Raw genomic sequence first — 72089 nt, forward strand, 5'->3', positions numbered from 1 at the left:
TAAAAGGCATAAACTCGAAAATTCAGCTTGACCCGGCTGGGATTTGAACCCTGGTTCTCATGGCATCTGTTGACTGTTGTCCGGCGCCTTAGCGCTCAAAGCCACCTTGCTAAGGTTATACAATATGCAGTTGTATACCATTGAAGAAAAATATTGTAGTCTGTATGGAAAAAAGTCCGTCACTACAAGAAAAATCTGCTCTGAAAAGGAATGTTCTGGTGTGATGCCAAATGTCCGAACCTTGACACAGTTGAATTTAATTCGTTATCAAGTAACGACATTTGTAAGCCACATTGCCCAATATGCCTGATGAGCCGCTTAACCAACGGCGAAACGCGTCGCATAATGGTGGGAATGTAGTATCTCTCTGGCTTTCCTTTTCATTGCAACTTCCATCATGTAGCTCATCCCGAAAGAGAAATTAATAAAAAGAATATGACATTGGTCCACTTCTCATTGATACGGTCTCCGTCCGTATTTTTTATGCCCTCCACTATAGTATTGAGGGTATACTATATTCCTTGCTAAATAATTGAGACGATTGCGAAAGTTTTTCATAATCTGCAATTTAATTTTAAAGTTCCGAACGAATTCCAGGTAAAGCTATCCTTCCACACTCAACTTAACTTTTTAAGAAATTAAACCCAACAAATATATAAAAAGTGTTAATAAGTAAATCAAAAGGGAACAAAAACCATTTTAATTAAAAATCGAAAATTCCTTTCAATTTCCTAATTAAACACCAAAAAAAAGTAAATAGGGACAAAAGGTATATCCTTTACAGACATTTGTCATTGTATGTCAAATGAATTGATTAACAAATCACAATCACATTTTTCATTAGAAATTCCCTGGATTTTTTTTTTCAATTTAACACCAAACAAATTGATGGAAATCACCAGGCAATAACAAAATACCAAAGAGTTAAAAAATGGGGATTGTTTGCATTGATTCGTTGTTGAAAATTACCATTTTAAAGGGGGTTGTTATTTATCTACAAGGACAACGATTTTTGAGGATGAAAGGAGGACAAATTTCAAAAAAAGGAGATGGGATGAGTTTTCTTAAAATTTTGTTTTTTTTTCAATCGATTGTCAGAAGGTTAGGTCTCACTGGGTGGGGAAGGGAGATATTTTTTTGTTAGGAGTAGAACCAAAGGTAATATTTCCAAATTTCTTCCACTAACCGTGCTGGATATTATTAGAGAAATATTCCTTTTGGTATATCAAGGTTAATAATTTCCGTAACAACCCTTGGCTAATAGTGTGGGGTATTTATAGGAATATAGCATGGGCAAATTCTTATATTGGGTAAAAGTACTGGGTCAATATATCGAAGCTACTAAAAAAGTTGAGGCCATATTTAGTTCCCGCTTATATTCATATATTTTACACTGATTTTCAAATATGTGCTTCGATAATTTCTAGGATCCTTGAATATTGGTCACCTTTATTAAGAACTCTTTTTAAATACAATATTTAGAAATGCATTAAATATCATATAAAACACTATTTTGTATCATCCTCGTGAATCCTTCATGCCAAACTTGGCAATTGGTTTAGTTGTTTCCTTTACTAGGCACTTTTAAATGAATATATTCAACGTTTATAATTGAAATGCCTTTGGAATCCAACGAAACAGGCATTAGAAACCGGAAAAGGAATCCTTGAGAAGAAGAAGAAGGAGGCGCAAATAAATAAAAATGAAGCCCAAGAAAGGCATTTAATTTATGCTAAATAACAATTAAAATGCAAGAAATTCAACAGTTCTATTCTAATACGATGACGCCTTTCGAAGCTGCTGTTGTTTCCATACTTGTCGACATGCCATTCCGCCATAGCTGCTGGTTCTGTTCATAGGTATGTTAATATAAATGAAAAATTTCGAATAAAAAAAAATTGTGTCTAATGCAAATAAAAGAAATTCTGCATGAGAACAGGAAAAATATCCAGAAAAGCCAAGAAACAGAAAAAAGAAATCAAAAAGCAATGTTTCTGGCATAAAAAAAATCGGAACGAAGAAAATCAAGGATGATTGCCGCGGAAGAAATACTCCAAAGTTAATGAAGGCACACAATACGAATCTACAGCTACTCCTTTTCTTATAGAGTCAGAGAGAGACAGACGGACAACCAGCTAATTTAAGTTGGAAACATGAATAAAATCTTTGCTGCAACATAGAAATATATATTTGAAAATGATGAGGATGATGTTGATGGTGGTGGTGTTAAAATCATGGTGACATTAAGTGAATTGTATGCTGACTTAATTCCGAGCATGTACTTGACATTTGTAATCTTAGCAGGATGATCGGTTGATATATACAAAATTGAAATAAATGGAAATGAGGAAAAAACCAGTAAGAAAAGTAGTAAAGTCGGACTGGGCTGACTATATGATACCCTTCACCACTTTGGGTATATTCTACATAAGGAACATTGACATGATATTGAAGGAACTTAATTATGCGATCTTTGTAAATAAGTAAACCGACTAAAATCAATCCCAACACATGCCATTCTGCAACCTATTCTAAATTTTGTAAATATATTTTAAACTTCACAGTTTAAAATGTAATATCAATCAGGCACCCATTGATTATTTGGTGTAGATTAAACATGAATAGGTCGAAATTATATATGGAAGCCGATTTCAAGAAAATTGCCAGAGATTAATTTATATTAATTTCAGTACATTGGCCAATCGGAGATGTATGTAAATCTGAACCGATTTCAAAGAACTTGACGCACGAAAGGTTATAGTAACTTCTGTACATGGTACAAAATTGTGAGACAGTCGGCCAGAGATGGCCTGTCAGAAACAGTGACGTAAATGACATACATTTCCGACGTATAATACATACGTCAGAAACGTCGGAAACCTACCCAAATCACTTAGGTTTTTGACAAAATAGCAATTTCCATTAATCAATCAGGATATTACGCATGCTTAGCTCAAATTAATATAAAATTTCAAAATTTTCTTCTCAAAAAAATTTAGTAATTTTTACCAGTTCTAGCAAGGTATAGTGAGATATATGTAAAAATAATATGTATTCTTGAAAATAACTGTATATGCTGATAATATTGAAATAAATGGCGTTTACAACATTTATTATATTTTATACAGGTATATGACGTTTTCGACGTTTACAACTTTTTGACAGTCGAAAACCAAAAAATTCGTCACACGGACCATCCCTGCAGTCGGCCAAACTTTAGGTCATTAGTGCACAATTTACATTAAATCGGACGAAAATATATATGGGAGCTATATCTAAATTTGAACAGATTTTCACGAAACATTGCACACATCATTAACTCAGTACGCTATGCACAAATTCGTGCAAATCGGAAGATATAAAGGAGCTTTGGTGCTCTATTAACATAAAATCGATCCAAAATATATATGGGAGCTATGGTGCACCATTTACATAAAATCAGACGGAAATATATATGGGAACTATAGCTATATAAGAACCGATTTTTAGGAAACGTAGGACACATCATTCTGGACCTAACTCAGTACCCTATGCCACATTTCGTGCAAATCGAAAGATATATAGGGACTTTGGTGCCCCATTTACCTTATATCGGATGAAAATATATGTGGGAGTTATATCTAAATCTGACCCGTTTTTCTCGAAACGTGACACACGACATTCTAGACTCAATTCCACTAAGTGAAATTTCGTGCAAATCGAAAGATATATAGGGACTTTGGTACACCATTTACCTTAGATCGGACGAAGATATATATGGGAGCTATATCCAAATCTGAACCGATTTTCACAAAAGTTAACACACATCATTCTAGACCTTATTTATTACGCTGTGTCAAATTTCGTGCAAATCGAAAGATATGTAGGGACTTTGGTACACCATTTACCTTAAATCGGACGAAAATATATATGGGAGCTCTATCCAAATCTGAACCGATTTTCTAGAAACTTGACACACAGCATTCTAGACATAATTCATTACGTTGTACTAAATTTCATGGGAATCGAAAGATATATAGGGACCATTTACATTTAATCGGACGAAAATATATATGGGAGCTATATCTAAATCTGAAACGATTTTCCCAATTTCAATAGGGTTCGTCCGTGGGCCAAATAAGTGACATATGACAAATTTTATCCAGTTCGCATTATAAATGCGACATGTACTTGTTTACAATTTAACATCGACAGATAGACGGACGGACGGACATGCATAAATCGACTCAGAAAGTGATTCTATGCATATTCTCAAAAGGAACCATGTGTCTATCTCGTTTCCTTTTGCCTGTTACAAACATATGCACAAAGACATAATACCCTGTACCACAGAGTGGTGAAGGGTATAAATACACGTTTATTTATAGGTCTTCAAAAAATACGTTTAACAAACACACGCCTATTTATAAGGTCTCTAAAATATATTTTTAAAAAATCCACGCCTATTTATAGATCTCTTACATTTTTCAATCCAGGCCTCTTTATAGGTCTCCAAAATTATTTTTAAAAAAATCACGGCGAAAAATGTTTTTTAAATCCTCGCCTCATTATAATATCTCCAAGAAGATTTAAAAAAATCCAATTTCATTTGTAGGTTTCCAAAAAATATATTTAATAAAAATGTACGCATTTTTGTAGAGCTTCATTTTTTACTCCTGTATATAGATCTTCAAAAAATTTAAAAATATATATACGCCTCTTTTTAGGTCTTTAAACAATATTTTATAGCTAGGCACAGCCCCCATATAACCGTACCTACCGATTTTCGGTATTTTGAACGTTTATCACCAAAGGTAATGAATTTCAAAAAAATCAGTCTAATATAAAGTTGCCTTTTAAATTTAGGTATTTTTAGGTTTTTAGGCACATGTTCCTACTAAAGCTTATTTGTAAGGGTCCATATTGTTAAAATATAATATCTCTTGTGCATTGGGGTTTACACCATTCGCCTAGAAAAATTTTAGGAATGGATTCGTTTGCTGGTTATTCCCTGTATTGTAATCCCGCCCATTATTCATTACATCAAAAGACGTGACGGCAAACCATATAGGTCCTAGTAAGATTGTGGACATTTCAGGTAAATTGTTCAACAAAATTGTCTGTATTTTAATATTTCTGGTCTCCATTATTTTCCAACATATTATAGGAAAACCTTGCTTGCATAGGTTCACTTGTATGTAATATCCTATACAATAAGACCCACTTATTTTTGCTTACATGATCGGTTTTAGCTACAGTTCCCAAACACATTTTTGTAGTATGATTTCAACTGGAGTTGGAACCTTCATTTCAAGTAATTGTCAGTATACCAATGGTGCAGGGTATGAAACGGTAGGTTCCACTTTTACTTAACTTTCACTTACGTAATTTCAATTCTTCAATGCAATCTTATCTCATAATTATAGTATTTGCTATAAATTTTATGAGCATTTAGAGTCGATAACTACAATTCTATTGAATTGAGTTGTAATTATTTAAGTTATCCGTACGACCTTAACGCAGGTGTTGATTTTGCATTTCTACAAATCGGAATGTAATAAAGTCGTTTGAGTGAATATTTTCTTACGTTCGCATTTAGCATTTCGTAAGCAATTGTTTTGTAGCAAAACGCAAGTCAACATTTGGTTCAGATAGAGATGCCATGTCAGAAAATATCAATGGTCAAAGGATAATCGGGGTTTCATTAAAAAATAATTTTTCAAGGGCTATCCGACTATTTTTTCAAGGAATATGACACCATAGAGGTGTATTCTTCAAGAATATTTCCAGAGACTAAAGCATCTTTTTTTTTCAAAAAATTGTATACCAATAAGTGTGGATATTTTAAAGAATAATTTATCCAGGAAAACTAGACAAACAAGTGTGGATTTCTTAACGAATATTTTTCAATAATAATAAGACCAATAAGAGTGGATTTATAAAGAATATTTTTTCAAAGGACCATTAGACAAATAAACGTGGATTTTTTAAAGAATATTTTTTTTTAAAGACCATTAGGCTGACAATACATACAGATTATGATCGATATAGGTCCATATTTTTAATAGCCTTCATAAAAGAGCGTTATTTTCAGTACTTTAAAGGCGTAACTGCATAAGTCGGAGTTTTAATGAAGTCCACACATACATATCCTGGTCATTTTCTGTATTGATCAAAGACTATCACTTGTAATAATTTCCAATATTGTGAAGTCACCATTTTGGACTTATTTCTGAATATGTGTTTTCACATCTGGCATCTCTATCTCGTCCATTTACGAACCGATAACGTTCGTACGCTTATTACTCCAAAACGTACACTGCTCGTTTACATTTCTATTGGCTGTTAGCACTTGCAATTGCAATTAATATGTCAGATTAGTGGGTTAGATTAGTATGACGTTAAATAATTGTGGGTATGCCAACAGACACACACATACATGAATATTCATATGCATATCTACCTACACCAATGCACATGCAGAACGATAGACAACAAAAACAATTTAAAAAGAACTCTCATATTTGTATCGCCATATCTATTTGTTTGTCTGTCAGTGATTCAATGACAGGTCACGTATATTCGCAATGTATATTCTAAAGTAGAATTTTCAATTGGTTGGAGGGTCCTTTCACACTTCATTGCTTAAGGTGTATAACGAGCTATTGGTGGAACTGAAAAAAACGAAAAACAAACAACAGCAGCAACGAGCAAATTACAATCATGATAAGATTAACTGGGTTAAACAGTGAAATTTTGCTGAAAACCCCAACAACAATGAATGAGGACAAACACCCTCCGTGATTTTTCTGTGATGTGTGTAGAAGTTCCGAAGTGACATAGAACCAGTAAGGAAAGTAGTAAAGTCGGACTGGGCCGACTATATGATACCCTTCCCCAATTTGGGTATATTTTACATATGTATCCGAAAAGACGTTGCTGTACTGTTTAAAATGTAATCTCAATCAGACACCCGATTTCAAGGAAACCTGCCAGAGATCCATACCAGAGTCAATCGAACTATGGTATGGATCTTTAGTGTACAATTTGCTTAAAATCATCACATCATTCGAGACTTAATTTAGTACGCTTTGCCAATATTCTTGCCTATCAAAAGATTTGCAGGGACTTTGGTGCACCATTTACCTAAAATCGGCCGATTTTAACGAAACTTGGCACAAGTCATTCTAGACTTAATTCAATACGCTATGCCAAAATTCGTTCAAATCAACTCATTTTCAGGGACTTCGGTGGGCCATTTACCTAAAAATCGGCTGCAACTATATATGGGAGCTATATCTAAATCTGAACCAATTTTCACGAAACTTAGCACACATCATTCTAGACCTAATTCAGTAGGCTATAACAAATTTCGTGCAAATCGAAAGATATGTAGGGACTTTGGTACACCATTTGCCCAAAATCGGGCGATACTATATATGGGAGCTATATCTAAATCTGAACCGATTTTCAGGAAATTTAACACACGCCATTCTAAGCTTAATTCAGTACCCTGTGCCAAATTTCGTGTAAATCGAAAGATATATAGGGACTTTAGTGCACCATTTACATAAAATCGGACGAAAATATATATATGGGAGCTATATCTAAATCTGAACCGATTTTCAGGAAATTTATCTCACATCGTTCTAAGCTTAATTCAGAATGCTGTGCCAAATTTCGTGGAAATCGAAGGATATATAGGGACCTTGGTGCACCATTTACATAAAATCGGACGAAAATATATATGGGAGCTATATCTAAATCTGAACCGATATTCAGGAACTTTAACACATATCGTTCTAGGCTTAAGTCAGAATGCTGTGCAAGAATTTTGTGGAAATCGAAGGATATATAGGGACCTTGGTGCACCATTTACATAAAATCGGACGAAAATATATATGGGAGCTATATCTAAATCTGAACCGATTTTTCCCAATTTCAATAGGGTTCGTCCTTGGGCCAAATAAGTGAACTGTGCCAAATTTCATCCAAATCGGATCACAAATACGACCTGTACTTTGTTAACAAAAATACATGGATGGACAGGCGGACAGACGGACGGACATGCATAAATCGACTTAGAATGTGATTCTATGCATATTCTCAAAATGAACCATGTGTCTATCTCGTTTCCTTTTGCCTGTTACAAAAATATGCACAAAGACATAATACCCTGTACCACAGTGTGGTGAAGGGTATAATAAAGCAAAGGGGGTTTCGTGACAATTAAAATTTTAAAAATATTCTAGAATTACGTAAAATCGATGTTCTTCATGTTCTTCATTTTGTTAAAATGATATTTTTACCAACATATATAAAGCGTGGGGGTTTTTAAATAATATTTTTACCAACCTATATAAGGCGTGGATTTCTTAAAAGAATATTTTCACCAACCTATATAAGGCGTGGATTTCTTAAAAGAATATTTTTACCAACCTATATAAGGCGTGGATTTTTTAAAACAATATTTTTACCAACCTATATAAGGCGTGGATTATTTAAAAAATAGTTTTACCAACCCACATAAAGCGTGAATTTTTTAAAAGAATAATTTTACCAACCTATATAAAGCGTGGAGTTTTTAAACGAATATTTTCACAGACCTATATAAGGCGTGGAGTTTTTAAAAGAAAGTTTTTACCAACCTATATAAGGCGTGGATTTTTTAAAAGAACACTTTTTACCAACCTATATAAGGCGTTGATTTTTTAAATAATTTTTTACCAACCTATATAAGGCGTGGATTTTTTAAAAGAACACTTTTTACCAACCTATATAAGGCGTGGATTTTTTAAAAGAACACTTTTTACCAACCTATATAAGGCGTGGATTTTTTAAAAGAACACTTTTTACCAACCTATATAAGGCGTGGATTTTTTAAAAGAACACTTTTTACCAACCTATATAAGGCGTGGATTTTTTAAAAGAACACCTTTTACCAACCTATATAAGGCATGGATTTTTTAAAAGAACACTTTTTACCAACCTATATAAGGCGTGGATTTTTTAAAAGAACACTTCTTACCAACCTATATAAGGCGTGGATTTTTTAAAATAACACTTTTTACCAACCTATATAAGGCGTGGATTTTTTAAAAGAACACTTTTTACCAACCTATATAAGGCGTGGATTTTTTAAAAGAACACTTTTTACCAACCTATATAAGGCGTGGATTTTTTAAAAGAACACTTTTTACCAACCTATATAAGGCGTGGATTTTTTAAAATAACACATTTTACCAACCTATATAAGGCGTGGATTTTTTAAAAGAAAAATAACACTTTTTACCAACCTATATAAGGCGTGGATTTTTTAAAAGAACACTTTTTACCAACCTATATAAGGCGTGGATTTTTTAAAAGAACACCTTTTACCAACCTATATAAGGCATGGATTTTTTAAAAGAACACTTTTTACCAACCTATATAAGGCGTGGATTTTTTAAAAGAACACTTTTTACCAACCTATATAAGGCGTGGATTTTTTAAAAGAACACCTTTTACCAACCTATATAAGGCGTGGATTTTTTAAAATAACACTTCTTACCAACCTATATAAGGCGTGGATTTTTTAAAATAACACTTTTTACCAACCTATATAAGGCGTGGATTTTTTAAAAGAACACTTTTTACCAACCTATATAAGGCGTGGATTTTTTAAAGAACATTTTTTTCCAACCTATATAAGGCGTGGATTTGTTAAAAGAACACTTTTTACCAACCTATATAAGGCGTGGATTTTTTAAAAGAACACTTTTTACCAACCTATATAATTTCAAGCCCTCTATAAGGCGTGGATTTTTTAAAGAATATTTTTTCAAGCCCTCTATAAGGCGTGGATTTTTTAAAGAATATTTTTTCAAGCCCTCTATAAGGCGTGGATTTTTTAAAGAATATTTTTTCAAGCCCTCTATAAGGCGTGGATTTTTTAAAGAATATTTTTTCAAGCCCTATCTATAAGGCGTATTTTTTAAAGAATATTTCAAGCCCTCTATAAGGCGTGGATTTTTTAAAGAATATTTTTTCAAGCCCTCTATAAGGCGTGGATTTTTTAAAGAATATTTTTTCAAGCCCTCTATAAGGCGTGAGGCGACAAACAAAATAACTGAAAATACTTCTGCATGCTTCATTGCAGCGATCAGAGTTTGTCGAAAAATTATTGACTTGATTCACTTTCTTTAACGGCACAAAAAACGAGGGGCACACTCACTCACCCACATCCATACATACACACTCACACACTTTGCATATCACAACACACTGTAAACGGAAGAGTGGCTTGTATAACGGAAGTGCTACAAAAAATTGCCAAAAGGCAGAACGATTTACATAGAAGTGCACGAAGACAAGCTGAGGACCCAACAGCTAAGCAGACAGACATACAGAATGCATGAAAGAGATAGAAATTTGCTATACAAATTGTAGTTGCAAAAATTGTTGTCGAATAAATGGACACAAATTTAAATAATCGTGAATTGAATAAATGTGCTGCTTTGGGTGCCACTCTCGTCGTGTTCATTTTATTTCAATATTTATATGGGAAACGAACAAAGGGAACTGCAAGCTACAGCGACAGTTCGTAAATTTGTGCAGCGGAAGTTGTTAACAATGCAAAAAAGAAATACTAAATATAAGTAAGAGACAACATGCTGACATTAGCACCACGGCAAAAAAATTTGTAAAATGTTTCAACAACTTATCCAGATGTTTTTTGTTGAGAAATTAGTTTTTAAATACTTGCAAAAAATTTTTAATTTAACATTTCTAGGGTAAGGATTTCAAAAATTTATTTTTAAATATCTACGCCTTGTTAAGGTCTTTAAAATTTATTTTTAAATATCTACGCCTTGTTAAGGACCTCAAAAAATTATTTTTAACCAGTAAGGAAAGTAGTAAAGTCGGATGGGGTCAACTATATGATACCCTTCACCACTATTGGCGTATTAAACAGGACTATTTACATGAAATTGGATGAATTGATTAATTAGATCAATCCATAAACATGTCATTCGTTTGCTACAATGGACAAAATTATGTAAATCGGCTTCAAACAAATATCAATATTACATTCGTTGGGCTATGTCTGTACTTCTAGAAAACGCAACGTTCTTTTATGTTAAAGTTTGTACGTTGGGCAAAATTTCATGTCAATCTGACAAACATGAGGAGTTTAATGTACCATTTACTTAAAATCGGACGAAAATATATATATTGGAGGATGACCGTAATGTAGGGGCCGCACTGAAACGAGGACCAATGTTAATAATTTTTGGTAAACCCAAAATATCAAAGTACAGCCGCCCATTAAAATCCCAAAAAAAATTACAGCAAAATTTGTTAAAAGACTTGTCCATAATTTCAAACATACTGAAATTTGTATTGTATCGTTTTTTGAGGGCTACACTGAAAAGTGGTTCAATATTGATAATTTTATATACAGACCGAATTGGCTGTTATTTGATATTTTGGGTTCTCATTAGGTATTAACTAATGAGAACCCAAAATATCAAATAACATCCAATTCGGTTCAAAACATGTCCAAAATAGAGAGATTTTGGAGGTAACGTATGGGGGATATGCCTACACGTCCACTGATATAGCTCTGGCACTTCTGTGCAAATTTTTGGACAGCTAGCTCAGTTTCTGCAGATGCTAGAGTGATTACAACAGACTGATGGACATAGCTATATCGTCTTAAAATTTTACACTGATCAAGAATATATATACTTCATTGGGTCAGAAACGATTATTTTGAAAAACCAAACATACAACGATGGAGGGTGTAAAAATGGGTAAAAATATGCTGAAGCCAACAATTTGTTTGTCTTTAGCTAATTTATGACTAAAATACACCATTTACAGACTTGTGCTCAACGACTGAATTGAAGAACCCCATATTGGCAATATAGTTCTAATGTATGATTTTTCCATATTTCCACCGCATTGGGGAGGCATATAGGGGAGACTGGGGCACCTTCGGCATCGGGGCACCTTTGGCAATCGCGTTTTCGATATGAAGCTCTCACCGTACATCCCTAGTTTCGATATATAGGTATCGAGTATCGAAATAAATAACTGACACAAAGTTTGAAATTTCTAGCTAATAAGCTTATTTAGATACATGGGTTTTTGTATTTTTATAGATGTTTCTGTAATATTTCAATTCCATTTCGTAAGTATTTCGTGTATAAAAATTTTGAAATTTTTAAGACAATATTATTAAAAAAAGGTTAACTACGATGTGTATTATTAATTATAATAATATTAAAAATATAATGTTTTTACAAAATTGATCGAAAAAAAAATAAAAAAGCTATAAAAAGTACATTCGGGGTACATTCGGCATTTTAAAGTGGGGCACATTCGGCAATATACAGATTGTGCAATATTATTTCCTTAAAATGTTTGAGTTCGTCTTTAAAACTAATCCTTTAATATGGTTCGAAATTGCATATATAAGATCAAACGTGCTTGTATTGACGAAAATGCGATAGAAAACCCCTATTTCTGATGGTGTGTGCGACCTTGAGATGTAAACGTCCGCTGCTAGAAAATAAAGCCCTATAATTCAAACATTGTGTGGGGTATTAAAACCAAATCGAGCCTTAAGAGGATCAGAATTTCAACCAGACTGATAGCGATGACAATTACCCGGCTATGACTACGGTGCCGAATGTGCCCCATCAAATGCCGAAGCTACCCCGGGTTGGGGCACTTTCGGCGAATTTGACTTTTTTTACAAAACTGTAAAATTTTTTAACTACTACTATTTTTTTATATCTTTTTGGTACTATTTTTATAATTAAGTGTCAGAGGACAGTAATCAGCCATAAAGTTGTTATATATGTTGAATAAGTACTGAGATATAGAGCTCTAAAAAAAGTGCCGAAGGTGCCCCAGTCTCCCCTACACGGTTCTTGGTGGATATGAGCATATGAGATTTAAAAGCTTTCAAAATATTCACCCTTTGTAGGGGTGGAGCTAGAAGGAGTGGACCGATAAGTCCCATCTTGCAACATTATACAGGTTTAGTTAAAATATTAGGGTGTCAATGTTTGGTTCAAATCCGATCCGTCTGTTCCCAATAAATTTTCAGCAAAATTTAGACCATTTTTTGGGGGGAGGTACCAGAAGGAGTGAACCGATATTCCCCATATTCGAACTAGATTTAAGTTTGAAAAAAATATTACTATGTGCACAGCTTGGACCAAATCGGACATTCCATTCGCTTTATATTAGATTTATGAATATTCAATATGTTGACACTTTGTGTGAGGGTATCAGAAGGACCGATAGGATTGGCAAAAATATTGCATTGTGCAAAGTTTGGATGAAATTGGCTATTGCGTTCGTTTCATATGAGATTTACAAGTTTTGAAAATATTGACCCTTTGTAGGGGAGATACTAGAAGGTGTGGACTAATGAGTCCCATCTTCGAACATTATAAAGGTTTCGATAAAATATTAGGTTTTGCAGAGTTTAGTTGAAATCGGATAGTCAGTTCGCATTATATTATAAAATTAATTTTCATCAAAATATTGACAATTTTGTGGGGTTACTTGATTAAATTTTGGAAGCAATTTTACGATGTGCAAAGTTTGAAGGAAATCGGTTACTCCCTTCGAGAGTTATCTTGTACATCAGCCAGCCTGTCAGACACGCAGACGGACGGGCGGATATTTGTAAATGAGTCCAATTTGTCTGAAACGGATTTGGTCCAAAGAACCATGGAGTATAAAACCAATATTTCGATGCGGCACATTTTTGCCGTAGCAAAGCATATAAACCCTCTTTAGCCTCAAATATACTTCGAAATTCAATTGCAGTTGCACTAAACAAATTAGTAATTTTGCCCCCGGTCCCCCTTGGGCCACCCCTGGCTACATATATATATATATATATATATATATAGATCTGAAGCGATTTTCACGAAACTCAGCACACACTAAACACACTGGACCGATTTTCACGAAACTTGGCAGACGTCACTCTAGGCTCAATTCAGTACGCTATTCAAAATTTCGTGCAAATCGAAAGATATATAGGGACTTTGATGCACCATTTATATAAAATCGGACGAAACTATATATGGGAGCTATATCTAAATCTGGACCTATTTTCACGAAACTTAGCAGACATCACTCTAAGCTCAATTCAGTACGCTATGCCAAATTTCGACCAAATCGAAAGATTTATAAGGTCTTTAATACACCATTTACTTTAAATCGGACGAAACTATATATGGGAGCTATATCTAAATCTGAACCGATTTTCCCCAATTTCAATAGGGTTCGTCCTTGGGCCAAATAAGTGATCTATGCCAATTTTCGTTCAATTCGGATCATAAATGCGACCTGCACTTTGTTTACAATTTAACATGGACAGACGGACGGACATGTATAAATCGACTTAGAAAGTGATTCTATGCATATTCTTAAAAGGAACCATGTGCCTATCTTGTTTCCTTTTGCCTGTTACAAATATATGCACAAAGACATAATGCCCTGTACCACAGTGTTAGTGAAGGGTGTAAAAATCTACGCCATGTTAAGGTCTTCAAAAAATTATTTTTAAACATCTACGCCTTGTTATGCCAAGGATGGCCTTATCACAAGTCCCAATTTTTTTTTAAATATTAACACAATATTTTCTGTTTGTTTAAAATTTTATTATTCTCAATAAAAATAATTTTATTACTTAACTAAATGAGAAATTTGGCCAATAAGGGGCTCCGAATGATTTGAGAGGATGAACGTGATAAATAGGAAAATGGCATAAAATTTTGAAATAAAAAAGGTTTAGGAACAACTACAACAAAAACTGGACATTGACATTCAAAAGGAACACCGTGACATACAAAAGTGGCCACTGGACATGGACAACTACTACTAATGAGTTGGAGAACAGCAAACACTAATTATCTTTCCTCGGATAGGTAATCAGTGGCAAAACATCTCTCTCCAACCCATTCGGGTCACAATGCAATCTAAGTTGGTCATTGTCTTTGTGTTTTGCTGTTGTTGCTGTCGTGGCTTAGAAATTGTAGGCCAAATTGCCACTTTGGAATTTGACGGAAGACACCTTATCGGAGGGTGAGTATTGGCCACTTTCCAAACCATTACGTGGTGGAATTGGAGAAGCTTCAGCGGGAGCAGCAGCAGTGGTGTAGGCTTGGGTGTGGGTAGCAGGAGTGGTGGGGGTGGCAACAGTGGCAGTGGTGGCATAGCTGGCGGGTTGGTATTGTTGTTGTTGCTGTTGCAATTGTTGTTGTTGGGCAGCTTGTTGCTTCAAATATTCGGCATATTGTTCGGCGGTGTAGTATTGATTGGCCTGGGGTTGTTGGGCAACGGTAGCTTGTTGTTGTTGAGCGGCAGCGGCAGCTGGTTGATTGCTGTACAATTGTTTCAACAACTCACGTTGTTGGTTGGCATAGTACAATTGTTGTTGTTGCTGCTGTTGTTGTTGTTGAGCCAATTGCTGTTGAGCCAAAGCTTGTTGTTGTTGCTGATAGGCATAGTAGGCAGCGTTGTATTGATCAGCAGAATATTGAGTTTGGGCAGATTGTTGGGCCTGTTGGGCAGCAGCGGCAGCGACTTGTTGATATTGGGGTTGTTGAGCGGCAGCAGCTAATTGTTGACGTTGTTGCAATTGTTGGATGGTTTGAGCGTACTGGGTAGGTTGATAGGCAGCAGCTTGAGCAGGAACGCCAGCACCAGCATAGTTGGCATATTGAGTAGCTTGTTGTTGTTGTTGGGCCAATTGTTGAGCATAAGCAGCACTGGTATATTGGGGTTGAGGTTGTTGATATTGTTGTTGTGCCTGACCAGCAGCCAATGAGGTGTACTGTAAAGAGAAGAAGGGAAATTTTGAAATTAGAAAATTGTTTCTGAGAAATTATGTGGTATGGATGGACAAGTTGACTCGTACCACCGCATAACAACATTTTCCCGTTGGAGGCTTTGCCATTCGATTTGATGCCATATTCATTGTCTTCATTTGGTACATGATTACTTTTATTATTAAATAATCTTACAAATAATTTTAAAAAAATAAATAAAATACACTGACAATTTCAAAACAATTTACACAAATAATTTTTTAATTAGAGAAATAAAAAAATATTGAAGGTAAGGTCGAAGCCTTCCTTGTTAATTTTTTCCAAATGTTTGATATTACAAAGTAAAGTTTTTTTCGGTCCACAGGATTTCCATTTCAAAATATTATTTCTAATTTAGGGGTGGAAGGCCTTTGAGAGCAAACAAAGATTAAAAATCTCGTTAGAAGACGGTCAAGACTATTTTCTATATACTTCGACTTCCAAAATATGATATGAGAGTGTTTCAGGATGTATTTTTTAAGGATATCTGAAAGCACATTTTAATATTTTTTACACATAGAAAGTTCAGATCTTCTTCAAGGATTCAGAGTTCATTCAGAGTTTTGAGTCATTATCTAGAGAATATACATTTCAGGGATTCTGATATAAAGTGAGACCTTTTGAAGTGCTCCTGTGCAAAGGGAACCTTCAAAAGAGACCTTGGTTCCTTAGGAAGCTATCTAACGGTTTTTGCTTTTAAAAAATGTTCTAAACTTAGAAAATCTTTAGATTTCGGTATTTTACGGATTAAAGGAAGTCTTCTCTAACTCTGCAATCGATTTCTCACTAGACCTTAAAAATATCCTTTATATTAAATACCCCTTTAGAATTTTCCTTTTTTTCGAAAACATCTTCTAGCCAATATATAATTCCGGAAAACTTCTACATATTTGAGATTTTCATGAAGTCTTCTACAACTCAGAGAACAACAGTAGGTCTACTGTAGAGAGGTTTCTCCAGACACCTAAATGGTCTTGTATATACCTTCATAAGATCTCTATATATAAAAATAGACCTTCAGGATGCATTTTTGTTGAAAGGAGAACTTCAGAATCTCCTTCTAAGAGACAGGATAACTTTTTTAGGTCTTTGTCTCACAGAAAGTCACTTTAAAAAAAAAAACTTTTATATTTAGAACATATTCTGGACTTTTTGTTAAATTATGGGATTTCTTGGAAACTTTTCGTCAGAAAATTCTTTATAGGAAGTATATAAAAGGCTTTCAGAATACACCTTATACATTAAGTATTTGCAAAAATTTACCTATATTGAACGTATTCCGGGCAGAAGTGTTTTCTTTACCAAGAATCTGAAATGCCAAAGTTGAGCTTTTTCGGTTGGAAAATGCGATTATAAGCCTTAAAATACCAAAAAGTGGGCGGGACCTTTAGGGATCATTTGCTGTGCAAATATATACCGATCCCCAAAAACCCCTAATTGTCAAATTACAGAATTTTCGGTTGGAAAAGTGCGCTCATAATCTTCAAAATATCGAAAATTGGGCGTGATCTGTATATGGAAATATTGTAAAAAATTAGGAATTATTTTTTGCGCCAGTCTTGAAAACCCAATAAAGAGTCCTTTTGATTGGAAAATGCGTCTAAAAACTTAAAAATAAAGAAAATATGTCGGGATCTTTCTATGGAGCTTGTGTCGAAACATAGGCCTATTTTTCTGAGCGAATGTATACCAGCCTCCAAAACCTCGGTATGACAAATTACAGGCCTTGTGGTTGGAAAATACTGCTAATAACCTCAAAATGCCGAAAATTGCGCGGGATCTTTATAAGGGGCTATATCAAAACATACAGCCTTCAAGACCCCGAAATATCAAATCAGAGTCTTGGTGGTTGGAAAATGCGCCTCAAATATGGAAAATTGGGCGGCTATGTCAAAACATGGACTTATTTTAATCATTTTCTGCGTAGATCTATCTCAGCCCACAAAAAAGTACAGTCCTTTTGGATGGAAAATTCGGATAAAAGACTTTAAAAACATAATATGGGCCAGAATTCATAATTTTCTGCATAGATCCGTGTAAGCCAATCAGAAGACGGTTGGTTGGAAAATGCCTCTGAAAACTTCAAAATACCGTGGACCGATGTCCCTCATTTGCAATAATTTCAAAGACCTTTCTTAAATATTGATATCACAATCATGGTTTCAAGAGACAGGCGGACATTTCCAAATCGAAATAGAATTTTATTGTGATCAAGAAGAGATATGGGGTCTAGACAAATGTTTTTAAGTCGTTTGCAATACCAAATTTATGTTGGAATTTATAAAATATCTACCCGAATACCTAAAAAGGAGATTTAATCGCAAGATAAGGAACAAAAAATAGACCCTTCGCGATTTATGATCGATCACTACTAGGTGATCGATTAATCAATGAACTAAGTAGTGAACTAGGATCTAGATGAACGAACTAGTTCCATCAAAAGAAATCGGAACTTTGCTCTTTTAAATGAACTAAAATATACAATACAATATTCTATTCTAACTTTTCGAATCTATCGACAATTTAAGATATACTCAAAGGGAGAAAGTGAGAAATACGAAATATTATAAAGGTATCATGTGAAGTATATGATTTCACTTACTATTAATTTATTTTTTACTGACAACATTTTTCCACGAAATGTAATTGAAATTACATTACATGACAATAAATTTTCAATAACAAGACAAAATATTCGACCACAAATTTGGAGCCAAATATTACATATGTGTTAACACAAAACTATTAACAAAAAAAAAAAAACAACTAATTATTATACAAAATTATTTATAAATAATAAAGACAAAAAACTAAAAAAATACAAAAATAAATTTCCACATAAAGATGACATTCAAATGGCCAATGGACATTTATTTACCCACAAAAATAATTATATTTTTTTGCGGCTAGCTAGGCAATTTTACAGATTTTTATCCAAAAACTGCCATACATGCATTGCAGAGACATGCAATGCATACTCTATTTTTCTGTTTTTGAAAGAGCGAACGAGAAAAAAATCTAATTATTTTTATTAAAAGTTATACTAATTTTTAATTGTTTTATAAATTTATATAATGTTTGATGCAAGTAAACATTGCAGTTCATTCTCGTTGGAAAATTCATACGTGTTGCAATTATTAATTTACATTGGAAATTTAACGCTGCGGGGAATTTCATTTGAATTTTTCTAAAAATATTTGTGGTATCGAAACATAAACCATTGGCAATTATGTATAATTGCAAATTTGGTTTATTAATTAAATTTCACAGAAATGCATTTCGAATTTTTGCGATATATTTGACATTGTTGTCATTGCGGGCGGCTGATGGCAGACCACAGGTAAGAAGGGATATATATTTTTTGTGGGTGGATTTGTAAGTGAGTGATTGAAATGGAAATAAAAGTTGCGAAATTCGGAGAAATGGATGGAATTGTAAAGTGGAATAATAAAATAAGTAAATTTTGATAATGATCGTAAGTAATTTACATCGGTTCTCATTTAGCCATTATTCCCACTGGCATATTATTTAATACAAAACATAATTGTTTATTGTACTTACAAACAACCTAAAAATATTACTGAACTTCAGACTATATCAATCAGTCTTAATACATACTGGGATATTAACAAAAATTAATTCAAAATCTTTCCTTAAATCTCAATACCCAAAATGTTGTTTCTCGAATTTTAGTCTAACCTGTGAAAATCTCAATTCATTGAAATTCTCATTGGGATATTCTGGAATTAATCACTCAATAATAGTTTTAATTTTCTAATGGGATATTCGCTAATAAATCTCTATGACAAATGTAATCTACAAAACTATATACTGACGGTGCCTACTGGGATATTTTTTAATGGAAAATGCTTTCATAAAATTTGTTAAAGTAGATATTCTCCACGTTCCTGCCAGCCCTTATATCTACTGGGAAATTTTCTGAGGTGATCATATTCTTAACATTCCTGCTAGGTTAACATATTTCGGCAATCTCTCTATAGTACAAATTATTAATCACTATATATTCCTACTGGGATATTTTTGATTCAAAATGCGTCCATAACTTCTGCTGAAGCAGATTAAAAGAAAAAAGGTTATCAACATTTCTTTTTCGTTATAATTTTTTCATACTAGTATATTTTATCTACACTGGGTTTGCCACTGGATTGATTTAATACATATGGATTTCCTCCAATATCCATCAGATATTATTCCTATTGGGGCAATTTTAAAGTACAAAATTTTTTATCTTTCTAAACTTCTCCTTTCTTCATTCGTTGTAGAATTTTATTTTCTCTCTGGGATATCCCCACTAAAAATATTCTTTCTATAGCTTGTTGATCTATAACACACTTCATTTTCCTAATGGGATATTTTTTGATATAAACTATTTTATCCGGCAAAGTAGACTTTATAAATAAATGTTTTATTCTCATTTTAAATCTTGAAAAAGAAAACATGTAAATGTCTTGAATATATGAGACCTCCTCAATCTATACTATTTCCCACTGGGATGGTTGTGATTAACATTACGTATTATTCCCACTGGGATATTCTGTAAATGTCCAATGTGCATAAAATACTTCCCTATACACTATTTCCTACTGGGATGGTTGTGATTTACAGGGATTTCCTCAAATCTGCATCAAATATTATTCCCACAGAGAAATTCTTTAAATTCCCTATGTTCATTTAAATTTGTTCTGTTTCTAATCATCCATTTATTTTAGGACTTCTTTGAAAGTGTGGCAATGGGTGCCGTTCAAATGGCCGGCCAGGCTGCCGAAATTATGGCAAATGGTGGTGCGTTGAAAAACGACAATGGTTTTGAAGTGCCCTTCGCCAAAGTGCATTCGAAACAGGAAGCTGGATTTGGTGAAGCCATACGAAAGCATGACAACTCAGATTCTTCATCGGAAGAAGATCGGAGAAGACGTAAACGCTCTTTGGGTCTAAGCAATGAAATGGCTTTGGAATCACTGTATGAAGTGGAAGCCCTACTGCCTTTGCCACATCAGCATCGTTCAAAGAGGGCACCATGTTTCAGCTGGGGAGGAATGGGAAGTGGAGGAGGTGGTACTACTGGTGGCGGTGGAGCTGGCAATGGAGGAGATGGTGGTACTGGAGGAGGTGGTGGAGGAGATGGCATTGACGACGATGTCTTCGACGTTGAGCGTAGACGCCGTCAAATGGCTGCCCGTAGACGTAAGGCGGCCCAACAACGCAAGAAATCTCGCACCACGGGAAAGAAGACGACAACTCGAAAAACAAATAAAAAGGGTTTTATGGGAGAGGAAGGAGATGAACCGGTGGTATCAACTGCCTCAAGACGTAAACGACAAACAGAAATTGAAGATCTGAGTAATAATATGACTAAGAGTGGTAAAGATATTTCACAACATGCCCAACAATTTGCCGAAACTATACGCGGAGCTTGGGAAAATTTTGCCAATTCGATGAATCAATTCGCCCAGAAATTTAAGCAGGCCTTTGCTGGTAATAGTGGTGGAATGGGAGGAAGTGATGGTGGCGGTGGTGAAACTGGTGAAATTTAATTATATCGAATTGTGAATGTTTTGTTAATTATTAAAAGCTGGGTAATCGGAAAATATATGATATGATTTAAGAAGTGTTTTTTTTAGCGGGGATATATATCAGGTGGGTATTAGGAATCAAGATACTAAAGTAGATTTTTCTAATATTAAAATTAAATATTTTTCCTATGATATTCTTTTTGAAAATATACATCTAGTTCATAAAAAATTATAAAATTCTAAAAAAATTATTAGTGAAAATTCCTGTTTGTGGTTTTTGAATATATTCCTTATTTAAAATTTGGGTTCATGAAAACATTCCTAAATTTCATTATAATTGTTCCTGAAAAATTGTGTTTTTATGTATCAACGACTGTAATATATGAAGGAAATCCACAAAAACATTTGCAGTTATAGTTAATAGAAATATTCCTAAAATAATAAAACAAATTCATAAAAAGGCATTAGCACTTTGCGTATGAAAAATATTCCTAAATCTTTGGTGTAAAATTTCACGTTTTGAAGTTTATGAAATTGTTCATAAAATCCAAAAATTGGTTTCTTAAAAATTACTTCAACTATTTTGAATAAACATTTTGGTATTGCCCTTCACCTATCTCCTAATATTCGAAATGGTGGATTGTGGTCAGGTTCTTCAAGCAAATAGACTCCAATTTGATACTTTGGGTTCTTATTGGTTAGCAAATGTCTCTACGAAAAATAATCAAATTCGATCCACTTTTGAGGGTAGGCCCCCTACCTATTTTGGGTAGTTCTGGTATGATGGGTCAATTTTTACATCGCAAATGTCGGAAATTAGGTGCTTCAGTACGATTTTCAACCGAATTGCCTGTAATTTGGTATTTTCAATGCATAGCAAATCTTCCTATCGAAAATTATAAAGATCGGTATCATGTTTAGGGTAGCCCCCAATATTACCGTACCTCCCAAATTTCAATCATTTTGGGAGCTTTTCATCCGATTTTTATTTTATTTTATTTCTACAAAATATTACCTCTATCGATCAACATTATAAGGTTGCCCCCATATAAAGGCATCCCTCAATATGCGGTATTTTTGTGGAGGTTGGACGCTTTTTTCAACCGAATTGTTAATAATTTGATATGATCTCATTGGTTAGGAAATCTTCTTCCAAAAAATTTATTAATATGGGTGACTTTTTAGGGTAGCCCATATAATCGTACCTCTCAAGATAATTTTTTGATAATTTTGGTAGCTTAGTCAAATGGCTGCAATTTGAGGTAACAAATATTTTTACAAAAAAATGTCATTATTTGTCAAAATTTCGAGTTATCCTTCTTATAACTGTGCCCCGCAAATTTCTATATTTTCCAAAGTTGGGGCACGAATTACAAAAATTCGCCGATCTTTGGGTATAGGCACTATATAAAGATCAAGGCCTTTTATAGGTATTTTGATGGTCCTGGGTACATTTTCCAACCAAAGCTTTTCATTGCGAATTCTCAGAAATTGGAAATTCCGGGACTGTGTTGGAAAAGTTATTTAGTTTCAGAATATTTTAAATATAATTATATTCTATAATTCTACATAGCCTCCATAGAATGGTCACGTGCCATTTTTGGTATGTTCAAGGTGGCCACACCAATTAACAGAAAAAAAGGTTGGATCGATTTTCAATATGAGAAGCATTGGCCAAGCGGAATGAGGTAGACCCATTTCTTAAACGGATGGTGACTGGAACGATCGTGGTCAAAGAAACACCTCAAACGGTGGCCAAACCAGGACTAACGAGAAGATTCTGCTATGCATTTGGTGGGAGTGGAAGGGGATTATTTGTTATGAGTTGCTTCCATATGGCCAAACGCTAAATTGTGATCTCCATGGTCAGCTTTGAAGATAGCAATTGACCAGAAACGGCCAGAGTTGGCTAACAGGAAATGTGTCGTGTTCCACCATCGCTAGAAACTTCGAGAGCTTAGTTGGGAAGTTTTAATACATCCGCCATACAGTCCGGACTTGATACCAAGCGATTATCATATTTTTCTTGGATTGCAACATTTCTTTAATGATAAAACATTTGTATCTAGGGAGGATTGTGAAAATTGATTGTGAAGGACTTCTATGAGAGAGGCATTATGATGTTACCTTTAAAATGGCAACGAATCATACAACAAAACAGTACATATCGGAAATTTCGAAGGATATTAAATTAACTCCCATAGTTCATAAAAAAATAATGGATTTCTTTTTCCCCAAACTAATATCTGTTGGAGACTATGTATGCCTGTTTATTGAAATTGCGATGAAAAAAAAAAATGAGGTTGAAAAAATCGTTGCATAAAAATGTCCATATTGGCTCATGTTTTTACTGAGCCCTCATATAAGAACCACGGCCCATTTTATATATTTTCAATTAGTACCTCAAGATATAGGGTATAAAATGTTCGGTCAGGCCGACCTTTACGTGTTTTCAATTAAAAAATGTCCTCCGTTCCTTACCCCGCAATTATCTCTCTCTCTCTCCCCACCTTGTATTTACCTTAAATCCTTAAATTGCCATACACAAAATCCGGTCGGATTTTGTGCATTCCGAATGTGCACCTCATGAATGAGGGTATACAAAGATCCATTCTGTCTAACTTAAGGAATTTTCACTTTGTAAAATGTCCTTCATCCATTCCCTCATCGACCTCCGTTCTGTCCCCTCCCTCCATTTAACGAGATACTTAAAAAAATCTCCTCCGTCCCTTACCTCAATTTCTAAAAAATATTTACATTGCCACACCATATCCGGACCGATTTTAGGTATGCTAAATGCATACCTAAAATGATGGAGGGTAAAACAAGTTCGGTTCGGTCTCACTTAAGGACTTCTTAAACTATCCTCCATCCATTTCTCCTCACAATCACTCTCCTCTCCTACATTTAACTTAAATCCCTAAATAAAAAAATATTTCAATTGCCAAAGGTGCCTCATGTCTGGATTTGACTGGAAATCTTTTCATAGTACCTCTGAATTTAGGTTAATTTAATGAATATTAATGAAAGTGCTCCATAACATCTGGTGTTCATGGTGCTTACGATGATGATGAATATCTTTAATAATAACAGCAACAAAAACGACATCGTTTATACAATATGCCAAGTTTGCATGTTTGCTCTACAAAGATAACAACGTAGCTGCAGAGTAAATAACAAAAACAAAATAAAAAACTACAACAACAACAACAACAAAAAACATTTCCGGCCACTTCCGTTACATCAAACAGCAAAACAAAATAATCAGGCTGGCTGGTACTCCACACTGATGAAATGCAAATAGATAGCAGACATGTACATGATGTTCGAATCGGGATGTTTTACGATCCTCAGCTCCTCCACCTTACTCCCTGGGCCAGCCATCTGGTTACAAATGGGTAATTGTATGTCTCTCTGTTTTGAAGGTATCAAAAGTATAATAGCCCCGTTAGAAAATGGCTTTGTTAACAATTGTAAAGAAAAATTTAGCAGCGCAACAGTTACCGAACGGTAGGAAATAATAAATAAACGGTTATAAAAAACCCCTTTCTTTTTGTTGTCGTTGTTGCTTTTTGTTAATTGTTTTATCGCTTTTTTCTTCTTCTTTGTGAAGAAAGCTAAAGAAGGGATATTTAAATACAAAAAATTAGGACACAGCTCTGTGACAACAATTAAAAGCCTTTTAAATTGGCAACTTAAAAAAGCAATAAATTTAAAAGCCTTTATAAATAGCAGCAGGAGGAGGGGAGGAGAAACCAATGAAGAAAAACAACAACAAAGGATATTAATAACAATTATTATTTGTCAGCAATCATGACGACGATAGGGATGAGGATGCCAAAAATAGCCTCACTCTTTAATGCTGCAACCATGTCACTTTTGATGTTTTCCATAACTATGGGTTTGAGCGGTCTGGGTAGGCAGATGACAGCAGAGGTGGAGGCCTTTCAAAAGCCTAAGGTAGGTTTTCCATTGGAAAAAAATCTTTAGCCCCAACAAAAAAATCATTAATTTTCTTTAATACCCAAACATAATCTCCTCTCCCCTTCACAAAAAACAAAAACAACAACAAACAATGCGGAAAAAAGTTTTCACATCATCATCGTTGCTGATGAAAACCCAACGAAAATTAATACATCATCATCGTCGTTTTCGACGTGATACTTATGTTGAGGGCACCGATGCTGAATATCATGATGATGATGAAAATTACGAAATCATACCAACATTCGATGCTAACGGTGAAAGACCCAAATCACCCGGTGAACACATTTCAGAGAGAGCTGAAAAAATTGCCCAAACCTTTACGAATATGTGGCAATCAATGGTGGATACGGCCAAACATTTAGCCGAAGCCATTCGTCAACTCTTTACCGACGATGAGGAGGAATATCATTTGACGCCCGAAGAGCTGCAGGCACGTGGCTATGCCATCGAGGAACAAAATGAAATTTGGCGTCGTGAAAATCAATTATAAGGGAAAAGGAGAGGATGAGAACCGTATGGAGAATGAAGAGGAAATGGAGAAGGACGTTGGTAGGAGAGGCATAAGAAAATAAAGAGCAGTTGTAATGAATTTGGTTACCGAAAAATATCAAATTACCGAAAGTTAAGCTTCTGGGATATTTCGTACTTATGGGCGAAAAAATATGTGATAATTCAGAATAATTGGAATTTCGAATAAGAATATTGTGTAACACAAAAATAAAATCATTATTATTTATGTGAAATTGGGGCAAGTTGTGTAATATCTCGAAACTTCGAAGATTTATTTACATCATAATAATCGAGGGAATATTAATTTTGAAATTTTTTTTTCAATATATCGAAATATTCAAGGTCTATATATTCTGGAAGGGTGTAAAAATAGAAATCAGGTTTTTAGAAGTAAGAATAAAGTTTGGAATTTTTAATTTAATTCTAGATAAGACATCGGACCCATTTTATTGAAGAGTTTTTAATATTACATTTCAGAATCCCAAAGGATAGGAGACACCTAACAGAATTGTGTACTGTGAATTAGCATTTTCCAAACTAAGCCCTTTGTAATATGAATTTGCAAAATATATTTAATATCATACACGGTGTTGACATTCCGCATAGTATAGATCCCCGTATTAAGGTAAACCCCTGTGGAATTTTGGTCTCGCAAAGGATAAAATACCTTCTAGAAATTTTTTCAGCATAGATTAAAGTTTTGACATAGTTCGTCTACATAAAGATTTTATTACTTTGGGGTTCTTAACGGTTCTACAATCATTTTCCAACTGCAAACGCTATAAATACCCATTTATAGATCAAATAGAATTTCCTTCGGTTTAAGGGTTCTCAATGGTTCCAGAAACACTTTCCAATTGAAGAGGCTGTAATAGGGCATTTATATTTTATTGGAGGAAAAATTGAATATAGCTCGATATTATAACATAGAACTCCATTTAAGTCTTTCCTCATTTTAAGTAATCTGAAGGTCCCAACCACATTTTTCAATATAAGAGGAAATTGCTAAATATCTGTATGTCCTCGCACCAATATATGAAACTGTACCGTTTAAATATAGCATTAATGGAATAGGGTATGAAAAGCTCGCTCCTTTCAATAAATCTCGGTTTGCTTAAAAGGAACTAGTTCATTAATTTAGTTTCACTTTCCGTTTTAGTTCAATCGTTCGTGGTGTAGTTAGGTGGTCCCGGAACGAACTATAAGAACTATTTTGATAAAGGAACAATATGAACTAGGTCCAGTTATTTATTTATTTATTATTTTCGTTAACTATATTAAGGAACTAGTTTCTTTTTGAAAAAATGAACTATCGAAAAATCGATCCGTTCAGTGAACTACATTGCTGAAATCTAGTTCTTGGATACACGTCAGTTAATTCTGCCAATGAACATAAAGATTTGCATCAAAACTTGGTGAACGAGAGCAAAAATGAACAAAGTACCGATAATTTTATTTGCGGAATAGTTCATTTGAACTAGTTAATCGAAATGATTCAGGACTTGGCAACGTTTTCCAATGTAAGAGGTTTTAAAATGCCTTTCCGAAAACTCTTTATTGATCCAATACATCTCTCCAATGCATTTCGGTTTTAAGGAAATAGGTTTGGTTGTTTATTAAGTCACACAGTTCATTTTAATTCAATATTCCTAGGATACACGTCAGTTAATTCGATCAATGAACATGGAGATTTGGATGAACGACTGGTTTAAAAGGAATCTGGTGAAGGAGAGCAAAAGTTAAGGACCGATGGTTCCTTTTGTGGAATATTTTTTTTGAACTAATTCATGTCGAATGCCCATGTCATAGCTACATTTTCCAATGTAAGTGCTTGTAAAATACCTTTCAGTACATTCATCAATATATAAATATATATCCTTTTTTATCTTTTGGCATCACAAATGCATTTCAGTTGTAAGAAAAGGAACTTGGTTTTTTATTAAGTCCACAATTCCTTTTAGTTCAATCGTTATTGAATACAGGTCGGTTAATTTGGCCAATGAACACGACGATTTGTATAAACGATTGGATCAAAATGACAAAAACTTCCGAGCCTAGTACCGATGGTTCCTTTTGGGGAATAGTTCATGTGAAGTAGTTCATGTCAGAATGATCCAAGTCTTAGACAATGTAAGTGTTTCTTAAATACCTCCCAGTAAATGCATCAATATAGATCCGCAGATACTGGGACTAAAAATGTATTTGGGCATCTCTCCAATGCATTTCGTTTTTGAGGAAAGGAACTGGGTTGTTTATTTAGTCCCGCAAAAAGTTCCAGGCCTAGTACAGATGGTTTCTTTTGCGGAATATTTCATTTGAACTAGTTCGTTGGAGTGATCCGGGTCTTAGCTACAGCTTCAAATATAGATCCGATTGCACGCACTAATATTTTTTTCATTTTATTTTAGTATCTCTCCAATGTATTTCAGTTCTGAGGAAAGGAGCTGGGTTGTTTATTAAGTCCCATAGTTCCTTTAGTTCAATCGTTCTTTGATACACGTCAATAAATTCGATCAATGAACATGAAGATTAGGATGAACGATTGATACAAATGGAACTTGGTGAAGGAGAGCAAACATTTCCGGGCCTAGTACCGATGGTTCCTTTTGCGGAATAGTTTATTTTAACTAATTCGTTGGAATGACACAGGACTTTGCTAAGTGGTTGTAAAATACCTCCCAGCAAATTAATCAATATGGATCCATAGATCTACGCACGTAATATATGCAATATATAATATATCTCCAATGTATTTCTTTTTTGAGGGAAAGGAATTGGGTTGTTTATTTAGTCCCGCAAAAAGTTTCAGGCGTGGTACCGATGGTTTCTTTTGCGGAATAGTTCATTTGAACTAGTTCTATGGAATGGTCCAGGCCTTAGCTAAATTTCTCAATATAAGTGAGTGTAAAATACCTCCGAGATAATTGTTCAATATTTTTTCACAGATCTACGCACTAATATATGGAGCTGCTCTATTTTATATTGACATATTTCCAATATATTTCGGTTTTCAGGAAAGAAACTGGGTTACGCATTTAGTCCCACAGTTCCTTTTAATTCAATGGTTCATTGGTACATGACAGTTAATTCGGTTTATGAAGGAAAAGATTTAGATGATGAATTTGATTAAAAGAACTTAGGTGGACGAGAGGAAAGAGACTGAATGGATCATAAATAACATGATGAATGAAAAAACCAGAGCTAGTACCGATAGAAAAAGGGACTAGGTTGTATAATGAGTCCCACATTTTCTTTTAGTTCAATCGTTCCTTTCTAAATGTCAGTTAGCTTCGACAATGAGACAGGGTGATGAAACAGGAAGATTTAGGTGAACGACGGGATTGTGAACGGGAAGAAAAATGAACAACCAGGATCGGGACTAGTACCGATAGTTCCTTTGGCAGAATAGTTCAATTGAACTATTTCATCGCAATTATGCAAATCTTAAAATTAAGTCACAGCATATGATCTAGCCTCACATGACCGATTACAAATTATGGGCCAAAAACTCTTAAAAGAATACTCTGATTTCCAGTTCTACCTATAACGGAATTCAAATTTTCTCTAAAATGCGATGTCATTCTTTGGGGACCTGGAAACTTACATATTAATTTTAAAATCTGTTCCAATTGTTATATGGGTGATATATATAACAATCCTGAACTAGTAGGCTCTGATAAAATTAAAGAACATCAGGTGGACAAACTCTGTAGGAACTTTAACGAACGGAAAAGGGACCGGAACATTTATATGGGGCCCAAGTGATATATGTAGCCATATAAAATATGTTTTTTATTACACTCAAAAAACTCAGAGTGTCAAATTACAGCTACTTGGGTGGAAAAATGCAAGACCTTTTTATAGAGGCTATTTCCACACTTGGTTACACATCGACAATTTTTTCTCCCCAAGATACACACTTACACACTTTGTTGTTCCTCGGAGGAATTTGCTTTGACGTGGCCATTAATATGGGCTCAAGTGTACATCGCTAAGAAGAGATTTTTCTTTTGAGATTGTACTGGATATAGTCTATGTAAGCTACTGGGAAGGAACAGTTCTCAATGACCGACGAATTATTTATATAGAAAAAATTTGTCCTAAGTGATTGAGAATTTTTTTCTATAGAGGAATTTTTATTAAAAGGAATAAATATCCCGCATCATTATTGGGGTTCGAAAATAAATTTTCGGGCCAAAATGTGCGAAAAAAGAAATTCGCCCAGATTTCTTGACCAACATTGAGAATTCAAGCGGGATTTTTTTAAACTGAAAATGGACCGAAATGGCCAGCCATCGGACCAAATTCATTTTTTTTGTATTTCGGACCAAATTTTGTCCGAAATGTCGTAAAACGACAACACTGGTCCGCATTGACCGATGGGGGAAATGTCAGTGACTAAAGCATATTTTTCTACAAAAATTTGCTATGGTATGGCCATAAATATCATTGTATTGAGCTTCGAGGATTATGGGTTAGGTTAAGTAGTCGAAAAATATTTGTTATCCTGCATTAATTTGCAATTTGCTGAATATCTATTATTTCCTAATATTTTCTCTCATTTTTGTTTACTTTGTAATTACGCAATTAAAATGCAAATAGTGTGCAGACATCTCTAATTACACAATAATTATATTAATTAATTGATAAAAATCGTAGTTTTTATCTAAATATCTATTTTTCATGATACAACACAAACACACAAAACATGAAAACAAAGGAACACAAAATAAAATTGAAAATAATAAAAGGAAATTACAGTTGAACATTTGCAAATGAATAGTGACTATTAAGCAACTGCGAAGCCGGACACAATTTCTATTTCAAAAATTTTCCTATAAATTCCAACAAAATTAAAAAACGAAATATTTAATATCAAATTGTGTAAAACATTTGGTGTACGACGCAACTAATCATCATGTTGAAATCCCTATTTGTTGCTTTGGCAATTTGCTGCCTGGTCGTTTTGGGTATGGTGTACAAAGTTGAGGCTCGGCCACAGGTATGTTGTAGAGAAATTTGATTCGAGTTGGAAAAATTAATTAATTTTTTATATATGTGAAATAGGATTCACCTGAAACTACCCTGATGTATTCCCCAATTCCCCTAGAAATTGCAAATGATGATGGCTCAAGTGGCAGTTCATCCAGCAGCAGTAGCGAATCTTCCGGATCAAGCTCTGAGGAGGCCAGACGTAAACGTTCGGTTAATGTTGACAGTTTCGTAGATCAAATTAAATCTTTGTATAATTAATATTAATTATACAATGAAACAAATAAAATTTAAATTGAACATAATAAAATAGATTTAATTTTGAATTTTTAGTCAAAGGGAAGAATACATTTTCAGGATTTTTCTATTTTTTATGAAAAATCAGTCTTCAATGATGCTGATTATCTTTTGCTTTCATTGGAAAAATGTTCACCTCTACTGGAAGAATTTTTTTCTATAGAAATCTGGGCACCCATTTTTTTCATAGAAAAAAAATTAGTCCTCAGAGACTGTTGATTACATTCTCAATTGTTTATGATTTTTTCCATACAACAAAAGTGAGGAATTTGTTTCTATAAAGAAAAATAAGGTCTCAGTGACTGAGGAATTTTATTTCATAAAAATCAGTCCTCATAGACTGAGGTATTTTTTATAAAGAAATCTGTCCTCTTGGACTCAAATAAAAATCCGCCCTCTGTGACTGAGGAATTTTTTTTCCTAAAAAAATCAGTTCTCAGAGATAAAGGATTTTTTTCTATAGAAAAAATCAATTCTCGGTGACAAGATTTTTTCCAAAGAAGAAAATCTTCCTAAAAAATTAGTGCTCATAGTCTGAGGTATTTTTATAGAAAAATTCGGTCCTCTGAGACTGAGTATTTTTTTCAACCGAAAAAAATCTTTACTCTGTGACGGAGGATTTTTTCTAGAGAAAATTCAGTTCTCAGTTACTGAGGATTTTTTTCTATAAAAAAATCAGTCGCAAGTGACTGTGGAATTTGTGTCTATAGAAAAAATCAGTCTTCAGTGACGGAGAAATGTTTCCCTTTAGAAATAAAAACATCCTCAAAAGAAAGAGGTTTCTTTCAATAGAAACACACAGTCCTCAGTCACTTGCCACTGATTTTCCTATAGAAAAAATCACCAGTAACTGAGAACTAAATTTTGTCTTTAGAACAGAGTAAACATTTTTTTCTGTAGCAAAAAAATACTGAGTCTCAGAGGACTGAATTTGTCTATAAAAATACCTCAGACTATGAGAACCATTTTTTATACCCTTCACCATGGTACAGGGTATTATGTCTTTGTGCATATGTTTGTAACAGGCAAAAATAATCGAGATAGACCCATGGCTCCCTTTGAGAATATGCATAGAATCACTTTCTGAGTCGATTTATGCATGTCCGTCTATCCGTCCGTCCATGTATTTTTGTTAACAAAGTACAGGTCGCATTTATGATCCGATTTGGATAAAATTTGGCACAGGTCACTTAATTGGCCCAAGGACGAACCCTATTGAAATTGGGAAAAATCGGTTCAGATTTAGATATAGCTCCCATATATATTTTCGTCCGATTTTATGTAAATGGTGCACTAAAGTCCATATATATTCTTCGATTTGCACGAAACTTGGCACAGCCTACTGAATCAAGCCTAGAACGACGTGTGTTAAATTTCCTGAAAATCGGTTCGGATTTAGACATAGCTCCCATATATTTTTTTGTCCGATTTTAGGTAAATAGTGCCCAAAGTCCCTATATATCCTTCGATTTGCACGAAATTTGGCACAGCGCACTGAATTAAGTCTAGAAAGATGTGTGTTAAATTTCGTGAAAATAGGTTCAGATTTAGATATAGCTCCCATATATATTTTCGTCCGATTTTAGGTATATAGTGCATCAAAGTCCTTTTATGCCATTCGATTTGCACGAAATTTGGCATAACGCACTGAATTAAGTCTAGAAAGATGTGTGTTAAATTTCGTGAAAATCGGTTCAGATTTAGATATAAGTCCCATATATATTTTCGTCAGATTTTTTGTAAATGGTCCACCAAAGTCCCTATATATCCTTCCATTTGCACGAAATTTGGATTTATAAGTAAATGAAGAAATCAAAATGTGGCCGAACATGTGACAAGTTTCGATGAAATCGGTTTAAATTTCGATATTTTGCTTTAAATTTATTTACATAATTTTTTCTATATCTGTCCAAAATTTAGTATAAGTTGCAGAATGACATGTTTAATTTGATGTTAATGGTCCTTTAAAAATGCGACGTCTGTTAGGATCCCATCTGTTGAATATACCCAAAGTGGTGAGGGGTATCATATAGTGGGCCCCGTCCGACTTTACTACTTTTCTTACTGGTTTTTATGATGAAATTGTTCTTTTTAGGAAAAAAACCTGTCATCGAGAACTGATTTTTTTCTATAGAAAAAAATTCATTGTCAGGGAGACCGGATTTTTTACAGAAAAAAAATCCTTAGTCGCAGAGAAAAGTTTTTTTTCCATAGAGAATTGTTTTCTATTCACTGAGGACTATTTTCTATGGAAAAAATCAGTCTCAGAGACTGCTGATTTTTTCATATATCAATATCAATTTGTTCATATCAAAGTAACAGGGGATTTTTTTACAGACAGAGGAATTTTATAGTCCTGAATGGCAGGAGCATTTATTCTAAAGGAAAAATCAGTACTCTATAGAAAATATCAGTCCTAAGGAATTTTTTGCAAAAGAAAAATCAGTCCTAAGTGACTCAGATGTTTCTTTCTATAAGAAAAAAATCAGCGCTCAGGGAGTGAGGAATTTTTCTATAGAAAAATGAGTCCTCCTCAGATTTCGAGGACAAAATCAGTCCGCCTTTACTGTGGAATCAGTCCTCTGTGACTCCGATTTTTTTCAATAGAAAACTGATCTAATAGTTTTTTTCTAATCATTTTTCTTCTGCGGATAAAGTCTACCCTTCTGTGGCTGATTTTGATGTAACTAAAGGGTTAACAAATGTAAATCCCAATAGTAGATTAATTACAAATTAATTGATAATTAATGGCAATTTATGGTTATTTAGATAAAATAGCAAAAATAATGGTGTGAGTGGATTAAAAAAAATTGGATATAAACCACAAAAATTAGCACAATTTATAACACATTTTTTTACGGATCAGTCGCATGTAATATTCGACGTAAAAATTCCTAACAATTGATTTAGCGGGGAAATATGTTAAAGTTTTTCATAGTATTTCTAACATTATGGTTGGGATTCCTTCTCCTTATCCCGAATGTAGAGAGTGCTTCGGAGGTAAGTCATTTTATGAAAAGAAATTAAATAAAAACATGAAACTAATTTCGATTTTATGTAGGAGCAACCTCCAGAAGACTTCCAACCACCTAGCTCTGATGCCGATTATTTATATGATCAACTTTGGTATTACTTATTGTCGGACTATTCAAGTGGCAGTTCGTCGAGTAGTGAATCGTGGGAAATAATTTAATAAAAGCTGGGAGCCTATATTTATTCCCAATTAAAATTTGGAGTTTCAGTGGAAAAAGAAATTACAAAAAAATTAATGTTGACTAAATAAACAATAAATTGTCGCTATTAAAAAAAATAGAGTTATTAAAACTCTCTTCAAAAAATTGTCTGTGAAAGAAAACGTTTTAAAATTTAGTCAATCACATACATTTAGCAGAACTTTTTTATATAAAATATCCCTCAAGATGGCGGAGGATTTCTTTCTATAGAAAAGAAATCAGGCCTTAGAGAGGATTTTTTGTAAAAAAATATTAGTCCTCTGAGGATTTTTTTTTGAAAAACTTAGAAAATATCATTGTTTGTTCTTCGTGAATTGTTTTGCTATAGAAAAAACGAAAGTTCTATATAAATATTTAAAAAAATATATATTCAATGAATATAAATAAGCTCTTAAATAATATTCTAGCGAACTTCCACAAAATCTCAGAACATGTCTCTGTGAAGATAAAATATATTTTAGAGATATTTCACCATTACAAATCCGTCCTATAAAATGCCTCCTTTTTGGCGTCCAAAGATATAGCAACTCCTACAGACTTTCTATTGAACCGAATATTTTTCCAGAAGTCTTCTACTGATAAAAATGCATCCAAGACATTTCAGCCTTTATAGACTCCTGGTGTTCAATAGTTGATATATCCTCTCAAAGTCTCCAATAATATGAAGATCGCTGAAAAATCTTCTAGGTACGTTTTTTTAGGAAATAGGAAACCTATTTTGAGGTTATTCAGGTTTAAAAGACCTGTCTGCATAAAAACCTTTTCCATAATTTACATATAAGAAATTTTTATATAAAGAGTAAAATTGTCATGAAGGCATTTATGGATAGAATATCTTTCCATGGAACTGTTGTAATCGAATAACTTCCCATAGGTCACACCATGCCCACATTTCGCCAATTGAAGAGGTGTACCGATACACACATTTTTCCAAGAGGGTCGTATTAATACAAAATTCAAAGAGGTACTCCAGAACAGCTTTCAATTTGACCATAAAGACTTTCAAAAATTTTAGCTGGTCAAACTAAATATCTTCTTTAAAAACTCCTGAAGCATAAAGATTCATGCATATCAGATCATAAAGATTCAAATCGACTTCTAGGTTTCTTTTCTGCAGCACGCCTATAAATGCTATTAGGACTTCAGTATATGGATCACTTTACTATAGATTGTCTATAAGAACTTCCTGTGCATTCGCTCTTCTACAAAATACTTCACACCTTCCACGGATTCAGCTGGCCTATAAACCCCTTTTCAAATAGAAGAGGGGTTCAAATGGAAGGTATCTGTATTATCTGTCATGTAAATACCGGGTTATCAATAATGGCTGCTTATCTGTAAATATCCCTTTCAGTTGGCCTATAAATACCCGTTTTATCGGATCTATATAGACCCGTTTTATCGGATCTCTATAAACCAGCTTCAGATGATCTATAACCACCCTATTCAACGGATCTTTAGAAATCTTTCTTTAGATAAAATATGTCCTCAGTGACTGAGAATTTTTTTTCTATAAGCCTAAAGACCAGTTCGAAGCTTTTCTCTATGGAGGCAAATCATAACACAAAGACGAAGGATGTTTTTTTTTTCTAAACTATCTGGTTTCTGGGCCTGATTAATTTTTTTGTGTGAAGGGCAGCCTAAGTTCGCCTATAAAGGGCCCTCTCTAAAAGCCCCTCTGACTTATATTTATATAAAATCCACAGTCTCTAAGACTGATTTTTTTCTATAGAAAACAATCCTCTATGAAAAAAAACTTTCCTCTGCGACTATTTTTTTTTTCTTAAAAAATGGGTCTCTGAGTCTGAGGTATGTTTTATAGAAAAATTCGGTCCTCTGAGATAGTATTTTTTGCTACAAAAAAGATCTTTACTCTGTGACGGAGAATTTTTTTCTATACACAAAATTCAGTTCTCAGTTACTGAGGATTTTAAATATCCCTTTCAGTTGGCCTATAAATACCCGTTTTATCGTTACTATATAGACCAGCTTCAGATGATTTATAACCACCCTATTCAACGGTTCTTTTGAAATCTTTCTGTTGATAAAATCTGTCCTCAGTGACTGAGAATTTGTTTTCTATATGCTTAAAAACCAGTTCGAAGCTTTTTTCTATGGAGGCAAATCATAAAACAGAGACGGAGGATGTTTTTTTTTCTAAAATATCTGGTTTCTGGGCCTGATTAATTTTTTGTGTTTTAAAGCCAGCCTAAGTTCGCCTATAGAGGCCCTTTCTCTAAAAGCCCCCTTGGGTAATTTTTTATATAAAATCCGCAGTCTCTAAGACTGATTTTTTTCTATAGAAAACAATCATCTATGAAAAAAACTTTCCTCTGCGACTATGGATTTTTTTTTTAAAAATTGGGTCTCTGAGTCTGAGGTATGTTTTATAGAAAAATTCGGTCCTCTCAGACAGTATTTTTTGCTACAGAAAAAAATCTTTACTCTGTGACGGAGAATTTTTTTCTATACACAAAATTCAGTTCTCAGTTACTGACGATTTTAAATATCCCTTTAAGTTGGCCAATAAATACCCGTTTTATCGGATCTATATAGACCAGCTTCAGATGATTTATATCAACCCTATTCAGCAGTTCTTTTGAAATATTTCTGTAGATAAAATCTGTCCTCAGTGACTGAGTATTTTTTTCTATATGCCTAAAATATCTGGTTTCTGGGCCTGATTAATTTTTTTGTGTGAAGGCCAGCCTAAATTCGCCTATAAAGGCTCCCTGCTTCAGCTTGCCTATATTAAGGCTCCTTGCTACAGCTCGTCTATATAAAGGCTCCCTGCTACAGCTCGCCTATATAAAGGCTCCCTGCTACAGCTCGCCTATATAAAGGCTCCCTGCTACAGCTCGCCTATATAAAGGCTCCCTGCTACAGCTCGCCTATATAAAGGCTCCCTGCTACAGCTCGCCTATATAAAGGCTCCCTGCTACAGCTCGCCTATATAAAGGCTCCCTGCTACAGCTCGCCTATTATAAAGTCTCCCTGCTACAGCTCGCCTATTATAAAGGCTCCCTGCTACAGCTCGCCTATTATAAAGGCTCCCTGCTACAGCTCGCCTATTATAAAGGCTCCCTGCTACAGCTCGCCTATATAAAGGCTCCCTGCTACAGCTCGCCTATTATAAAGGCTCCCTGCTACAGCTCGCCTATTATAAAGGCTCCCTGCTACAGCTCGCCTATTATAAAGGCTCCCTGCTACAGCTCGCCTATTATAAAGGCTCCCTGCTACAGCTCGCCTATTATAAAGGCTACCTGCTTCAGCTCGCCTATATAAAGGCTCCCTGCTACAGCTCGCCTATATAAAGGCTCCCTGCTACAGCTGGCCTATATAAAGGCTCCCTGCTTCAGCTCGCCTATATAAAGGCTCCCTGCTACAGCTCGCCTATTATAAAGGCTCCCTGCTACAGCTCGCCTATTATAAAGGCTCCCTGCTACAGCTCGCCTATTATAAAGGCTCCCTGCTACAGCTCGCCTATATAAAGGTTATCTGCTTCAGGCTGGCCTATATAAAGGCTCCCTGCTACAGCTCGCCTATTATAAAGGCTCCCTGCTACAGCTCGCCTATATATAGGCTCCCTGCTACAGATCGCCTATATAAAGGCTCCCTGCTACAGCTCGCCTATATAAAGGCTCCCTGCTACAGCTCACCTATATAAAGGCTCCCTGCTTCAGCTCACCTATATAAAGGCTACCTGCTTCAGCTCGCCTATATAAAGGCTCCTTGCTTCAGATCGCCTATATGAAGGCTCCCTGCTTCAGCTCGCCTATATCAAGGCTCCTTGCTTCAGATCGCCTATATAAAGGCTACCTGCTTCAGCTTGCCTGTAAATATAAAAGGCTCACCTATAAAGGGACTCCCTTTATCTGATATTGACTCTCGCTTCATTTTCAGCTCGTAATTAGTAATTTCAAATTTCGTTTTGGGGTTGCTAGATATTTTTGATATTTGATAGATAACTGGTTATCAATTTAAATACTAGCTCCATTCAAACCTCTTTTGTTTCTGAATAGATTTATTTAATCATAAAATTGAAATTTAATCAAAATTAAAGGTTTCAGAATTCACTTCAATGGGAAAATAATTTTCTGATATGCTCTTAATTATGGGGTAAGCCCCTATTGGAAAATTTCTAAATTATTTTTATGAAAGGGAAATAGTGCCACTTTTTTCCTATAAATAATATTGAAATTCAATGCAAAAACACCAATTCCTTTCGAAACCGTGTCAAGTGAAATAAACAGCATGCAAAAATCGGTAATTTTCCTGGGAGCCATTTGTTTGGTTGTTTTGGCTATGATGTGCCAAGTTGAGGCTGTGCCAGAGGTAAGTGGAGATGTTGAAATGTTTTTTTATTTGATAACGTCCTATTTTAAATATTTATATCCCCTTAGTCACTCCCTCAAAATGTCATGATGTCACCACCAATGCCACCAAATCCCCAATCTACTGCCTCTCCCCAACAAGATGACAAGGATGCGCAGAAAGATGAAGAGAAGTCTAGACGTAGACGTGCCGTAGATAATGATTTTTATCTTTAAAATTTTGAAATCCTTTCCTAAAAATTCCTCAAGATTGAGAATTCGAAAAACTAGTAATCGACCTATAACCCAATACATGCGCATGTAAAATTAATCCTAGTTCCCCAAAATAAAACGGCATTTACATTATAACTTTTTACCGGGCTACTCTATGAGGATTTATTTAACATGTATACAATGGAATTTACAATTGAAACCCACTGGGTTAGCGAAATCCGGTACAATTTAACGTACTATAAAATGGAAAATAGTTTAAAACATTTTTTGGAAATAGATTTAATTTCGATATTCAGGATTTGGGAAATTAGTTTGACTTTTGGATTGATAGACTTCGAAAGAAAATATTTTATTTATTTTTTTCAAAAAATGCAATTTGAGGCCATTAAGGTCGATTTCAATTAAACTGCAAACTATACTACTCTATTGTCCAGATTAATATTTGTTGGGATAAGAGAGATTAGAGAAGGGCTACATCCCCATAATAAATTGAGAATTTATGCAAGCACAAGTGTTAATCAGGGCAATAAAAATCCTGTTTTAGAAATCAATGCGTTTTTAAAATTTTCGGATATTTTTTTTTTTTTTTTTTGGAAAACATGTTTGAAAAATATCTTAAATTTCGATTTAAAAATTTGAAAAAGTTTCCAGTATTTTTATTTTATCAAAAATGTTTTCCTTGCCCTGTCCAAGGAAACCCCCCAAATCTTCAAAAAAAAAAAAAAATCCTCAAAACTCTTGTTAACAAATTATATAAATTACTAACGGTTTTGTTTCGTTTGACATGGCAAAAAATAATTAACTAAAGAAAAATAATAATAAAATAATATAAAAATATCAAAACTGAGATAATAAATCTGAATGTGTTTTTGTTGTGTTGATGATGGCAATGAAAATGAACGGCAAGGCAAAACTAAAAAATAAAACAAGCAAGCATGCAAACAACTAAAACTAAATAAAAACAAAATAAAATTAAATAAAATTTCCAGTAAGCAATTCATGTAGCAGCATGCACTAAAAAACCACGCCAATAAATTTTGAAGAACCCAAAATAAAATACGAATAAAAATAAAGCATAATAAACGAAGCCAAAAAGCGAATCAAATAAAATCATGCGAAGAGTGGTTAAAATATTTGGCATAGTGGCCATAACCTTGATTTTCTTAAACATAACGGAAACCAGGCCGCAGGTAAATAAATTAAAAAAACAAAAAATAAAATATAAATTTAAATAAGTATGAAAAATAAATTTTGTAGGACTTCCAAACCACTATGATAATGGCTGCCGGCCAAGTTAAAGAGGTCTTTGACAATGGTGCCGCGGCCCGTTATGACAAAACCGTTGAAGTGTTCGGCACCAAATGGAAAAATGACATGGAAGTGGGTTTTGGTGATGCAGTGAAAAAACAAAAACGTTCCAATTCGGATAGTGATTCTTCATCGGATGAGGATGATAGGCGTAAGCGTTCGATTGTTTATGATGAAATGATGGATGGTATGAAAGCATTGTATGGAAATAATAAAAATATCTTTAATATATAAATATGTAAATATATACGTATACCAAAACATGCACCTGATTATGTTTAGCTAAATATGTAAATAAAATACATGCAAAAATTTGAAAAAAAAAATAATAATAGTATGAAAAAATTATCGCATAACAAATGAAAGCCATGCAAATACAAGCAAAGCACCAAGCATGCAAATAATGAGAATACGAGAGAAAGGCAACTTAAAAACAACACAACAAATTTTTTTTCCAAAAATGAGTATTTGAAAAAAAAAAAACAGATTTGATTATTACAGTTAAAATATTTTCGAAATAAAAATGATTCAACTGCCTTTAGTTCGTCTAAAAGGCTTCAGTTCACCTATAAAGTCTCCTTCAATTATAAAGTCTCCCTTTAGATGGCCTATAAATGCTCTCTTCAGATGGCCTATAAAAGCTCCGTGCTTCAGTTCGCTAATAAAGGCAGCCTTAGTGGTTCCAGTACTCAAATTAGTAGTTTGTTTTTATTATTTGATATCGAATTAAAAATTAATTGATATCAATTTAAATATTAGCTTTATTCAAAACCCCTTTTGTTTCGGAATAGATTCATTTCCGCATCTAGAGGACTTCTGTGGATCGAATATTTTAACTCCTTTCAATATTGCTTTCATAGATATATATGAGGTTTCCAGAGGTCCTCTATAGAGTTCGCTTACAGAAACATATTTTAAAACATATTTTTTTAGAAAAATAGACGATATTTCTAGGACCGCTAAGACGCCTCTGGATTTAAGATATTTAAGAGGTATTATGCCAAAATTCAAAATATTTTGTACGAAAATAGGCTTTTTGTGGAAAAGGTCTAGTAAACACACGACCTTCCAATAGAACCTTCTATAGATGAAAAAGCTCTCAAGAAAACTTCGGTCGATCTAATACTTTTCACTAGTTCTTGTAGAGAGAAGTCCTATCAAGAGGTCTGCAATATATATAAAGCTTAACAATAATTATTTTTTAAGTAGAAGACCTTAGGGTATGACCTTCTTGAAAGGTCATGTACTTAGAAGGTCTCCTGAAAGCATTCTATCTACCGAAGTCCTTTGAAAAATTTCCATAAAAAGTTCAATAAATTACCTATTGACAGAAGGCCCTTCTGAGGTGATTCAAAAGAACTTCTATGGGTAAGGACTTTGTATAAAGAACCTTCAAGAGAAGACGAGGGGAATATATAAAAGATCTTCCAAGAGGTTATCTATAAATTACAGACCTTCCCAGAGTCTTATAGGCCTCTCAAGAGGTATCTTTGGAAACAGAAGATATTTCAAGGTGCCTTCTTTATATTTCAGATTCATTTTTTTCAAAAGTCGTTCTATACCTCCAATGAAAGGAGGAGCTCATCAGTAAAAAACCTTTGGATTTCACCGGGCCATATAGATTCATCATAGCTCGTCCACATAATCTATCAACACCAGGTATCTTTATCTGGTCGATTCGGTTGATGTATGAGACCCAGCTCATCTATATGGTCAACAAAAGACCCTATACACCTGGTCTATGAAGACCCCCTACAGTTGATGCATAAAAACCCCGGTGCATAAAAATGCATAAAAATCCCGTTTTAACTCTTTGATTGAAACCCTCTTCAGCTGGTCTACAGAGGTCCATCACAGCTTATTTATAGAGAGATCTACTTCAGTTGGTGCATAGACACCTGCTTCAGATTACCTATAAAAACCTATTTATGTTGGTGTATAAAAATCCAGCATAACCTACCTAAAGAGACCAGATTCATTTTATCTATAAAGACCCGTTTCAACTGGTCTATATACACCCGCTTCAACTGGTCTATAGAAATCTGCTTCAGCTGGTCAAGAGATATCCGTCTCAGCTTTTATAAACCCAGTTTCATAAATGCACGCTTATGCTGATCTATACAGATCCACTTCAGCTCGTCTATAGACAACAGCTTCAGATGGTCTATACATACTCATGGCCGCTGATCTGTAATTCCTTGACTATTAAATCTTCCTATAAAACACCCGACTGCTGGTTTGAAGAGACCCACCTCAGCGTCAGCTGTCCGCTTCAGATAACCCATTAATATTTCCATCCAGCTCCATAACAAAGGTTCTATGCTTCTGCTCGCCTATAAAAGTTCCATGCTTCAGCTCCCTTGTAAATGCTCACTTCCCTCGCCTATAATGGCTGCCTTTAGATCGCCAATAAAGGCTTGCTTCAGCTCGCCTACAGAGGTTCCCCGCCTTACGTTGTCTATAAAGACTTCCTGTTTCAGCTCAACTTTGAAGGCTTCCTGCTTCAACTCGCCTATAATGGCTGTCATCAGATCACCAATGAAGCCTCACTTCAGCTCTTCTATAGGTGGTCTATAAATCTTCCTGCGCCTATCAACTCACATACAAAGGACCCCAGTTTCAGTTCGCCTACAACGGCTCCCTTCACATTTCACAGCTTCAGCTCGATTATAAAGACAAACTGCTTCAGCTCGTCTTAACTCATCTTTTCCATAGAACCTGAACTTCAGGACAGTTTTTTTTCCAAAACAAGAATTCCACTATCCTAAGGAATGACATTTTTCGAAGTCAAAAAATCCAGCGCCCTTCCAGACTAATATTTGTAGTAGAGAAAAATGACCTTATTTCCGCAGTCTTCAGGACTCATACTTATTCTATAGAAAATATCTTCCGGACTTATGTCTGTTTAGGGAAAATTCCCTAGTTTTGCAGTACTGATAATTTTTCTATAGAGAAAACTTCACAATTCTTCAGAAATAATATTTATTTTAGACTAAAAAATCCGGTCACAATGTCTATAGTTCCACAGTTTTCAGGACTGATAGTTTTTCTAAAGAATCAAATTTAACAGTCTTAGCAGACTGATATATTTCTATATGGAAAAATACCACAGACCTTCGGACTGCATAGAAAATTTCACAATATAACATTTTTCCAAAGGAAAACATTTATGAGATTTATTTTTCTTTAGAGAAAAATTCTATAACCTTTAAGCTACCAGGGCTACTACTTTGTCTATAGAAATAAATCCAAAATTTATCAGGGCTGATTTTTTGCTGTTTTCTATAGAAAAAAGTAGACTGTCCTAATGAGCTGATATTTTTCTATAGGGAATATTCCACATATCTTTAGAGTGGTTCATATGGACTTGTATTTCTTGCATATGAAGAATACCACAGACTTCAGGACTGTTATTTTTTCCCGTAGAAAAAAAATTCACCGGATGTATAATTTTCCAATAGGAAAAAAAATCACAGGCTTCACTACTGGTTTCTATAGACAAAAATTGCACTGTCCTACCGGACTTAAACTTTTGTATAGAAAACATTTCACAGAATAGCAGGACCAATATTTTTTTTTAGAAAAAAATGCCGAAATAATAAAAACGATAGTTTTCTAAAAATAAAAATTCCACAGATTTCAGGACTTATTTTTCTTTTAGAAAAAAAATCATATTTTTCTATGGAGAAAATTCCACATTCCAACAGGACAATGGAAACTCTCTTCAGCTATAGACGGCCTGTTCGTTTTTAGTATTCCAATTTTTCTTCAAATATCCCTTCCAGGAAATTTTCTAATATGTTGAAATCTATTCCCCCTCTATTCACTTCTTAAAACCATTTAGACTCCCAACGTTAATATGCCATCCCAAGGATACATAACATTTATCTTCCACTTTTGTGTATCTTTCACCTGCAGAACATCCGCCATTAGAAAATAAGGTCACATTTTCGAAAATTTCCATATAACAAGGCAAACAAGGCCATTTAATTCCTTGGGCTAATGAAGCCATATGGCCAAATGACCCCCAAAAAGATATTCCACAAAAGAATGGTGTGGCTTAATGCAGTGTTGAAAGATGATGACAATATTTGAACATCCTTGTTTCGGTCACACCATTCACACACACACGTACGAATACATGCATCCCAAAAAGAACAACAAACTTACCTGAACTTGTTGTGGTTGTTGATATTGTTGAACTTGCTGTTGTTGTTGCTGTTGCAAGTTAGCACCTTGTCCACCAAAATAACGTGTAAAACTTTGTTGTAATCCAGGTGTTTTCAAAGTAAACGAATTGGTATTGGCATCGGTGTGGAAGGCCAATTGAGCCTCGGCGGCAACAGCCAGGCAGCACAAGACGGCAACGGAAGCCAAGGCCAAACGACCGGAAACGGAGTGACGACAACGTTGGACAAACATAATGGTGATGTTAATATTGGTGATATATCCTTTGGGAACGAAACAAAAAAAAAACCAGGTTATTACAATGGCAACCGTATCGCGAGCAGTGATGGCTACTTTACGTTTGAATGGATTTTGGCAACTGTTTACCCTTCTCGATGGGTATTTAGATTTTATATTATTGAAGTGAACAATTTTGAGTCGAATAAAAAAATAACAAAAACACAGTGTGGCGTCATAACAACGTTAAGACATTTTGGAGATGGCTTAAACGTGCATACAAATCGTTATCAGTGGACATACTCACACACACAATCGCACATTTACACACTCACAAAACTGTGTCATACAATTTCGATTATAAATTATTATGTCTGACGTTTGAAGTAGACGTAATACAACCAAAGCTGGTTAAACGCATTGTTGTTGTTATTACAGTGGCTAATATTATGACAATCGCAATTGACACACAAACACACTTACTTGCATTTACGAAATTTACCAAAAATTACTTTTGGTCACTTGGTTCAGTGATGGTAAAAGAGAGAGGTAGTGAGACCAAAGTGCTGCCACTGGCCTAAAGAGAAATGATAATTCTCTGTCAAAAGTTCGGAACAATTTATTATTCCAATCATAAGTTTTTTTTTTTTTTTTTGGTTTTTGCAGACGAAGACTGACTGACAATTCCGCAGATGGAATGTTTTGTACTTGGAGTCAAACTTCCTCGCTACCTCCCAACACCCTCCCACTCACTCTGCATATTTATTCATTGCATTCACTTTTGTTTTATTTTTGAAGGAAGTAAATCCATTTCATTTCAACTCTTTTGGCTAATTCCAAACTGGCAACAACAACTTCTTTCGCGTTGGTCTTCTGGAAGTTCTTCTGATTCGTGTTTTTTTCTTTTTTTTCGGTTGCGCTCTGATATTGTCAAAAGCAGTGAATTATTCATTGTCCGCTGAATGTTTTGACTTAATTTGTGAATTTTTAAAGCTGATAGCTTTGCTAAGTAGTGTGCGGAATATTTAATTTTTGATGGTTATGCAAAAATGTTTGTTTGGTGGTAAAAAACTAAAACCAAAAATTTTAATCCCCCAAATGGCAACAAACAGAAAATTAACGGCTTAATACGCGACATGAATTGTAGCACTTCCTAAAAGTTTGATAGTATATAAGTGAGGGGATTAGCGAATTGCTCGGATCCAACACTAGAAGGTTCAGTAGGCCCCGAAACGAAAATGGCATAAGCACCAGATCTGTTATTTTTTTTCTAAAGAAATATATCAAACTCTCCACGGATCCTATTTTTTATACCCTCCATTGTAATGTAAAGTAAATTAATTAAATTACATTTTTCATTCAGTTTGGAATACATCGAAATATTATTGATCAGAATAAAATTCTTTATCGATTTAAGATAGAGCTCTGAAATTTTGCACAGACATTACTATTTCTCCCAGAATGAATGGTATTGCAAATGAGATATATCGGTCCACGTTTTAGTGCAGCCCCCATATATCGGTCCACGATTTAGTGCAGCCCCAATATAAATCGGTACCGTCCAATATTCGGTAACCCCAATATTCGACATTTTTTGGATTTTGGACAAAATTTTCACTCAAATTTGCTGTAATATGGTATTTTGGGTTCACATAGTATATCACATCCTTGTACTAAAAATTATTAATATTTACCCAAGTTTTAGAGCAGCACCTTATATAACGGTACCCACATATCTAAGTACTAAAAATTATTATCATTGACCCAGGTCGATATTTTGGACACTTTTTTAGCCGAATGGATTGTAATTGGTATTATGTATTCTCTTTAGCTGTCAAATTTTACTACTCAAAATTATAAGTATCGATCTCCGTTTTGGTATAGCCCCATACAACGTTAACCTCACTATTAGGTATTTTGAGAATTTATATCATCTTACGGTATATTTAAGGTCCTATGATAACATGCGCTTTCTCCCAATTAAAATTTAAGATATTTTTAATGTCATCCTCATGGTGGAGGTTATAAAAGGTTCCACCGGGCCAAACATAACATCTTTGTACCCTTCACCACACTGTGATACAGGGTATTATGTCTCTGTTGATATGACTGTAACAGGCAAAAGGAATCTAGATAGACCCATGGTTTCTTTTGAGAGTATGCATATCATCCCTTTCTGAGTCGATTGACGCATGTCCGTCGGTCTGTCGGTCCATGTATTTTTTTGAACAAAGTATAGGTCGTATTTATGATTCGATTTGGATGAAATTTGGCACATGTCCGTCGGTCTGTCTGTCCATGTATTTTTGTGAACAAAGTATTTATGATCCGATTTTGATGAAATTCGGCACAGTTCACTTATTTGGCCCTAGGACGAACCCTATTAAAATTGGAGAAAATCGGTTCCCATATATATTTTCGACGGATTTAAGGTAAATGGTGCACCAAAGTGACCATATATATTTCGACTTTCACGAAATTTAACACAGAGTACTGAATTGAGTCTATATTAATGAGTGGTGAGTTTCGGAAAAATCGGTTCGGATTTCGATATAGCTCCCATATATATATTCGTCCGATTTTATGTAAATGGTGCACCAAAGTCCCTATATATTCTTCGATTTGCACGAAATTTGGCATAGCGTACTAAATTAAGACTAGAATGGTATGTGTTAAGTTTCGTAAAAATCGATTCAGATTTAGATATAGCTGGCATATATATTTCGTCCGATATTAGGTAAATAGATAACCAAAATCCCTTTGTATCCTTCGATTTGCACGAAATTTGCATAGCGTTATGAATTGGGGTCTAGAATCATAAGTGCTAAATCGGTTCAAATTTAGATATAGTTCCCATATGTACTTTCGTCCGATTTTATGAAAATGGTGCACCAAAGTCCCTATATAATATTCGATTTGCACGAAATTTGGCATAGCGTATTGCATAAAGTCTAGAGTGATGTGTATTAAGTTTCGTGAAAATCTGTTCACATTTGGATATAGCTCCCATATATTTTTTCGTCCGATTTTATGTAAATTCTGCACCATAGCGTACTGAATTGAGTCTACAATGATATGTGTTGGTTTTCGAAAAAATCGGTTCAGGTTTCGATATAGCTCCCTCATATACTTATATATTCGTCCGATTTTACATAAATGGTGCAGAAAATTCCTAATGTTTGTCCGAATGAAATAAAATTTAGCATATGTTGCGGAAAGACATGAGTATGTTCCTTCGAGAGAACATTGACATCCAATTTTAAGGATACATATGTTCAATATACCCAAAGTGGTGAAGGGTATCATATAGTCGGCCCAGTCCGACTTTACTACATTCCTTACTGGTTTTTGTTTTGTGGCATTTTTGTATCCCGGATCCGAATAAAATTTTGCCATGCCCGTTTGTCTGTTGAAATCACGATATCACTACAGCTTTGAAATTCCTTGGATATTTGTCATTAAAAGTGGAATATATCACTCGAAGTTTTGATATAGCCCACATATAACGGTACCCCAATTAGTTAGGGTACAAAATTCAACTACAAAACTTGTTAGTATTAATCCCAATATAAGGGGATACCAACTATTGTCAAGCACGATCAGATAAAATTTTTTAACCAAATTGCCAGATCTTAGGTTATCAATATCGTTCAATGATGAGATACTTTCCCATTTTAATCATACCCCTAATTTTCGTTAGGAATCTTTAACCGAGTTGTCAGATCTGATTATATTTGATTTGTGTCTCTTGTGCGTATTTTTTGAGATTACATTTCTTCAGTAAAATCGAATGAGGATTTTATTTAGAAGATTTCGTCCACATGCCACAATTTTGATCCGAATATCAGGAGAAAGTGTATGGCCATGGAATACGCATGGCTTTTTCGATGAATATTTGTCAATATTTAGCGGGTCAAATGGACTTTTGTGTGATATATTCCAAAATTTCTCTTATATGGCCTATATATTTAATCCTAAATGACATAGACCCGAGAAGTTAATAGTATATCAAAGAAGAGTGGTTGACCTTTAAATTGATACCTATTATATTGTTGTGTGTACTCGGATGTGGTCGTTATACTAAAGTAATTACCGGTGTCTACGTATTTTAATTTGGTTAGTATTACCACTATTAAACAAAAGTGTAGCGCGGATTGCTTTGAAATTATACATGAGGTTCCGGTTATGTTCAGGAACGGCAATTACAAAATTTCGGTGCTGATCAGATGATATTTAATAGATGAAATAGACCAAAAACTTGTTCAGTATGACTTCCTATTTGCTGTAGGGACCACTATTGTACGTCGAACATCTCAAATTTTACACGGAGAAAGGATCTGGTCAACTATATATTTACGATCAAGTGAACCAAGATTTTTTGTCTCTAATCGATTAAGAGGATACAAATACCGCGAAGTATCGCCCTGGTTCGGAATATATATCTTCAGAAAATTAGAGTTCAGTGGTCATTGGGAAGGGTATCATATGGTCGGCCCCGTCCGACTATACTAATCCGCTCACTGGTTAAATATAGGTTTTTATTTCCTGATTGAGTCTCTCATCCAATGTAAGAGAAGTCTATTTTATGTATATCTTTTAATTCTAATGAATTTTTTTTTAAATGTTCACCACACTGTAGAACAGGGTATTATGTCTTTGTGTATATGTTTGTAACAGGCAAAAGGAAACGAGATAGACCCATGGTTCCTTTTGAGAATATGTATAGAATCACTTTCTGAGTCGATTTATGCATGTCCGTCATTGTATGGAGGGTGGAAAATTCCTATTGGGGATGAGTATATGAAAACCCCAGATGGAAAAAAGCAGTATACATTCCTTATTATATAGGACTGTCGAATTCGAACGAATTATTTTCTAAAAACATATGTAGTAATGCAAATACGTAAAAAAATCTCGAGGAAAAATGTGCAGGTTTTCTAAATTGTTGAACCTGATCAAACATTTAGAAAACCGGTTCAAATCGGTTGTATTTTCTGATTGAGTATCTCATCCAATGTAGGAGTAGCCTATTTTAGTATATCATTTAGTCTAATCAAATGTTTAAAATTTTGACAGTCCCTGCATTTTTTTAAATTTATTTCAGCATGAGGTCCCTTTTCCGAATTATGAGTGGAGAAATACTGATCGGCTCCGCCGAATATATACCAGGGAAATAAAATACCTTTACCTGATTGAACAGAGATCAGGTGTAATCTTGTTAGCCTACAATTTATACCAGATATCGGCAACGGTGCTCAACGATAGTCGGATATGTCATTTATGAAATAAATGTTGGTAAGTATGCGATTAATGTTTCCTTTGAGTTGTTTTATAGTCTATATTGATCAAAATAATGTTCACAAATCAAGCCCACAACTATTGGTATTGAAGTGAAATCTATACTAATAAAAGAGTAAAGTGATTTACTGACTGATTTAAAGATTCATCACCAGACGAAACGGCTGAAGCTAGAATCTTGAAATTTTGGGTCAAGATCACTCTTGGTCCAAATGTGACAGATAAGGCTGGATTTTTAGAAATTCGTAGTAAAACGATACGAAAAGTACTAAATGTGATACCATTTGTATTTGGCGAACCGGTGGCGATAGAACTCTGAAATTTGGGTTAGTAGTCGTTGATGGAGTGTAGGATAGATGTACCAAAGGGTTTTTTGATGCAAATTTATTTTGGAGGTACAAATCGATGGGAATCCTGAAATTAACATTACCGTCGGTGTGTAGAAATGGGATGTGTACGTAGTTTTGAAAATTTTACTGTTGTGTACGATAAGTACTAAATCGTACTATAATTGGTACAATTTGGATTTTGATGAACCGATAGAGCGGAAACAATAAAATTTGGAGTCAGGATTACTGTAGGGGTGTAGGATTGACTAGAATCATGAAATTTGGTGTTATGATCACTGTTGGGGTGTAAGATCGAGATATGTAGGAAGTTTTAAAATTGTTTACTAAGGTGTACTAAATTTGGGTGAACCGATAGAATTAAAATCCTGAAACTTGGATTGAGGATCACTGTGGGGGTGTAGGATTGGGGAATGTAGGAAGTTTTGGAAATTGGTACTACTGTGTACAAAATTTGGTACAATTTGAATTGTCAGTAAACCGATAGAGTTGAAATCCTGAAACTTGTATTTGGGATCACTGTGGAGGTTTAGGTTAAGTAAGAAGTTTTGGAAATTCGTACTACTGTGTACTAAATTTGGTACAAATAGAATTGTGGATGAATCGATAGATTTGGAATTCTGAATGGTTGAGGTGGGTACTCTTGGAAATAATGTGTACTAAATTTGTGCTTTGGTATTAAATGGTACTCAAATTTAATTTATAGTCGATATTAATGTGTTTTTCTGGCATATGCAATTTTATGTGAAAATAAAATAATATGTTAATACATGTTTAAATAAATTCGCTAACAAAGTAGCAAATATATTGCATTCATACCATTCACCACACTGTGTGGCATAGTGTATAATGTCTTTGTGCGTATCTTTCAAACATACAGAAGAGAAAGAGGTTGCAGTTCTGTGGACTTCAGATTTTTATAGAAACCAAAGTCCTGAGACTGTAGAATTTGCCCATAGAAATATATCAATATTTGAACATCTACAACATTGATTTATTCTATATTAAAAATTCCACATTTCAGAGAAAAGGAAAATCCACTAACCCCTAGTGGGCGAAAATATAAATAATATAATTTTGTATTTATTATGTTTTTTTTTCTAAAAAAATATCTAATTACATATTAAAATGCAATACTAACAAATAAAATTGCTCTTTTTTTGCAATAGTATAAACAAATTACCCAGTTTTTATTATTTGCCATATTAATTCGATCAAATATGAAATTAATTTCGAGCGTAAACAAAATCTATTGCCACAAAAAAAAGCCAAAAACAACAACAGCAAATAACTAATTCGATTTGCATAGCGCCATATTCAAATGCAAATGTTGTTTGTTATTACCTTTTATGTAAATATGTATGAGCATAAAAATCAAATATGCGAACAGAGAAAAACAGTAGCTGACCCTTTATGTAGATGACGATGTTATATAACAAAAAAAACTTTATAAAAAGTCAAATTAAATAATACCTAAATCCGAATTCGGTGAAAAACAAACAAACAAAAAAGAGTAAATAAATTGATTGCAACAGTTACAACAACACAAAAGAAATAAAAGTAATTACCAAACAAACGCATAAATGCACGCTTCGTCGAACGAAACTGTCAAATAAAAATTGTACAGCCAGGTGTATGTGTATGCGTGTGTATTTTTTTAAAATACATACTGATCGGCATGTAGATAAAAATGCAATATTTGACCATTGTCCATTTAATGGTAAGGGCGAATTGAAACAGTGGGAGAAAATGAAATTTGAAAGTTTGTCAACCAAATCGGATGTATCGTTGTATTTTATTTAAATTGAAATTAAGGAACTGGATCTGTAAAATATTCAAAGGTCAGATTCGCATTATGGTGAAGACATATAATATGTTCGACTCGATCGAACCTAAGGCCATAATATGATGGATTATTAAATTTGAAATTAGGTTTAAATATTCTGATCGGAATAAAATTCTAAGTCGAGGTAACTGTCCGTCTTTCTGGCTGTCTTTTTAAATTACTCAAAATTACAATACTCCTAGGATGTTTGGTATTTCAAATAAGATAAAACGGTCCACATATAGCTCTCATGTTAATATACCGCCACATATTTTAAAGGTATTTCCAATAGAAAGGACTGTTAGTCGGGAGTTGAGGTTTTTGGAGGCTGACATGAATCAATGTTGAAAATTCGAGTATGAAAAAAATTGCAGACATTTTTGATATAATTCCATGTGCTGACAAATGGAGGCGACCCTGTCCCATTGGTGGTATATTTAAGAGTTTACAATGATATATAAAAGTCCCGATCACTTTAAGATATTCTGAAGACACAGCAAATGGTGGATGGTGTAAAAAATTTGACGTGGGCGAACATACCTCATTTCATTTCAAACTGGCAAATAGATCACCACTGATCGTTTCGGAGAACTTACCATTCCTTCTATTGAAAGAAAGAAAATCGTGGGGGCATCGTTGCTAGATTTATTCCTACTTGTCGAACACTCGAGATGAAACCTACTTTCTTAGTAGATACAGTTAGACGTCCATCCAACCCAACTGATTCCAATGTCAGGGAACAAATGTTGGAGGTCAGCAGATTATTCGCGGAGCATAAGCGGAAGAGCATCTGAAATATAAATATAAATATCGATAATACTTCTATCCGGATCCGAAGTAATGCTCCAGTTTTTTTGAATGTCAGTACTACTTTGTATATAATTTCTTTCCGCCGAGAAGATAACAACCCAGTTCATAAAGGATGATGTTGCAAGTGTTATCCGTATCGCTAAATCATGAGTTGAATATCTGACTAAAAGTGATTAATTTGCCGATAGTCACTCACATCGTTTCCACAGTCCGCTACAGTAGCTAGACAAGGATGATAGCAAAGGTGGCACGTGCAGACCGATCCACATTTTGCCAGCAGTAGGGAAGTCTCCTGAAGCATCACTTCTCTTCAGCATTAGGGAAAGTGGATCATCAGCAACGGTTCCGCATCACAACAACAGAGTTACACGGCATCTCCACACATATAAGACGAGGAATAAACCAGAACCGGAGGTTTCACAGACGTTGACACCGTCCATCATGCCACACTGTTTGAGGACATCGAAAATACATCTATCCGGCGAAGTTTGAAACTTTGCATAATCAATTATATGTGTGGATGTCTTATGTGTAGTTTCGGATTAAGCAATCTACAGGGTTTGGACTTTTTATTACGAAACATCACGACCGAGTGGCATTCATACATATAAGTGAAGCAGGGAGTTTCCCAAGGTTGAATGACATATCCGGAGCTGTTTAACCTCTACCATTGTAATATTGAGTATTAAGAACTGTCAGTTCCTTGAGAACTGCAAAAGGGTACCTCAACAGGGAACCTGTGAACCAACTATATGAGGAGACGAAGTTACTTCCCTTAGGTCAGCATAGGAATATACCTTTGCTGCAGTACCTGCATGGGTGCTTTTAAAAAGTCCAACACCTGGATTTCTCCTAATAAAGCAACGAGAAATAAAATTGATCATGATTTGATAGACGGAAGGCATTCATCCGGTGTTTTAGACGTTCGATCGGTACAAGGAACGAAAATCGATTCGGACCATAACCTTGTGGTAGCCAAGGTTCGCAAACGTCTTAAAGTAGCAGCAAAGGTGCAATCTAATGTAACACGGAAACTGAACGTCGAAAAGCTGCAAACACAACAAATAGCAGTAGTCTACTCCTCTCAACTTACCCGAATTTTTTCGAAACACTCCTTGTCCCGATAATAATATAGAATTGCCAACTCCCTAAAAACTACAGCAAAAGCAAAAACCACCATCAAGGAACCCATGGTGCGATCAGGAGTGTCGTAATGCTACTGATATGAAAAACGCTGCGTATAGGGCAACCCTGCGGTCGGTAGCAACACGTAATGCGATAGAGAATTCTTGGGATAAAAGGGGACAGGTGAAACGTGTTTTCAGAAGAAGTGAAAAGCTTCTGGTAGCTGTGAAGAAGATAACTTAGAACCAAGATGTAGCCAAGATGAGGTCGGAGTAGAAATAAATCGGCTGAAGAATAAAGCAATAAAGCAGCATGTGCGACGGACTACCAGTCGAACTATTCAAGACCGGTGATCATATGCTGCTCAGGAGCATGCACCAGCTGATTTGTACAATTTGGCGAGGGGAATGCATGCCCAATGATTGGAACTTCGGCATCCTGTGTCCCGTGTACAAAAAAGGAGACAAGACGATATGTGCCAACTATAAAGGAATAAGTCTCCTTCCCATTGCATATAAAATGCTATCCAGCGTGCTGTGTGATCGACTGAAGTCAATGACAATATAAAGTCAATTGACATATTGAAAGACCTGGAAAATCCACCATTGAGCAGATGTTCACGCTGCGCCAAATCCCGGAAAGGACTCACGAAAAACACATCGACACATTTTACCTATACGTCGACTATAAAACTGCATTCGACAGTCCCATATGTTCAGAGGATGCAGCATAACTTTGAGTGGCACAAGGTCAGCAGTTAAAGTTGGAAATGACCTCTCAAAGCCCTTCAATGACGAACGAGGATTCATCATGACTATGTCTGGTCTTGGTCATATTGTGAGAATGTATGAGGATTCCCCCTTCGAACCTACTCAACTTATTTCGCAAAAATCTGTGGCTGCAGACAATATACGAATAGAATTCTTTTTCAAATTTCGAATACAAGAAATATTTCAGCATTCTTCACTATAATTTTTACTTTCTTGACCCACTGTGGTTATTTAAATGTTGACCATTTCGTAAATATGGTGTGTTGCAAAAGTAGTAGAAGTCACACTTTAGCAACAAATACTCATATTACTCACGACTTTCATAACATTTCACTCAACATGAATTGGTTTTATTTATTTTCTTTTCTTTACTCAATAATAAAGTAGCACGTGCCGCATTGGCCCTTAACTATTCCGATGAAGTCTTATACCCAGTTTACCTGACGTTAATGCTGTCTACGGCTGTGTGTATAAGCCTAAATGCATAATGAGAATCCAAAAAAAAAAAAAAAAAAAACTGTTGCCACGTACTATTTTCGTTGCTGCCTATGAATTGTAATTAAATTTTCGTATATGAATTACAAAAAAAAAAAAAAAATTGTTGTCACAATCGATTATACAGCGGAGTAATGTTAAAAAGATAAATTCCGATTTTAAGTGAAGTTAAGTAAAATTTTTGTTATGAATGCCATTGTATATCTCGAACTGCATACTTACAATCGATTTAAATTTCATTAGCATTTTTTCAACATTGCTTGACCATATATCTAACTATTTGTGGCCCCTAATCCATTGTTCGTATTATAGTTGTTCTACTGTAATTTCAATAACACAATTTCTTTAACACGTCTATATTGGTGCGTGCGTGTACGTGATAATGATAATAATTGTTAAGCATCTGTTTAGGTAGTGGGTGTTGGTCGGTATATTTCAGATACATGTTTGCGCACGTGTTTCCCAACCGTTTGACCATAATATTAAATTCATATACACATGTGAGGCGTTTAATTTGAATTAATCCTGTCGGCGAATTGAATCAAATATCCTGTGGTAAATACTTCTTGGAAAATTATTAATATATTTACTACCGAAAAAAGAAATTAAAACCATGTAAATATTGAAAATCCTTCGAGTATATGACTTTTCATATGAAATGGATTGATATATCAGTCTAAATTATAGTAGACATAACCCGTTTAACTTCCTATAGTTTTGTAAATATTGGCGATGCAAAAAAATAAGTTGTTTTTAACTGCAATATGTCGAACGTCTCGTATTGTCTTGTATTTATAGCGGTATTAGGAATTTTTACTATAAATAATAAAATTCTGACAAACAAGTGTGTGGTATATTCTTAGTAACTGTGGTTATATATCTCTAGTAACAACTAACGTTTGTAGATATTTGATATAAAGATTTTATGTACATAGATTAGGCTATACCGATGTATTAAGAACAAACAAAACGTAGTTAAGTCGAGCCATAACGAACTTTTCGTCTCCGCCAGATGATTTTTAATAGCAATAGAAAAGTTAAAACAGAGACCCAATCTATTTCGGGAGGGTTCAAACATGAATCATAAAGTACCCTCGATCATGTTGTGAGCATTAAGAATTTCGTGAACAATTCGGGACCTTTATGTCATTGTAAATTATAGGTTGTTTATGGTCTGATAAAATTATTAGGGCATTATGTCGAAACATAGACTTAACATATCGAAAAATGTCCGCAAACATGTTTTTCATTATTATCCGTTTTTCTGGAGAAGGGGATCGGGCCAACGAATAATCATGCATGTTTTGATAAGGATTGGTCAATATTTATCGGGCCAAATGGACCCTGACTTTTGTGTAAAAAATTACAAAATTTGTATTCTATGGCGTATATATTTGCCCCTGAAGGACCTAGACCCGAGAAGTTGATAGTATGTTCATGAGGAGTGGTTGACCTGTAAATTGATTTATGTACTCAGCTATGGAACATACACGTAAATATTTACGGGTGTTTACGTTCTGAGATATTATTTAGTAGCCCATTACCACACTAGAGGGCGGAAATATAGCGCTGATCGCTTTGAAATTTTCCATGATATTCCAGTTATGATCAAGGACAACGCCTATAATTTTCGGTGATGATCAGATAATAATTTTGGGATGAAGTGGACCGAAAACTTAATTTTATTGTGTTTTTTTTTCGAGTCGATCTATAGGCCTCAATTGAAAGACCAACATCACAACAAAACTCGCGGTAAAGAGAATCTGGACAAGTACAGCCCTCGTCTACTGAATATTAGACATTTTTGTTGACATCTAGTCGGTCAACAAATATTGCCCAAGCTCAGAATATACAACCACAGAAAGTTAGATTTTCGTGGAAGTCGTGTAGGGTATCATATGGTCGGCCTCGTCCGTCTATACTGCTCCGCTCACTGGTTTTTTAATGGCTATAAAAGGGGTGTATTTTTTAAAGAGTATTTTTTTCAAGGGCTATAAATAGGGTGGATTTTTTAAAGAGTATTTTTTTCAAGGGCTATAAGAGGCGTGGATTTTTTAAAGAGTATTTTTTTCAAGGGCTATAAGAGGCGTGGATTTTTTAAAGAGTATTTTTTTCAAGGGCTATAAGAGGCGTGGATTTTTTAAAGAGTATTTTTTTAAGGGCTATAAGAGGCGTGGATTTTTTAAAGAGTATTTTTTTAAGGGCTATAAGAGGCGTGGATTTTTTAAAGAGTATTTTTTCGAGGGCTATAAGAGGCGTGGATTTTTTAAAGAGTATTTTTTTCAAGGGCTATAAGAGGCGTGGATTTTTTAAAGAGTATTTTTTTCAAGGGCTATAAGAGGCGTGGATTTTTTAAAGAGTATTTTTTTCAAGGGCTATAAGGGGCGTGGATTTTTTAAAGAGTATTTTTTTCAAGGGCTATAAGAGGCGATAAAGGATATTTTTTGTGCGACTTAGGTTTTAGATTGTGTATAATCCCCATACACATATTCAGTATTTTGGGGTGTTTCGGCAAGTTTTGTTCTTTGCGAACCAATTGGGTAGCAAATCTCTCTTCCATATATTTTCGATATCGACCCACGTTTTAGGATAGGCCCCATATAACCATACTTCATATTTTTCGGCTTCTGGGGAGCAAATTTCGGTACCAGAATTTATCGATATCGACCAAATTATCGGTCCCCTATATAACGGTACCCCCAATTATTACGTATTTTCAGAACGTTTTTTAAACCGAATTGGGCTACCAGAAATTATAAATATGACCCACTTTGTAAAATAGTCCTCATATAACACTCTAACTACTCGGTGTTTTTCGGGTGTTTGCGCACAGTTTTTTTTTTCATTCCAATTGGCTGTAAGTTGGTACTTTGAGTTTCCAAAAGTTTTCGATATTGGTTCACTATGTAGAATAGCCCCAATATAACGAATTGGCCCAAATGTTATTATGTAGATTGTCATGGGTTGTCAAATCTTGCTACATAACATTTGCATATCATAGCCCTCCATTTTATGAAGCTCCCGAACGATGGTTGGTATTTTAAAGGTCTACCTCACGGTGGATACCCTCCACCTCATCCAAGATTGGCCCATCCATGGTTAACGCCGTTTTACTTATTTTGACTTTGTCTGACAAAATCGATCCAGCTCATTTTATTTTTCCGACCTTCGTATCAATTATGGCTCCCCGTTTGTAATTGACCCCCGAATCTAAATTACAATTTGGACACGAGCCTACAACGCTGGCTCTAGATAGTGGTAAACACATCTGAACTGTAATGTATCACATCTAAAGTTGTTTTTCCCAATTTAAACCCCTTAGCATCATCAAATTGTTGAGAAAGGTGTGTCTTGTGTTTAAATGTACAAGGTCACAATTTTACATAAATTCACAACCGTAAAAAAGACAAACACTTTAACGCCCTTTTAATTACCTCTTTAATGACCTGCAATAAAAATGTTAACATATTTTCCGGTACATACCAATAAACGAACGACGAACACATTTGTAATGCAATAATGTAAAGATTATTATCAACATTATTATCACAATATGTGTAAGTGTGTGGCTGCTTGGTAAGTTGTGTATGATGTTGTTGTCGATGTCGATGTGTGTGGTATGTTGGTGAATGTATTGCCGGTATTGTTGCATTTTTATATTTCATTTTAATTCAAAACACGTAGCGTGCTTTAAGCCAATAAACTTAACATTTAACAGTGACAGTACGGAGCACACGCACAAACACTCTACATTTTATACTTAGCTCAACAGTTGCCACTTAGTAACGACGGTAGCAGCAACAACAACAACAACAAATAAAACGAGCACAACAGCTGTTGGTTTTTGTTTTTGTTGTTGTTGCTTGGCGTTTATTATGCCACTTGTCACTGTTGCTGCATCAGCTGATATTGTTCTTTGGTATGCGGTTCGCAGTGGTAGTAGTAAATGTTACCACTACTACCATTAAGTGTGAGTTAAACCCAGCTCATACATACTCACATACAGCTACATGTTGGTATTTTATTGCTACTACGAAACAACAGCTACTGTTGTTTTTGTTGGGTGGAAGTACTCCCCGAAAATAAAATAAGTCATCATTATTGAAATCGTGTGCGGGAAGAGTATGAAACAGGCATTTAAATGCAGACTTCTTGTAGTTCCGCACATTTTGTACACCCTACAGCAGGATATTACGGCATGTGAATATACTATACTAAATATCACTTTTTATAACATTTGAAAGAATATTCTTTAAAAAATCCAGGCCTCTTATAGCCCTTGAAAGAATATTCTTTAAAAAATTCAGGCCTCTTATAGCCCTTGAAAGAATATTCTTTAAAAAAATCCAGGCCTCTTATAGCCATTGAAAAAATATTCTTTAAAAAATCCAGGCTTGAAGTTGTGGCCTTTGAAAAAATATTCTTTAAAAAATCCAGGCTTCTTATAGTCCTTGAAAGAATATTCTTTAAAAAATCCAGGCCTCTTATAGCCCTTGAAAGAATATTCTTTAAAAAATCCAGGCCTTTTATAGCCCTTGAAAGAATATTCTTTAAAAAATCCAGGCCTCTTATAGCCCTTGAAAAAATATTCTTTAAGAAATCCACGCCTTGTCTGGGTCCTTGAAAAAATATTCTTTAAAAAATCCACGCCTGTTTGAGACCCTGAACAAATATTCTTTAAAAAATCCAGCCTGTTTGAGACCCTGAACAAATATTCTTTAAAAATTCCAGCCTGTATGAGACCCAGAACAACTATTCTCTAAAAAATCCACGCCTGTTTGAGACCCTGAACAAATATTATTTAAAAAATCCACGTCTGTTTGAGACCCTGAACAAATATTCTTTAAAAAATCTACGTCTGTTTGAGACCCTGAACAAATGTTCTTTAAAAAATCCACGCCTGTTTGAGCCCTTGAAAAAATATTCTTTAAAAAATCCACGCCTGTTTGAGCCCTTGAAAAAATATTCTTTAAAAAATCCACGCCTGTTTGAGCCCTTGAAAAAATATTCTTTAAAAAATCCACGCCTGTTTGAGCCCTTGAAAAAATATTCTTTAAAAAATCCACGCCTCTTTGAGCCCTTGAAAAAATATTCTTTAAAAAATCCACGCCTGTTTGAGCCCTTGAAAAAATATTCTTTAAAAAATCCACGCCTGTTTGAGCCCTTGAAAAAATATTCTTTAAAAAATCCACGCCTGTTGAAAAAATATTCTTTAAAAAATCCACGCCTGTTTGAGCCCTTGAAAAAATATTCTTTAAAAAATCCACGCCTGTTGAAAAAATATTCTTTAAAAAATCCACGCCTGTTGAAAAAATATTCTTTAAAAAATCCACGCCTGTTTGAGCCCTTGAAAAAATATTCTTTAAAAAATCCACGCCTGTTTGAGCCCTTGAAAAAATATTCTTTAAAAAATCCACGCCTGTTTGAGCCCTTGAAAAAATATTCTTTAAAAAATCCACGCCTGTTTGAGCCCTTGAAAAAATATTCTTTAAAAAATCCACGCCTGTTTGAGCCCTTGAAAAAATATTCTTTAAAAAATCCACGCCTGTTTGAGCCCTTGAAAAAATATTCTTTAAAAAATCCACGCCTGTTTGAGCCCTTGAAAAAATTATCTTTAAAAAATATACGTCTGGTTAAGTCATTGAAAAAATAGGTTCAATACAAAACTTGGGTTTACCTCTTGGGCGGTGTAGGGTAACATTTATCCGGCCCTGTCGGATTTTCTTTTTTAGATCTGTGTATCTATCTTATCTATCTTATGGTCACTCATACCACTGACCATATGTATGAGTGTGTATGTATGTGTGTGCTCACTACCAATTTGTATGCGTATTGTTTGGTACCACATTTAAAATAATGACAATCATGTGTATGGACGTCTAAAATTTTACTTTCATTTGTGATACAGTAGTTCCACCTCCCTTTCGCTAAAAACTCACGTACACACATGTACACACGCATATTAAGTACGTATGTGTGCGCATTGTGAGCGCATAGAATTATCTGCTTGCCCATTGTTCGCTGGGCATTATGTGTGGTTACAATTGCAAATTCAGTGATTATGGTCAGTTATGAAACACAAATTATACGACACGCACACAATGTGTCGTTCCGTTCCGTTCGTTCACTCACTTGCTCGCTGGCTCGTTAGATTGTTGTGAATATATTTTATTTTCACATTTCGCCAAGCATTTTTATTCAAATTCGTTTTTGTAAAGGACATATAAGGATAGCTGCACGAGTGGAAACATATATTGGTTAGTCCTTTTGTGCGGAGTATTTTGAATTGAAATCCCAAAAAAATGCTTTGAAAAAGTTTATTTTTGTCAAGAATTTCCCTTTGAGTAAATATAGATTACTAGTAGATAATACTCAGCATCAATGAATGAAACATATACATCTATACGAAGAGATCGATGTAAAGTCCTTATTTGCTAAGGAAACCACACATTTATATTACAGAGAATTGATACTGATTTAATCAGAGAGGGGAGAAATCACATAAGAGAACCATTAATGGGAGCTAAGTTAGCCCTAATGAACAGTATATCTAAAATTAAATTAATAATAGAAAAATATAAAATGTGACGAAGCATATAAACTGCCATATAAATCCGATAAAAATCAAGAACATATGCATGTACATTAATTTTGTAACTCTGTCTGGCAGAAAGAGTTTTGCAACCATTTAAGATATTTTAACAAGTAAAAAAGGATACCCTCCACCATAGGAATACTGACAGATACTTGCAATGAACATACCAAAAAGATGGCATATACCGATTTCTGTAAACCATTATGTACACCAAATACAAATTTCAGCCATTTTTAATGGGGATTTTCGCTAAAATCTGAAAACCCCAAAACGTGGACTGATACCGATAACGCATGGTAGAGTATAAAATCCTCAAACTACTGCAACTTAGAGTGCAAACTTTATGAGGCTATGGCTAAAGGGGGCCAATATTGATTACACACATGTAGGAATTATCGAATATTTTGGATTATCATTATGAGGGCTATGCCTAATTAATTACCGATATATGCAAATTTCGAACCCATTATTTCACTTTTGTATCTTAACTCTTTCCTTCAGGAGGTATCATTATATGTGGGAGATGAGTAAATTATGGCCGATATATTTCATTTTCGTCAGGTTCGAGTTTTTTATATTTTGTATTAATTGTCGTAACAAAGAAAAAATGTCCCTAACAAAAATCATACACAGTGGTCCATGTTTCTGTGTAATTCCTATATAATGGTAACACCTCTTATTTGTTGTTTTTTATCGAATTGGCTCTAATTTAGTTTTTAAGGCATATTTTAAGGTGTCAACTCTTCCTATTAAACATGATCAATGTTGGTTCACTTTTTATGGAACTCCCCATATAACTTTACACCCAATCTTCGGTATTTTGGGGAGCTTGGTGTTTCAACAAAATTAGCTGTAATTTTATATTTTGGATTCTCATAATGTAAAAAAAAATCTCCCTACTGAAAATTATCAATATTGGTCCAAGTATCCGGGTAGCCCCCATATAATGGTGCAGCTATTATTCTGTATCTTGGGGGATTTAAGCATGTTATCCCACCGAATTCGCTGTAATTTTATTTATAAAATCCTAATGGGGTGGCAAATTGTCCTACCAAAAAATATCAATGTAAGTTTACGCTTTGGTATAGCTCCCATATTTTCGTTATTTCCTAGACTTTACTTATTTATGTCCTCTTTTTTATATAACCCTGCATAAGAGTTCCGTTTCTTTTTCATTATAAATAAATTTTTAAAAGTATTTTCTTATGGAAGTTGCTGTAATTTGATATTTCGCATTCCTGGTTAATAAAAATAAATGTATAAATGTTTTCCAATTTGGAACATGAACACAAAAACTACCTCCATATCTCAACACTACACACCAACAGCAATCTAAATTAAAATTTTCAGGATTCCAGGTCGATCCGATAACCAAAAATTCAAATTGCACCAAATGTAGTACCATTTAGTACACATAATTACGAAATTGTAAAAAAATAAGTACATTTTAGTAATTATCGCGCACTTATAGTTCAAATTTACATCTATCCTACACTCATTCAGTGACCTGCATTCCATATTTAAGAGTTCTAGCACTACCGGTTCACCAAATACTAAAAAGGCACTAAATATGGTACCATATTTAGTATTTTGCATGTAATTTCAATGTTCTAGCTTCAGCCGTTTCATCTAAGCGTTGATGAATCGTTATGTCAGTCATTCATTCACTTTACTTTGGTATAAATATTGATCAGATCTTAGATAGGGTTCTCAGAAAACAAGAAATCGTTGATCAAATATTTTCATCGCCGCTTTCCACTTTTATCTGATCTTGTTCAGAAAACCTTTTATATACACAATGTATTATTCGTCCTTAATATTTCTGCTAAACACGTTAATAACATTTATTTGTTGGAAGAAGAACCGGATCATTAATTGTTTGAAACTAATTTTTATGCATATCATAGAACAGGACGAGATTATTACACAATATATTATAGTCAGGACCTAATGAAGGTGAACACTTTTTTGGGATCAAACATGTGCCGCATCGAAAAATGTGTACCAAAATATGTACCAAATCCGTTTGCGATAATTTACTTTCAATTGAAACATTAGCTTGAGCGCACAATAACCCGGTAACTGTTTTGGCCAAGTCTTGCACATGGTATTTATTATTCCATCTAATAGTAGATCAAATTTGACTAAAGGACATGAGAGAATTTTTCAAAGCTGGAAAATATTAGTTTGGGGAAAAGTAAATCCATTATTTTTATATGAACTATAGGACTTTATTTAACATGCTTCCGAATGTCCGATTTGGAACAAATATGCACCGTTTTGTTGTATGATTTGTTGCCATTTTAAATCCATTTTTATCATTAAATAAATGTAGCAATGCAAGATAACGATGATAATTGCTTGGTACCAAGTCCGGACTGTATGGCGGATACATTAAAACCTCCCAACCAAGCTCCCGAAGTTTCTGGTGAGTCGTTGTCCTGGTGGAACACGACACCCATCCTGTTGGTGAATTTTGGCCGTTTCTGGTCAATTGATGACTTCAAACGGTCCAGTTGTTGACAGCAGAGATCAGAATTTAGCGTTTGGACATATGGAAGCAACTCATAATAAATAATCCCTTCCAGTCTCACCAAATGCATAGCAAATCCTCCCTGGCCAATAGACCTGGTTTGGCCACCATTTGAGGAGCTTCACCGCCCTTTGACCACGATCGTTTTCGCACAGGGTTATCGTATGTGATCCATTTTTCATTTCCAGGCACCATCCGTTTAAGAAATGGGTCTATTTCATTCCGTTTGGTCAAGGCTTTGGAGATGGAAATTCGATCCATCCTATTTTTTCTGTTAATTGGTGTGCACCCAAACATCGAGATTCTTTGTATAAATGGTTTAATGGTCGATTTTTAGCTCCTAGGCGATGTTACGTCTGCTACCATGACGGTCAACTTCTATCATTTCTCCGATCTTATCGATATTTTCGGACGGATTTCTTTTTCCCCAAACTAATATATCTGTATATGTGTGTCAGCCGTCAAAAAACCTTTATTCCGATTTAACCCTTTCAGTGTTTTTGTCGAATATATTCGACATTTAAAATTACTCTCTTTCTTTGCAAATTTTCGGTTGTCCTATGTACCGTTACAATTGATGTCTTTGTTTTTGCTGAAAGACAGACAAAACTGTCCGGGGGTTAAACTAAGAATTGATTTTTTTCTAACCTCTGGGCCTTCATATGATTTTAAGTACAAAATTTTAGATTTTTATTACGACAAAAATTTTGTTTGACACTGAAAGGGTTAAAGTCACATCGATGAGAAAATACTAGTTCTTAAATAATATTCCTTTAAAAATCCACGCTTAGTTTTGGTCCTTTAAAGAAATATGTCTTTAAAAATTCAGACCTTGTTTTGGTCCTTATAAAAATGTTCCTTTAAAAATCATGCCTTGTTTGGTCCTATCCATTAAAAATCCATGCCTGAATTGGTCCTCTAAAAATGCACGCCTTTTATTGGTTCTTAAAAATATTCCATTAAACTTTTTCTATGACATAACTCAAAAACTTGATGAGTGGCAACACTGGATTTTTAATATACTTGCCAAAAGGAATTTTCGTGTTTGAAAAGTATTTGCAAATATAGGGTCAAAAACTAATATTTCGATGAGACAAATTTTTGCTGTAGCGAAGTGTACAGTGATCACAAGGGTGAGGTTATAAAAATCTTAAAATATCGAAATGTACCGTGGCTTCACCTAATAGCAGACCAATTTACATTATCTTTGGTACAGAGATTTCCTAAAATTGCACTTATGAGGTTCCAACGTTATTACGCCGAAAATCATCACACATATTACAATTGTTTTCGCCTTTTATAAAATGGAACCTAAAGAAAAATTTTAGTTATTTTTCGAACTTAGAATCAGAGTAAAATTCTATGTCAAGTTGTTCATGTCTGTCTTTTGATATCTCCTATTTCGCTTTTCGGTATTTTCAATATTTTAGCTGCATATTTGAGGATATAATTGGCATTCCGGGTTCTTGGACGCCAAAACAATTCTTCAAAGCATATATAAAATATAGGTCCATGTACTAAAATAGAACCCACACACTAAAATAGAATCCGACTCTTTTCAAGCATTTTCATTTTTTCAACCGATAAGGCCATAATTAGTCATTTCTTTTTTTCAAAAAATAATAGTTCTTCTGGCAGGAAATCTTTTGACATCGCTTCATATACACATATCGCATAATTTCATGTATTTTGATGCCTTATGCGTATTTTCCAAGCAATAAAGTGAAACAATTTTTTTATGTCATCCCATTAGTTAATGAAAAACAATTTATACACCATGTTTATTATATCTTCAACACAGGGACGTACGCAGGGGGCGGCCCGGGCCTTGTTTTGATCAGTCCCCCCCCCCCCCCCCCCCCCGAAATGATTTTTTTTCACAGTAAATTTATGTATGCAACATCGAATTTTTCCATTTTGCACTACCGGGCCCCCCCCCCCCCCCCCGAAATGAAATCCTGTGTACGTTGCTGCTTCAACATAACATACATTTTTATATACCGATCAATTTACTAGTTTCACCGACATGTGTTGCGAATAATAGAAAAACAAAAACAAAATAGATAGAAAAAACAATTTCAACACCATTTTTATTGATTTTGCAATTAATGTCAGCGTTTGATCGGTCCTTGGAAAAAATATTCCTTTAAAAATCCACGCCTTGTTTTGATCGGTCCTTGGAAAAAATATTCCTTTAAAAATCCACGCCTTGTTTTGATCTGTCCTTGGAAAAAATATTCCTTTAAAAATCCACGCCTTGTTTTGATCGGTCCTTGAAAAAATATTCCTTTAAAAATCCACGCCTTGTTTTGATCGGTCCTTGGAAAAAATATTCCTTTAAAAATCCACGCCTTGTTTTGATCGGTCCTTGGAAAAAATATTCCTTTAAAAATCCACGCCTTGTTTTGATCGGTCCTTGGAAAAAAATATTCCTTTAAAAATCCACGCCTTGTTTTGATCGGTCCTTGGAAAAAATATTCCTTTAAAAATCCACGCCTTGTTTTGATCGGTCCTTGGAAAAAATATTCCTTTAAAAATCCACGCCTTGTTTTGATCGGTCCTTGGAAAAAATATTCCTTTAAAAATCCACGCCTTGTTTTGATCGGTCCTTGGAAAAAATATTCCTTTAAAAATCCACGCCTTGTTTTGATCGGTCCTTGGAAAAAATATTCCTTTAAAAATCCACGCCTTGTTTTGATCGGTCCTTGGAAAAAATATTCCTTTAAAAATCCACGCCTTGTTTTGATCGGTCCTTGGAAAAAATATTCCTTTAAAAATCCACGCCTTGTTTTGATCGGTCCTTGGAAAAAATATTCCTTTAAAAATCCACGCCTTGTTTTGATCGGTCCTTGGAAAAAATATTCCTTTAAAAATCCACGCCTTGTTTTGATCGGTCCTTGGAAAAAATATTCCTTTAAAAATCCACGCCTTGTTTTGATCGGTCCTTGGAAAAAATATTCCTTTAAAAATCCACGCCTTGTTTTGATCGGTCCTTGGAAAAAATATTCCTTTAAAAATCCACGCCTTGTTTTGATCGGTCCTTGGAAAAAATATTCCTTTAAAAATCCACGCCTTGTTTTGATCGGTCCTTGGAAAAAATATTCCTTTAAAAATCCACGCCTTGTTTTGATCGGTCCTTGGAAAAAATATTCCTTTAAAAATCCACGCCTTGTTTTGATCGGTCCTTGGAAAAAATATTCCTTTAAAAATCCACGCCTTGTTTTGATCGGTCCTTGGAAAAAATATTCCTTTAAAAATCCACGCCTTGTTTTGATCGGTCCTTGGAAAAAATATTCCTTTAAAAATCCACGCCTTGTTTTGATCGGTCCTTGGAAAAAATATTCCTTTAAAAATCCACGCCTTGTTTTGATCGGTCCTTGGAAAAAATATTCCTTTAAAAATCCACGCCTTGTTTTGATCGGTCCTTGGTCCTTGGAAAAAATATTCCTTTAAAAATCCACGCCTTGTTTTGATCGGTCCTTGGAAAAAATATTCCTTTAAAAATCCACGCCTTGTTTTGATCGGTCCTTGGAAAAAATATTCCTTTAAAAATCCACGCCTTGTTTTGATCGGTCCTTGGAAAAAATATTCCTTTAAAAATCCACGCCTTGTTTTGATCGGTCCTTGGAAAAAATATTCCTTTAAAAATCCACGCCTTGTTTTGATCGGTCCTTGGAAAAAATATTCCTTTAAAAATCCACGCCTTGTTTTGATCGGTCCTTGGAAAAAATATTCCTTTAAAAATCCACGCCTTGTTTTGATCGGTCCTTGGAAAAAATATTCCTTTAAAAATCCACGCCTTGTTTTGATCGGTCCTTGGAAAAAATATTCCTTTAAAAATCCACGCCTTGTTTTGATCGGTCCTTGGAAAAAATATTCCTTTAAAAATCCACGCCTTGTTTTGATCGGTCCTTGGAAAAAATATTCCTTTAAAAATCCACGCCTTGTTTTGATCGGTCCTTGGAAAAAATATTCCTTTAAAAATCCACGCCTTGTTTTGATCGGTCCTTGGAAAAAATATTCCTTTAAAAATCCACGCCTTGTTTTGATCGGTCCTTGGAAAAAATATTCCTTTAAAAATCCACGCCTTGTTTTGATCGGTCCTTGGAAAAAATATTCCTTTAAAAATCCACGCCTTGTTTTGATCGGTCCTTGGAAAAAATATTCCTTTAAAAATCCACGCCTTGTTTTGATCGGTCCTTGGAAAAAATATTCCTTTAAAAATCCACGCCTTGTTTTGATCGGTCCTTGGAAAAAATATTCCTTTAAAAATCCACGCCTTGTTTTGATCGGTCCTTGGAAAAAATATTCCTTTAAAAATCCACGCCTTGTTTTGATCGGTCCTTGGAAAAAATATTCCTTTAAAAATACACGCCTTGTTTTGATCGGTCCTTGGAAAAAATATTCCTTTAAAAATCCACGCCTTGTTTTGATCGGTCCTTGGAAAAAATATTCCTTTAAAAATCCACGCCTTGTTTTGATCGGTCCTTGGAAAAAATATTCCTTTAAAAATCCACGCCTTGTTTTGATCGGTCCTTGGAAAAAATATTCCTTTAAAAATCCACGCCTTGTTTTGATCGGTCCTTGGAAAAAATATTCCTTTAAAAATCCACGCCTTGTTTTGATCGGTCCTTGGAAAAAATATTCCTTTAAAAATCCACGCCTTGTTTTGATCGGTCCTTGGAAAAAATATTCCTTTAAAAATCCACGCCTTGTTTTGATCGGTCCTTGGAAAAAATATTCCTTTAAAAATCCACGCCTTGTTTTGATCGGTCCTTGGAAAAAATATTCCTTTAAAAATCCACGCCTTGTTTTGATCGGTCCTTGGAAAAAATATTCCTTTAAAAATCCACGCCTTGTTTTGATCGGTCCTTGGAAAAAATATTCCTTTAAAAATCCACGCCTTGTTTTGATCGGTCCTTGGAAAAAATATTCCTTTAAAAATCCACGCCTTGTTTTGATCGGTCCTTGGAAAAAATATTCCTTTAAAAATCCACGCCTTGTTTTGATCGGTCCTTGGAAAAAATATTCCTTTAAAAATCCACGCCTTGTTTTGATCGGTCCTTGGAAAAAATATTCCTTTAAAAATCCACGCCTTGTTTTGATCGGTCCTTGGAAAAAATATTCCTTTAAAAATCCACGCCTTGTTTTGATCGGTCCTTGGAAAAAATATTCCTTTAAAAATCCACGCCTTGTTTTGATCGGTCCTTGGAAAAAATATTCCTTTAAAAATCCACGCCTTGTTTTGATCGGTCCTTGGAAAAAATATTCCTTTAAAAATCCACGCCTTGTTTTGATCGGTCCTTGGAAAAAATATTCCTTTAAAAATCCACGCCTTGTTTTGATCGGTCCTTGGAAAAAATATTCCTTTAAAAATCCACGCCTTGTTTTGATCGGTCCTTGGAAAAAATATTCCTTTAAAAATCCACGCCTTGTTTTGATCGGTCCTTGGAAAAAATATTCCTTTAAAAATCCACGCCTTGTTTTGATCGGTCCTTGGAAAAAATATTCCTTTAAAAATCCACGCCTTGTTTTGATCGGTCCTTGGAAAAAATACATGACTGCAGGGTGCATTTGTCACTGGCCCGAATGTGCTGCTGCTGCAACATTTTGTTTGTTTATCAATTACCCTGTCATTCAGAACGGCTCTGTTAGAGCCAGTTTAAACGTTATCTGTAATGTAAACAAATGTGACATATGTCTTTAATCGACACATGTTGGCAATTTCACAAACTCTATAATTAATCTCTTTAATTTTATGCAAACAATAATAGCAGGCAAGCGATAGTCCAAATGACATTATCATTGAAAATATTATTGGAATTTTAATGAGAAGATTTAATCCAGGGATGGGAAAATTAATTTTAACAAAATGTTAGTGTATTTAAAATAAAACATGACATTTAGGTAATTAAACTTAATCCACTACTCCTGAACCCAAACACGGATTTTTAAAGGAATATTTTTTCCAAGGACCGATCAAAAAAAGGCGTGGATTTTTAAAGGAATATTTTTTCCAAGGACCGATTAAAACAAGGCGTGGATTTTTAAAGGAATATTTTTTCCAAGGACCGATCAAAACAAGGCGTGGATTTTTAAAGGAATATTTTTTCCAAGGACCCACCAAAACAAGGCGTAGATTTTTAAAGGAATATTTTTAAAGGATCAAAACAAGGCGTGGATTTTAAGGGAATATTTTTAAAGGACCAAAACAAGGCGTGGATTTTTAAGGGAATATTTTTAAAGGACCAAAACAAGGCGTGGATTTTTAAAGGAATGTTTTTAAAGGACCAAAACAAGGCGTGGATTTTTAAGGGAATATTTTTAAAGGACCAAAACAAGGCGTGGATTTTTAAAGGAATATTTTTAAAGGACCAAAACAAGGCGTGGATTTTTAAGGGAATATTTTTAAAGGACCAAAACAAGGCGTGGATTTTTAAAGGAATATTTTTAAAGGACCAAAACAAGGCGTGGATTTTTAAGGGAATATTTTTAAAGGACCAAAACAAGGCGTGGATTTTTAAAGGAATATTTTTAAAGGACCAAAACAAGGCGTGGATTTTTAAAGGAATATTTTTAAAGGACCAAAACAAGGCGTGGATTTTTAAGGGAATATTTTTAAAGGACCAAAACAAGGCATGGATTTTTAAAGGAATATTTTTTCCAAGGACCGATCAAAACAAGGCGTGGATTTTTAAAGGAATATTTTTAAAGGACCAAAACAAGGCGTGGATTTTTAAAGGAATATTTTTAAAGGACCAAAACAAGGCGTGGATTTTTAAAGGAATATTTTTAAAGGACCAAAACAAGGCGTGGATTTTTAAAGGAATATTTTTAAAGGACCAAAACAATGCGTAGATTTTTAAGGGAATATTTTTAAAGGACCAAAACAAGGCGTGGATTTTTAAAGGAATATTTTTAAATGACCAAAACAAGGCGTGGATTTTTAAAGGAATATTTTTAAAGGACCAAAACAAGGCGTGGATTTTTAAAGGAATATTTTTAAAGGACCAAAACAAGGCGTGGATTTTTAAAGGAATATTTTTAAAGGACCAAAACAAGGCGTGGATTTTTAAAGGAATATTTTTAAAGGACCAAAACAAGGCGTGGATTTTTAAAGGAATATTTTTAAAGGACCAAAACAAGGCGTGGATTTTTAAAGGAATATTTTTAAAGGACCAAAACAAGGCGTGGATTTTTAAAGGAATATTTTTAAAGGACCAAAACAAGGCGTGGATTTTTAAAGGAATATTTTTAAAGGACCAAAACAAGGCGTGGATTTTTAAAGGAATATTTTTAAAGGACCAAAACAAGGCGTGGATTTTTAAAGGAATATTTTTAAAGGACCAAAACAAGGCGTGGATTTTTAAAGGAATATTTTTAAAGGACCAAAACAAGGCGTGGATTTTTAAAGGAATATTTTTAAAGGACCAAAACAAGGCGTGGATTTTTAAAGGAATATTTTTAAAGGACCAAAACAAGGCGTGGATTTTTAAAGGAATATTTTTAAAGGACCAAAACAAGGCGTGGATTTTTAAAGGAATATTTTTAAAGGACCAAAACAAGGCGTGGATTTTTAAAGGAATATTTTTAAAGGACCAAAACAAGGCGTGGATTTT

At 34.5% G+C, this 72089-nt stretch overlaps 1 protein-coding gene across 1 annotated transcript; it reads right to left on the bottom strand.

Annotated features, from left to right (window-relative positions):
• Window positions 1-15007: 15007 nt before the first annotated feature.
• LOC133333832 (ras-interacting protein RIP3-like) lies at window positions 15008-44690 on the bottom strand. The gene is made up of 5 exons (XM_061542144.1): window positions 44445-44690; window positions 28041-28081; window positions 20898-21119; window positions 18122-18161; window positions 15008-15826 (listed from the first exon to the last, which is right to left on the bottom strand). Exons 1-5 carry the CDS (start codon window positions 44688-44690, stop codon window positions 15017-15019), a joined length of 1359 nt encoding a protein of 452 aa, XP_061398128.1. The 3' UTR covers window positions 15008-15016.
• Window positions 44691-72089: the final 27399 nt, after the last annotated feature.

Source organism: Musca vetustissima, unplaced genomic scaffold (genome assembly GCF_032173495.1).
Source record: "Musca vetustissima isolate MV318-11 ecotype Yass unplaced genomic scaffold, APGP_CSIRO_Mvet_v1 utg1637, whole genome shotgun sequence".
Classification (NCBI taxonomy): domain Eukaryota; kingdom Metazoa; phylum Arthropoda; class Insecta; order Diptera; family Muscidae; genus Musca; species Musca vetustissima.

Excerpts from the sequence above, each read along its gene's own strand:
- LOC133333832 (XM_061542144.1), bottom strand. The coding sequence starts at position 44,690 with ATGTTTGTCCAACGTTGTCGTCACTCCGTTTCCGGTCGTTTGGCCTTG. Across the intron at positions 28,082-44,444 it reads AATATCAACAACCACAACAA|TCCCAGTATCTGCGGATCTA; the intron begins GTTCAGGTAAGT and ends ATACATTTTTAG. Across the intron at positions 18,162-20,897 it reads TCCTCCCCAGCTGAAACATG|GTATTCGGGTAGATATTTTA; the intron begins GTGCCCTCTTTG and ends TCTCCTTTTTAG.